Source organism: Aotus nancymaae, unplaced genomic scaffold (genome assembly GCF_030222135.1).
Source record: "Aotus nancymaae isolate 86718 unplaced genomic scaffold, 86718_ANA_hifiasm-v0.15.2.pri h1tg000033l, whole genome shotgun sequence".
Classification (NCBI taxonomy): domain Eukaryota; kingdom Metazoa; phylum Chordata; class Mammalia; order Primates; family Aotidae; genus Aotus; species Aotus nancymaae.
In genome coordinates this window covers 9,469,576-9,541,664 of record NW_026988447.1, presented here as the reverse complement: position 1 = coordinate 9,541,664, position 72,089 = coordinate 9,469,576, and positions in this window count along the sequence as shown.

Here is a 72,089-nt window from a genome sequence, read left to right as displayed (position 1 = left end):
CACAGTCGCAATCAGGGTCCCTCCTAGGCTGCACCCACAATAGAGTTGCCTCCATCACTGCGGTGAACGCCCACAGGGAGGCAGGCATTGTGGCAGGCTAGCGTTCTGTTGCACTGCTGCAACCACTGCTGCTGGCATGTGTGAATGAGGACAGATCCTGCTGTCACTGCATTATGAACTGCTTTGGCTGACACCATGCATCGGAGTGAAGTGACCAGTGGTCCAAGAGCAACTCGGTCACCTGCAGCACAGTGGATTCCTAACCTGGAGGAGCCAGAGAACAAAGTTGGGCCCAATACAAATCCTCCAGAATGAAAACAGTCAGTCCAGAAGTTGGGAGCTGAGGTTGGCTCTCTAAAATCTTCCAGAAACTAAGCCAGTTGGCTGAATTCACCTAATACCACAATCAAACCCTCGAGGTCATCAAATAGGAAAGAAAAAATAATCCAAAGGTCAAAAACCTCAAAGACTGAAGGTCAATAAGCTCACAAAGATAAGAAAAGAACCCTGACAAACCAGAGTGACTTTTTTTCCTCCATTGAGGCACAACAACTGAACCAAAGTCTCATGATAAAAATTTAACGTGCAAAAATCACTAGCATTCCTATATACTAACAGTCAAGTTGAGAGACAGATCAAGAACGTAATCCCATTCAAAACATCCACACACAAAAACCAGTATACCTAGGAATACAGCTAACAAGGGAGGAGAAAGCTCTCTACAAGAACTGGAAAACAATGCCCAAAGAAATCAGAGATGACACAAACAAATGGAAAAATCTTCCATGCTCATGGATAGAAAGAATCCGTATCATTAAAATGGCCATACTGCCCAAAGCAATTTACAGATTCAATACTACTCCTATTAAACAACCATCGACTTTTTTTTTCACAGAACTAGAAAAAACTATTTTAAAATTCATATGGAACCAAAAAAGTGCATGAATAGCCAAGGCAATCCTAAGCAAAATGAACAAAGCTAGAGGCATCATACTATCTGACCTTAAACTGTACTACAGGGCTACAGTAACCAAAATAGCATAGTACTGGTACAAAAACAGGCTGATTCATTCAAATACCATTCAACCAGCAATCCCATTACTGGATAGATACCCAAAGGAATATAAATTGTTCTATATAAAGACAGATGCATGTGTATGCTTTATACAGCACTGCTCCCAATAGCAAAGACATGGAATCAACATAGAACAATGGAACAGAATAGAGAATCCAGAAATGTCTGCATACCTACAACTATTTGGTCTTTGACAAACCTGACAAAAACAAGCAAAGGGAAGGATTCCCTATTCAACAAATGGTGCTGGTATAACTGGCTAGCTATATTCAGGAGATTGAAACTAGACCCCTTCCTTATACCACACACAAAAATTAACTCAAGATGGGTTAAAGACTTAAATGTAAAACCTAAAACTATAAAAACTCTGGTAGATAACCAAAGGCAATATCATTCTGGACATAGGCACGGGCCAAGATTTCATGGTGAAGATGCCAAAAGCAATTGCAACAAAAGTAGAAGTTGACAAATGAGATCCAATTAAACTAAAGAGCTTCTGCACAGCAAAGGAAACTATCCAGAGAATAAACAGACAACTTACAGACTGAGAGAGAGTTTTTGCAAACTGTGCAGCTGAAAAGATCTAATATCCAGCCTCTATAAGGAGCTTAAGCAAATTTACAAAAAAAAAAAAAAAAAACACCATTAAAAAGTAGGCAAAGGACATTAACAGACACTTTTCAAAACAAGACATAGATATGACCAACAGTCACATGAGAAAAAGCTCAACATCACTGGTCTATAGAGAAACACAAATAAAAACCACAATGAGATACCATCTCACACCAGTCAGAATGGCTATTATTAAAAAAGCAAAAAATAACAGATGCTGGTGAGATCGTGAATAATCTGGAACATTTGGTGGGAGTGTAAATTGGTTAACTCATTGTTGGAGGACAGTGTTGTGATTCCTCATGGACCTACAAACAGAAATACCATTCAACCAGCAATCCCATTACTGGGTAGATACCCAAAGGAATATAAATTGTTCTATATAAAGACAGATGCATGTGTATGCTTTATGCAGCACTGCTCCCAATAGCAAAGACATGGAATCAACCTAAATGCCCATCAATGACACACAGAAAGAAAGTGTGGTACATATACATCATGGAATACTATGCAGCCATAAAAAGCAATGAGATCATGTCCTTTGCAGGGACATGGATAGAGCTGCAGGCAATTATCCTTAGCAAACTAACACAGGAACAGAAAAGCAGATACTTCATGTTCTCACGTATAAGTTAGAGCTAAATAATAAGAACACATGGACACAAAGAAGGGAATAACACACACTGGGGCCTATTGAAAGTACTAGGTTTAATAGCTGGATGACTAAATGTCTGTACAACAAACCCCCATGACATGTTTACCTATAAAACAAATTTGGACATGTTCCCCTAAACTTAAATTGAAAGTTACATTTAAAAAATAGTGGAGGCACCGTGGCAGACAGGAGGCAGGACTAGATTGCAGCTCTGACTTGGATGGGGAGAGCAGTGTGCGGAGGCTCATAACATGAATTTTAGCTCCAGAAAGACTGCAGGAATAAATCAGGAAATCCAAGAGGACCCACAGGACCCCCTGAAGAAAGCAGACTGCTCCCACAGAACCCTGGAGACACCACAAATACAGTGGCTGCCCAAACTGCAGAAGAGGGAAAGGGAGATCCTCTGCCCCCGAATACACACTCCTACAGGAGAAACTGGAAGTCTGATTTACAGAAGAAGATTCCAAACTTACCTGGAGCTGAGTCAATTTATGTTCTTCTGAAAAGTATTGATTTTTAGGTAATAGCAAGTAGTTAACTTAGTCATTCTCAAACCCTAAACTATGAAATTTCGATTCAATTCTTTTATTCCTATGTGAACTTCTAATAAAATGCACTATGCATACGGAGTTCAGGGATCAATCATAGATTTGGGTGGCTGTATCCACAAAAACCAGGAGCCTCTCTTCAGCTCTCTCCTTTCTGGACATTCCTCCTCACCTTTTAGCTGTGGTAGTTGCTTTCCATACTCTACGCCATTTCTCCTTATGCTGATTTTAGTCATGCCACATGATGCTGACTCCTGCATAGTCTTAAGCCATAAAAAATGTCCCATAAAATTTACCCCGTATCTGCATGATTTGGGTTTCTCTTTGATATTCAGGAAATTGTTATTTTTATATTTTTATATTTTGTCCAGAGTTTAGAGTTGTTGTCTGTGGGAGGGATGATCCATTTGGAGCTACTGAGACATAACCATAAGCAGAAACTCCATTTCTAAATTCAGTCTTCTCTAAGTTTATATAAGTGTATAAGTCAGCTTTTCTACACATAATCAACCACAGAAATATCAGTGGCATACAACAATAAACACTTATTCATCAGTTTTATGTCGCTGGGATAGTTCTACTTTGAGATGCAAATCAAATTCAGGTCTTCTTCCTGTGTTTCATTCTGGGGACAAAACTGGAGGAGTAGCTATCTGAGGCATGTTCTTCTCCTAATGCAGAGATTGGAAACATTCAAAGGAACATGCAGAAAAAATGTCTTTTTTAGGCTTAGTCTTAAATCTGGCACACAGCCTTGTATCACCTCCACCCACATCCATTGGTTCAAGCAAATGACATGACTAAATCCAACATCAATGGGCAAGACTTACACCCTTTCCATGAGAGGAGTAAAAATTTATATTTACCAAAAATTAACCTACACAATTCAAGAAATTCAACTAAGTTATGGGATAAAAGAATCCTACTCTTGAGATGCATAAAAATCTAGTGAGAAAGATATGGAACTTTTTTTGTAATGTGGTAATTTTATGATAAAATGTCAAATCTTGGCTTATTTTTATTTCTATAAGTATTTCTCTTTCTTTTTATGTCTGATAAAAAAAGAAAACCAATGATATTATAAGACAGGAAAACTACAGGGCAATATCCTGCTTGAGTATACATACAATGATTTTTTAAAAGTGATTAGCAAATAGAATCTAGTTACATATAAAAAGCATAATATACAATGATGATGCCAGGTTTATCTCAGGTATGCCAGGTTGGTTTAACACATTGATAAAAATCATTCGATGTAATTCACTCAGATTACCAAATAAAGCAGGAGGAAAAACATATAATGATCTAAATAAATATTAAAATAATGATTAAAGTCATTATTCACAATGAAATATTAGAATAAATTACACAGAGAATAATTTTCCTCAACATCATTAAGGAAATCAACAGAAAAATTATAGCTAACATCTTACTTAATAATGGAAAAGGTAATACTTTCTACGTAGAATTGGAAACAAGGCTACTGTGTTCACACTTTCCCCCAGTGTTCAGCATTGTACTGGAAATCTCAGCCAATGCAATTAGACAAGAAAAAGCCTTAATTTTTAAAAACCCTTAAAATTTGAAGGAAGGGGTAAAATAGTCTTTCATTCAAAAATGGCATGATTTTATTTTGCAGAACACCCTCTGAAACCTATGAAACAGGTAATATAAATAATAAAGGAATTTAGCAAAACCATAGAGTATGAGATACAAAAATTTCTATATAATTGCAAAATAAAATTCTAAATGTAGTAAAAAATTCAATTCAGTTTAAAATAGCATTCAAAAATATAAAATGCTTAGGGGTATTTTAACAAAATACATGCCAAACTATACAATTTTGCTAAAGAAATAAAAGAGCATGTAAGTAAATGGAGAGGTAAACCACGATCATGAATCAAAAAACTCAATATAGTCAAGATGTCAATTTAACCCCAAATTAATCTGTAGATTTAACACAAATCTAATAAATATTCCAGCAAGTATTTTAAAATTTGGCAATCTGATTGTAAAAGTTATAGAAACGCAGATGACCTAGAATAGCCAAAGCAATCTTTTAAAGGAAAAACAAAGAGGGAAAAATCACGTTACCTCACTGACTATAAAGTTATAGCAATCATAGTAGGATAAACCTGGCAAAGGGATAGACACAGATTAATAGAACAAAACTGAAAGTCCAGAAACACACACAAACATGTGGTCAATAGGATATTGACAAAAGTGTCAAGGTAAAGTAAAACCTTAATGAGATGCAACTGCAGACATATTCAAATGGTTACAATTGAAAATCATAAGCATGGATGTTGCCAATTATAAGAAACAACTACCTTACTGGTCAGGAAGTGAAACTGTACAATCACTTTGCAAAATATTTTGGCAATTCCTCATGAAGGTAAACATGTATTTACATATGACCTAATAATTTCATTCCTATTTACACAAGAAATAAAAATCTTCTGTCCAAGCAAAGACTTCCATAAAAATGTCTTTAGCAATTTTATTTATAATAGTTCCAAACTGAAAGCAACTCAAATGTTGATCAAAAGGTAATGAACAAGCATAATACAATATGCACTGCCATGAAATACTACTCAGCTACCAAAAGAAACAAACACATGATACATACATTTTGTCATATGAAACAATTCAGAAACTTTATACAGAGTAAAAGGAGCTAGATGCAATGAGTATGTACTTCAAGATTCCATTTATATAAAATTCTAAACATTTCAAACTAATCTATGGTGATTTTGTTAAGCAGCAGCAATGGAAAGTTTGTTTTTGTTGACTGAGACCATAGTTTACAAGTGTATACTCTGCAATACCTCATTGAATTGCATCTGTAAATGGATACTGACTACAGGAAAGCTGAACAACAACAAAGGTTACAAGTATACACCTTATAATCTTTTGCTATTACCTAGTTCATACCTTGAATTGTTACTTGGCAATAACTAATAAACTCATGTGTCGGGCACAGTAATAAATGCTTTACCAGTATGAATATTTCTAAAAGTTGGTATTGAATTATTTTACTTGAGAACACATCAAGTGCTTTCCCAAGTATTCTTTTAGGTATACAGTAATCTTCATAATATTGAATTGTAGATTAGGCAAATTATTTTATTCTACTTTAAAAGTAAAAAATCTGAAACATAGTGAGGTTAAGTAAGTAGTAAATTCGGAAATCTAATCCTTTCCTTCTGTCTGCTCATCACTCTAAGTAATTCACCTGCAATTTTTTGAACTGTATAAATGTGTAATTTGAATAATTTTCCAATTTGAAAATTGATGTTATTTTCTTTGTTGAACTTTTCAAGGCAGAGCCTTGCATAGTTGACTCATCACTACTTAACTTTGTTCCCATTTAACTGCAGCTATTGTAAATGACTAGTTCCATTTGCAACCCACACATGGAGGGAACACTACCTCCCATGGACTGTATTTATCTTGGGTGGTTAATGATCCTGAATCCAACATCCACCAAAGTTATAGCTCAGGGAACTCTTCCAAAGCACTTGTTAAAGAGGGATTGTTTTTCCTACCTCTCAGAAACAAGTCCTATGTGAACTACTGCTTTCTGACTCATCCACCAAGTCCAGCACATTGCATTATATCCTAAAGGCAATAGAGGAGTAAGCCAACCCATCAAATTCTTGCCACACATTTGTTAATCCAGGAGATTATTTCTCCTGGGAAGGATGTTTCACACCCCTCAAGCAATCCCTTGGACATGTTAAATATGTTTCTTCTTGTATGAGTACTTTCTAATTAAGATCAAGGAAAAAGTATATATTTTCTGAACCAGATATTGTCCTTATCATTGTACATTTGCTGTTAGTAAGAAGCAGAGGACATTTAGCTGTGTGCGTGTGCATGTGTGTGGGAGAGAGATGGGATGGGAGAGAGAGAAAGACAAACAAAGAGGGAGACGGGGGAGGTGGAGAGGGAGAGGAAGAGAAAGAAGAGCGGCTATTAAAAATACATGTCTATTATTTATAGATTCTGTGAAGTAATTTCTTTTCTGTACCAATTAAGGATGCTTTCAGGATGTTCTTTCTTTTTGAGACATTTTTGAGAAAATTTTAAAAGTAATTTACTTTAAAAAATAATACATATCCTGGCTATTAAATATATAATTTTATGGAAAATTACATTTTCAGAAGAGATAATTTTTATGGAATATATAACTGTAAGATAATTTTCACAAATGTGGTAAGCATAAAATGTCTCCCTCCCCAAGATACCCATGTCCTAACACCCAGAACCTAAAGAGATTTGGCAGATCTGATAAAATTGTTTTGAGATGGGGTGATTATCCAGAATTATCCCAGTGAAACTGTTATATTCACAGGAGTTCTTACAAATAATAATAATAATAACAACAACAGGATGGTCAGAGTCAGAAGATTTGAAGATGTTGCTGTTGGCTTTTAAATGGAGAAGAGGTCATGAGCCCAGGATGCAAGCAGCCTCTAGAAGCTGGAAAAGGCAAGGGAAGAGGTTCTCACTGGTAGCCTCCAGAAGAAAAGAAATGCAGCTCTGCCAATGCCTTGATTTTAGCCCTGTGAGAACCATTTCAGATGTTTGCATTTCAAATTGTAAAATCTGAGTTGTTTTAGGCCAGTAAATTTGTGGTAATTTACTAGAGCAGCAATAGGAAACTGACACATGCAAGAATAGATGCATAAAGTACTTGGATCTTTTTATTTCACTTCCATTCTAAGTAGATGACTGTTCTGCAGTCTTCATGGCTTGGAATTCTAATTGAGGAAATATGGAACTGGCTACACTAATTTTTAAGGCAAAATTAAATTGTTTCCGGGAAATCAGCAATCTTCACTATCAAAGGGGTATTCAGGGAATATTTATCACCTTTCTGAAATTTGAGACTACTTTCTAGTAGTGTACTTAGGTAGCATTTGAGCTCTCAGAGTCCATTTAGGTTTCTAGCATAGAGTAAGTGCTTAGTCTATACTTTTTAAATTAATGGTTGGAGAAAATGGCACCTATGAATAATTTGTAGGAAATGAATAAAAACACCTTTTCCACTAACTGATTCTTGTCTGAGTGGCAGCTTTTATTCTTGTGGATTAAGACAGAGTACATCTTTAAAGAAATGAAAGGGTAACAAGGAGTGATTCGCATATTAAGTCCATATGTTTTAGAGGCAAATAGCATAATAATGAGGGGGCATAAAGTCAGTGTGTAGTGATCAAAGTGCTGGCTCTGACATCAAACCGCATTGATTCTAATGCCAGATCTTTTATTTATAAGCTGTGTGGCTTCAGGAAGTTACTTACCATTTGTGTCTCATTTCCATCTTACATTAAATGAAGAAATAAGTGTACTTAACACAAAAGCTTATGGTGAAAAGCAAATCATTTACTACAATGTGCACAGAAACATGGCAAGCACGCGCTGAACACACAAAAAAGCTCAGGCACTCAGGAAAAGTAAGTCCCCAGGTAAGGGGAAACACAGTTTCAGATAGTTGTGAAAGTGATTTTATTTTTGCAGAAAAAAAAAATAAGTTGTTTATGGGGTGCTGAAAATAAACTTCTTTATCAAGACTTTGGCCTAGAGTGGGTCCTGGATATCAAAACAATCTAACATTAATGTTTTAATTTCTTAGGGATACTTTTTGAAAGAGTGAAAAATGTACCACCCCAAAATTTGCCAGATTGTTATATTGATTATTTCAAGTTGAAACATTGAGGAAATTGTAGTTTCAAAAAGGGACAGCTGACCTGTCTCTTCTGGCATGTAGCAAGCCTAAAGATTCTTCTGGAAGGGGCACACTCTCAATACCAGGAAGATAAAACAGCCCTTATCACCAGAGACTGGGAATTTAGGGTGGAAATATCCCTGAATACACTTAATCAAGTCGCCCTTATCTTCTGCTAGATATATCCCACATATATTTTCAGACTCCCCTAGAAAATTTGCTTCCCCTAGCCAGATTTTCCTTGTCCTGCCATTTCTTCTCAAAAATTTATCATTCTTTGTCTAAAAAGTATAACTTTGGCCACTTCTTTGGACTTCACCCTATGTTAAAGATCTCTATGTACATGTAAAACTATACTTTCCTCTTGTTAATCTGCCTGGTGACAATTTGGTTTCTACATACAGCCAAAGAGACCGCAGAAGAGCTTAAGGTGGGTTGATCTCTGGTGACCTCTGGCTCCCCTACATTTTCTTCTTTACCATCTCCCCATATACATGTTGGCTTTTGATGAGTTTCATCCTTTTTAAAGTCACTGGCTAAAATTACTAACCTCTTTAACGGGAGAAAGAAAGCAACATGCTCAGTTGGTATGAAATTCACTGCTGCCTTCTAATGATTAATTAGTTGAAATAATATTTGCAAAGCATTTAAAACAAAGTAAATATCAAAAATATTGGCTGTTACGCAGCTACTTGCATGTTTCACCAAGTCATAGTAATCTTGCTCTATTCACATATTTGTGTTACCATGGCTGCTGAGCACAGAGTTTGTAGACAGTACAACCCCAAGGGGGCACTATTGATATTATTTATGAAATGACTACTGACTTGCGGTTTGCTGTTGATAAAATGCTATTATTCCCTTTAATGTCCATTTAACACTCTATTTTAAAATTAGAGTAGTATTTAAAATTAGAGTATTTAAAATTAATACTCTATAGACTTACAAGGTATACAAGGTAAAATGTACAGAATTTAAGTTTTCATTTTGATAGATTTTGACAGTTGTATGCACCGTGTAACTACCATCCAAAACAAAATATGAAACATTTTTATCATTTTTTCTCATTACAGGTAAATAATAACCTGCCCTAGAGTTAACCACTTTCTGATTTGTATTACTTTCAAATAATTCTATTTGTACTTAGACTTCATATAAGCAGAATCATATAAATGTATTCTTTTGTGTTTGGCTTATTTTGTGCAAATTAATATTCATGAGAGTCATACAGTTGTTGAGTATATCAGTGACTCATTCCTTTTTATTGGTGAAGCAATATTCCATTCTATGAATATAGTAATAAAATTGGTTTTTCCATTGCTTCTTGAAAGTAATGGCAAAAACCACAATTACTTTTGCACCAACCTAATAGTAATTTGATTTGCTTCCATTGTAGGGCCATTATGTATAAGGTTGCTATGACAATTCTTGTTAAAGATTCTATGTTGATATGGGTTTTCATTTCTCTTCAGTAAATACCTGGTTCAAGATAGGCCATGGGTCCAGATGCAGAAGCTAAAACTATAAAGCTTCTAAAATAAATCATAGGAGAATATCTTCAAGCCATTAAGGAAGGCAAAGATTTCTCGATAGACACAAAAGTACTCAGTGAAAAATAACGGAATGGATACATTGACTTGATCAGAAGAAAACAGTCTCCTTATCTGAAGACATCATTTACAATTGAATAGGCAATCCAAGGAACAGGAAAAAAAAATTGTGATTGGAGCATCCAACAAAAGATGTTTGTCCAGAATATATATAACTAACACAATTCAAAACTAAGAAGACAAAAGCAGGCAAAACACCTGAACATACAATTGACAAAGTAACTCATTTGTTAGAGGAGTTGAATTCCATAATTTTGAGGCCTATTTTACCCCATGGTATTCTGACCATGTGACATTGGTGAAAAAATAGAAAAATAAATCTCTGTAACAAAATAAGACAGTCCAGGAACAAACTCAAACATATATTTAACCACTTCCCTTTTAACCCGTTATTCTGCTGCTTTAAGTACCTCATTATTCTCACTGTCCTATTTCTATGATCTCTTCTCACCATATAGTAATTTGGGCTCCAAGGTATCCGCTTTATTCTAACTCTCCTGGTTTTCACTACAGTACATGTTATCAGCCACTTATTAAGAAATCATGTTTTCTCACCAAAATAATTCATAACATGGCATATTTGGCCACTAATTTATTTAATTCTATTTGTAGGTTGACAACTTCTCTGTTAATACAACTATACCTGAGTATCGGTAAAGGAAATGAGATAAAGAGCAATAAGCACTGCAGGACTCTAAGTAACACAAGAAAAAGGCAAGAACTCTGTCTTGGCCACAGCTAAAGTCACACCACTTAGGAGCCCCTGACTCCACCTGCATGAAAGAAGATAATCCAAGCCTCACACTTGTGACTGAAAATGATAGGAAGTATGAGATACGCTGCTTTCTATTGAACTGGAACCTGTAGAGGCCAGTCTTCATTCATCTTAGACTTACTGAAATAGCCTCAGTTTCTGGTCTCCTGAGTAATGTGGTGTAGTAAGTTGTTACTACTTTAATTTTTTCAGATTTGCTTACGTATATATTTGTTTGTGTTGATTGGTTGGTTGGTAGTGAGGACAATATTTAATGATATGGGAAAATACATATAACATTAATTGAAATAAATCAGAACATGTTATAAAACATATACAGTTGTTAATACTATTTTTAATTACAGTATGTCTATTAAAGGATTAAAAATGAGAGTAGTAAGCCACAGTAATCAGTAGTAACTGGGAGAAAATGGTAATCTTACTATAAGGTTATCAAATCTAATGCATCTGGGTCATTTTGCCACAGTGTTATAAATCTTGACCTTGGGAATTATTTTCAGTTCCACAGATTACTTCCAATAATATAAATGAAAGGGAAAAACACTACTGGGTTGAGGGATAGATGGGTGAATGGGGTGAGTGTTCAGGCAGGAAGGTAGATCCCAACTGGGCCTTTTGGGAAAGATAATTATAAACAATATTCAAGCATACTAGGAAACGGGTATATCAGGCAGAGGGAATTATTTCTTTTATCATTATTATTATTATTATACTTCGAGTTCTAGGGTACATGTGTAGAACTTGCAATAGGTATACATGTGCCATGGTGAAATTATTTCTGACCAGTTCACTAAATACTTTTATTTATGTTACATCATTTTAAAGCAAAGTGGCAACCCTTTACAATCTACTATTGTAGATTGGTTTTACAATTTCCACTGATTTACTTATTTATTACGGATGAAGATACTAAGTTTGAGAGACATTGAGGAATATTCTCAAAGTCACAATAAGCACTAAAATCTTATTTTAAGTTTGAACTGATCTGACTCAAAGCCCCATATTGTTCCCTCTAGCAAGCCAGTATTGCCTGATGGTTAAAAACACAGCTTCAGTGGCAAGATTCTTGGGTGAAAATCCTAGCTTTGTCTCTCATTCATTGTTAAAACTTGAACAAGTCATTTGCTCTTATATGCAACATGGGCATAACAAAAAAACATTTTTCATAACGTAGCTCTGAGGATTAAAAGTGTTAGTATATGCAAAGTCTGGATAAGAGTTCTCAACACATATTATGAGCTCAGTAAATGCCTGCTCTTGTTATCATGCCACTGTATAACTTCTAGTATGTAAGTGTGTGTGTATGTATTCACTTAGCATGTTGTTATAATGTCTGAATATAGTTTAAGTGAGTTAAATGGTAATGTGTATTTCTCTTTGAGACAGAAATCTTGTTTACTTATTTACTTATTACATACTACAATTTTTTGGAAAGAAGAAAAATAAATATGCATATGAGATAGTGGCAAATGTGATCATAATTATCTTCTGACTGGCTAAGCAGTAGACTGAATCATGCCCAATAACCCAATCAGCTGCCATTATCAAAACTGTAGTTTCTATCTTGGCATAATTGTTCATTTTTTTTGGTAGAAACATATGGAGTAACTGTACACAGCACTGTCTGACAATTAAAATCTGAATGATCACAGTGCTTCAAGATGTCCTTCCACTAATTAGAAAAGTGATTGAAGATGCATAATTTGCAAGTTTGTCAGTATTAGGAATTAACTAGTATTCTGCTATTAGATATTCAAATTTAGAGAGACTAATCTTCTCTAAAAAATTATTAGTGTTTCATCATGTTTCATAGGAATGATCTTGAGAAAACAAATCCTAAACAATTATTTCTGCTTATGAAGAACTTATTTCTAAGGCACGGCTTCAGATTTTTCACTCAGAGAAATGTAAGCACTAAGGGGAACATTTCCAGAAATGTTAGAACTGCATAACTCACATTTGTTTGGGGTTGTGTTTGTTTGTTTGTTTTGAGACAGGGTCTCACTCTGTCACTAGGCTGGAGTGCAGTGATACAATCTCAGTTTACTACAACCTTGTGGCACCATGCCTGACTAATTATTTCTTTCTTTCTTTCTTTCTTTCTCTTTCTTCCTTTCTCTTTCTTTCTTTCTCTCTCTTTCTTTCTTTTCTTTCTTTCCTTCCTTTTTTCTTTCTTTTCTTTCTTTCCTTCCTTCTTTCTTTCTTTTTCTTTTCTTTCTTTCTTTGTCTTTCTTTCTTTGTCTGTCTTTCTTTCTTTCTTTCTATTTTTTTAGAGATTGGGTTTCACCATATTGCCCAGGCTGGTCTCGAACTCCGGAACTCAGGCAATCCACCAGCCTTGGCCTCCCAAAGCGCTGGGATCACCAACATTAGCTACTGCACCAGGCAGATAACTCATGCTTTTCTATGTTTCCCTTTTCTCCCTTTACAGAGACGTTCTTTCTCACCTAATCTGTAATATTAAGTGGCAGGAACAATACTGTAGACTTCTTCGATTTTCCACCTACTCCTTGCAGTTTCTCGTGAGGTGCTGGGCACGAAGTTGTTAGGAATGCACATTTGATAGTCTCTCAGATTACTATGTTTTGGTTTCATCCCTTTCTTCACCTTTTTTCCCTTTGAGAAATTTTCATTTTTTCCCATAGTCTTTCTTTCTATTTTTAGCTCAAGTCTATTCTTCCCCATTAGGCCAAAATACACATCTGTGGTTCTTAATACTATCATCATGAAGCTTTCAAGGTGAAGCAATATATTAGACATTTGATTCATTTGTTCACAAATAGCAAATGTCTACTATTTGTTTGGTTGTCTATTCTAGATTCAGAGAATGCTTCCGTAAAGAAAAGAAAAACAGGTTCTGCCTTTGTTCTGTGAGGAAGACAGGAAAGAATTTTCAAAAGAAGATATAAAAATGGTCAACAAGCATATGTAAAAATGCTCAACGTCACTGATAATCAGGAAAATGCAAATCAAAACCACAATGTGATACCACCTCACTCCTGCAAGAATGGACATAATCAAACAATCAAAAAATAATAGATGTTGGTGTGGATGCAGTGAAAAGGAAACACTTCTGCATTGCTGGTGGGAATGTAAACTAGTACGACCACAATGGAAAACAGTGTGACGATTCCTTAAAGGACTAAAAGTGGATCTATTGTTTGATCCAGAAATTCCACTACTGGGTATCTACCCAGATGGAAAGAATTCATTATACAAAAAAGATACTTACACACATGTTTATAGCAGCTCAATTTGCAATTGGAAAAACATGGAACCAGCCCAAAATGCCCATCAGTTAATGAGTGGAAAAAGAAAATGTGATAAACATAACATGGAATACTACTCAGCCATAAAATGTAATGAAATAATAGTATTCACAGCAACCTGGATGGAATTGGAGACTGAGACTATTATTCTAAGTAAAGTAACTCAGGAGTGGAAAACCAAACATCATATGGTCTCACTCATAAGCAGGAGCTAAGCTATGTGGACACAAAGGTATTAGAATGATACATTGCACTTTGGGGACTCAGGGGAAAGGGTGAGGGGTGGCAATGGATAAAAGCCTGCATATTGGGTACAGGGCACACTGCTCAAGTGGTGGGTGCACCAAAATCTCAGAAATCACCACTAAAGAACTGATTCATGTAACCAAACACCACCTGTTCCCCCAAAACCTATTGAAATGAGAAAAGAAAATACACAAACAAACAAATGAAACAAGAGATGGAGATAGAGATTACTGGATTGGAGAGGAGAGGAAAAAGGGGAATGGCTTCTTTGAGAGGGGGTGTTTGAGCAGAGGTGTAAAGGATGAGAAGAGTCAAGCTTGAAAATATCTGTATTTGTGGCAGATGGAACATCCTATGAAGAGTCTTGAAATGTAAACAAAATGGTGTTTTTAAAAAAATCACGAGAAAACAAAATGCCTAGAAAGTGGTTAACAAGTATGAGAGGATGTGTGACTTGAGAGTTCTTTGTTACAGAGATAAGAATCTACTCTAAATTATGTTACAAAATGGATTAAGAAATATTTGGAAGCTCATCTCTAAGAAAGCTGGAGAGTCAGTCTCAGCAGGTTGGAGCTGCATACACTCCACAATGTGGGCATTGCTCCAGTGAGACTCACTGCCTCTGCTCCTCAGCACAAACATGGCCGCTCACACCTTTAAGGTTGGATACAATGTTCTCCGGACTCTGCCTCCAACCCCACCAAAGAATGTGTTCTGTCTGCACTGTATGCACTTCCCTCTATTGCTTACTTCTAAATCCAAAGTCTCACAAACCTTTCTGATTGGCAGATCCAAGATCATCTAGCCAACCAATAGGAAGGCTGAGAGATGGTATTCTCACTTCTAACCTGAGAACAAGGTACTGCTTATGGACCATAGGAAGGATGTTCAAAAGATAACAGATCATTGAACATGTGATAAATAGCCACTAGATCACAAAAATAGGATTTTTAGAATGTTAATACAATGTCAGGTATATTATATAATATGATTTTCATATTCTTCTTCAAATTTTGCATCATAGAAATAAGTAAATTGAAAAATACAAAACAAAGATTACTGCCCCAGCATCACAGAATTAGTTGGAGAAACAGAGTGTCAGTATTGATGATGTGTGACTTAATTTATGGAGTGCCTCGGAAAGCTATTTAATCAGCAGGACTATCTCTGTCAACATGAGCAAGGGCTGCTCACCACCATGTCAGATCTAGTTGGTATCATCAACTGGAAGTGAGGCTTATCCCTTGAGAATTACCATACCACTTATGTGGGACACTGAGGTGGAGATAATTGACCACTGTAAATAAGCATGGATTATTAAAAGACTTGCAGAAAATGAGTGATTCTCAAAATTATCATTCAGATATTACACTTCTATAGTTATAACTACTATATTGCTAACATCACCAAAATCATTTTTAAAGAAGGACTTGAAGACATTTTAAAATTCATCAATATACCCCAAACAGCTTTCTTTTCATGAATTTAAAATGTACTATATTTGCAAATCATCTGAACATCTTCAGAGCCTATCTTTATATGACCAGAAAAGTGGCTACCAGATACTTATGACCAGATCATGTAATGAAGCAAAAATTTGAATCTTTTAGGACTTCTTTGAATGTCTTAGACTAGAGAATGACACTTTTTCCAAAACTCCATTTTGCATACAGTTAAGAAATAGTTTCACTCTATTCATCCCACATAAATGTCTAGTACAAGTAAAACACTTGCTATTTTAAGGCAGAGGGAAAGAAATACGATTGTGTATCAGAATAACCTGGGGGAAATGTGCTAAAATAAGGACTCAGGGTTTCACTGCAAGATTCCGATTCATTACCATTTCTCAGGGGCCCAGAGATCCAATAGATATGTATGATGCATTTATCAGTAATTGGATATTATTATAATATGTCCCCAAGCAAATCTCTTACTGAAATCACATGATTTTCATCTCATCAGACATGTAAAGAGTAAGAGTTACTGCAAAAATCGACCTCAAATGATCTACAGAAGCCATTTCAATAGTGACTACACAACAGACATGATGAAAATTGATCATCCTGAGATATTACACAGAAAAGTCCTCCCTTTTATCTGCCTAAGTCTACACACCTCTAATTATTGAACACTTGTTTAATCGATGACAAGGCTATTTAATAGTAATGAGAGCATGAAATATTAGTCTACATTTACTAGTAGTTTTCCACAAGTAGTTCTAGATTTTTCCAGAAGAGACATGACTCCAGATTGTTCTTAAGGAATTGCATCTTATTATTTAAAACACTACTTGCAACAAAGAGAATAGATTCCATGGCCAAAGATAAATTTACTAATCTTACTTTTGTCTTCATATTTTCTTTAAATTAAAAAAGGAAAGGAAAAGGGAAAATTGGATATTGGCATTGTACTGGATGTCAAAGAAAAATGTGCAAAAGTATTTCTGCTCCTCTCAGACTTACCTTCATTTGGAGTCTCACAAACAGCAGATAGTGAAATACTGAAATTTCTACTTGAAAACCCTACTGAAGTGAAGGATACGTTCCTTACTTAAATTGTGCAACATCATTGACATTGTCTTTATTTGGCATGACGTCACTGATTTCTTCTAGAGTATTTTAAAATATTGTTAAAGTTTTTTAATAGTTTTGTTCCCAGTGTTAGCTACCTTAATCACTCAAGTGTTTTTCTATATCATCTTTCATTCTTAAAATATGAATTAACCTACCACAAAAAACTAAACCCCATGTTTAAGACGATACTACCATAAACTGATGAGAAACTAGGGGTGCATATTCCATGTTTAAATTTTCTTTTTGTGGATTAGCAATAAAGAAAAAAAAGTAGGATAAGAGATAAAAGATTAAGGACTGATTAAGAAACTAGTGAGATGATATTAAAAAAATAGGATATGTTAAAAAAGGTATAGTTGATTTTTGAAAATTATAAAAGTAGACCAATCTCTTGGACACATAGTAAAAATGAAAACTAAATTGGAAATGAGACTAAAACTATAACAATAGAGATTTTTATAAGAAGAAAATAATGTTTATAATTATAGTGAATACATATAATTTCTGTATTTTTTGTAATAGATCAATTATCCAAACCAAAGCTTTGAAAAACTAAAAACTACATAAGATGTAGAGTAAGTTATCAATGATTTGCCTCCTTAAAAGAATTTTGGATTATATTGTCTTACACATATTATTAGTTTTCTATGCTACAGAAGCTAGTCCTGATATTAGAAATTAGGAATGATTCCTTAAATAAAAACTATGTATCAATGCCACCTGTTAAATTCAACTATGGAAACCCTAAAGAAAATCCAGTCAGACCATCATGTTGACTACCTAGAGTTTATCCCAGGAATAAAAGATTTGTTTAATATTAGAATATGTATTTATATAGTGCACATATCAATAAGTAGAAAGAAACATGGATATCATAGACAATGTCAAAAACATATTGATTGCTAATTTAAAAGGAAAGTTTTTACATAGAACAACCTCATAAAATAACAATTTAATTTACCATATATACTTATAGTAATCATCTAATGCTTCTATTTACAGCAATGAGGTCTAATAATGTGTATCCCTTTTCATAGAAATATTAGGAAAAAATCGATATCTGACTTTAAAAGAAATGGAAATAGTTTAAGGACAGACAAAAAGAAGGAACTGAAAAGACAATAATTTCAAGAACTGCTGTGGTGGTGATGTGTTAGAGAGGAGAGGGCTATCCAGGGCTAGAGTATGTGTATCAAGGTAGATATATTTACATCATGTAAGCTTCTAGGTGCTAGAGGCAGTATTAATATTTACACAAAATTGGAACCTTTGTGTTAGGCATATGAGAAGCAGTGAGCTGAAGATGGCCCACCTGCAGTAAGTTAGGATGTTAGAAGCAGAGAGTAGGGCAGCGTACTTGGAGTACATCATTACAAGAAGTGTTAAAGAAGATTTACATGTGGGAAAGCACACTTCTGTGAGAAAATAATAGACTAGAGATTAAGTGTGTGGAATGCAGTTAAATTGGTGTTTATAGAGAAATGTGCAGAGTTAAGTAGATCTTCTTTAAGACTATTAAAGTACAAAAAAAAACTAGGGTAAAAGAGTAATAGCTGAATGAAATTCTTAAGTCAGAGCAAAAAGTAATGTAACCAAAATTAAAGAATCAAAAGAGGGATTAATAAAATGAAATTTACTTTATTAAAAAGATAAATTCAAACAAAAATTAATTAAGGAAAAGAGTCAAAGTCACAAATAAAATCAAGTCTGCAAAATGACATGTAGCTTTAGAGGAGAGGTTTTTACGATTCAAAAGAGATTATTATGAACAATCTTGTTGCAATGAATTGAAAATTTTAAAATGTATATGAAATTCCCAGAAAAATATAAAATGCCAAGTCTAACTCAAGAAAATATGAAATAGCTAAGTATTATTTAGGATTAGTTTTGCAGCTGTAATTAGAAAAGATCCCGTTACATTGGGATCAAGCAAAGCAGAACTACAGTGCTCTCTCAAGAGGAAGTTCAGGCAGTTTAAGGCTGTGGGCGGCTCTGCTCCAGCTCACTGCAGAATTCTGTTTCTTGTCTCCGTGGTTTAAGATGATGTCTAGATCTGCATCCAGCACAGGAAGCAAACAACAACAACTAAAACAGACAAAGAGTTTGAGTAAAGAAAATTACTTGCCAATCTCACTTAAGAACTTATGTGCAAACTCCTTGTATCAAACATTGTCATGTTGAGGGGGGATATACCTATCTTTATAGAGAACATCCACACTTAGAATATAATAGTGAGAAACAAGGGATTATGTAATAAATGGTCAGAGACAAGTGGTTATCTGTATAAAAAGTTAAGACTAAGTCATTTTTTCATACCAAGTAAACAAACAATAATTTCCACGTGTATTAAAGTTTGAAAAGCTAAACTTGGAAATGCTTAAAAGAAAATATCTATCTTTATGAAATCGAAAGAGAAAACAACTTGCCTATTGACACATAATCTACAAATCATACGTCACTTTATCCTGAAACAAAAATTTCTGCATTACAGAAGACGTTATGAAGTAGAATGTTAAGCGACAGACTTGGAGAAGGTATTTGCAATGAAAAAAACAAACTCTGACAGTAAAAATAATACCTAGAATATATCAATAATTTCTTCAAATTAATAACAAAAAACAGGAAAAAAGGGCAAAAGACTTAGGTAGACGCTTCCTACAGATAAGCCTAAATTGTCAACATACATGAGAAAAGTATCAGTTGCATCATGGAAACACAAATGAAAACTAAAGTGAGATTGAAGAGTCCCTTCCTATTGTAACTTTGATTGTAAAATCTGGTACTGAGCAGTACTGAAAACAAGAGGAAAAGAGAAACACATATGTTGCTGATGTAGATAAAAAATGGTACAAGCATTTTAAAGAGAAATTGCCACAACCTAAGGAAGATGAAGATCCACATACCCTACAACCTAGCATTTCTGCCTCAATACCTATACTATAAAGAAAAATCTTTCTCCTGTTCTTTACAATATATGAATGAAAAAGTTTACCAAAGGTTTTTTTAAGAAATAAGAAATAAAACACAAGTATTGAATTCTTAAAAATTATTATTGATTATATAACATTATTATATATTAAATAGTATAATAGCCATTGTAATTAATGAACATCAGTGTGTATCAGCACAAAAAGTTTTATAAACTGTAGAGCACATAAAGAGGTGTGCACCTGGGGAATGAGTCTGACCTAATCCCAACTGTTCACCTTACAGACTCCACATTGTTCGGGAATATACATGGGGGATCTAAGGTCCAGGCTTAGTTGGTGAAATTCTCCAGGCAAAGTCAAGAGATGGTTTTATTTTCAATGCCACCTCAAACCTGAAAGAACATGAGCTGAGAAAAAATCTGCAGATTATTTTATTTTATTTTTAATTTTTTTAACTTTTATTTTAAGTTCAGGGGTACAAATGCCGGTTTGTTATATAGGTAAACTTGTGTCATGGGATTTGTTGTACAGATTATTTCTTCCCCCAGGTATTAAACCTACTACCTATAAGTTATTTCTCCTAATATTCTCCCTCCCCCCACCCTCCTTCCTCTGATAGGCCCCAGTGTGTGTTTCCCTTCTTTGCGTCCATGTGTTCTCATCATTCAACTCCCACTTAAAAATGAGAATATGTGGTATTTGTTTTTCTGTTCATACATTAGTTTGCTAATGAGCCCCCAGCTCCCTCCATGTTTTTGCAAAGGACATGATCTTATTATTTTTTATGGCTGCATAGTATTCTATGGTACATAAGATCCACATTTTCTTTCCATGCATCATTGATAAGCATTTAGGTTGATTCCATGTCTTTCCTATTGTGAATAGGACTGCAAAGAATATATGTGTGCATCTGTCTTTATAACAGAACAACTTATATTCCTTTGGTATATACCCAGTAATAGGATTGCTGGGTCAATGGTATTTCAGTTTTGAGGTCCTCAAGAAATCACAAGACTGTCTTCCACAGTAGTTTAAGCAATTTACACTCCCAACAACAGTGTGTAAGTGTGTCTTTTTCTTTACAACAAAACAGCCCCTGTTATTTTTTGCCTTTTTGATAATAGCCATTCTGACTGGTGTAACGTGGTATCTCATTGTGGTTTTGATTTGCATTCCTCTAATGATTAGTAATGTCGACCTTTTTTTTTCACATTACTGTTTGCTGCATGTATGTCTTCTTTTGAAAAGTGTTGCTGGGCACAGTGGCTTATGCCTGTAATCCCAGCATTTTGGGAGGCCAAGGTGTGCGGATCATTTGAGGCCAGGCGTTTGAGACCAGCTTGGCCAACATGGCAAAATGCTGTCTCTACTAAAAATACAAAAATGTTACTCAGGCATGGTGGCACATTTTTGTAATCCTAGCTAATCAGATGGCTGAGGCATGAGCATTACTTGAACCCAGGATGCAGAGGTTGCAGTGAGCTGAGATCGCACCACTGCACTCCAACCTGGGCAAAAGAGTGAGACGATCTCAAAAAATAAAAAATAAAAAGGAAAGAAAACTATTAGTTCATATATTTTGCCTATTTTTTAGTAGGGTTGTTTGTTTTCTTGTAAATTTGTTTGAGTTGCTTATGGATACTGGTCATTGGACCTTTGCCAGATGTATAGTTTGCAAAAATTTTCTCCCATTCTATAGGCTGTCTTTATACTCCATGGATAGTTTCCTTTGCTGTGTAGAAGCTCTTTAGTGTAATTAGATCCCATTTGTCAAATTTTGCATTTGTTGCAACTGCTTTTCATGTCTTCCTCATGAAATTTTTGCCGGTTTTTATGTCTAGAATGGTATTGCCTAGGTTGTCTTACAAGGTTTTTATAACTTTGGGTTTTACATTTAAGTCTTTAATCTATCTTGTGTTAATTTTTGTATATGATGTAAGGAAGGGTCCAGTTTCAGTCTCCTGCATATGACTAGCCAGTTATCCCAGCACCATTTATTGAATAGGGAGTCTTTTCCCCATTGCTCGTTTTTGTCAGGTTTGTCGAACATAGATAGTTGTAGGTATGCAGACTTATTTCTGGGTTCTCTGTTCTGTTCCATTGGTCTATGTGTCTGTTTCCGTACCAGCACTATGCTGTTTTGATTACTGAAGTCAGGCAGTGTGATGTCTCCAGCTTTGCTCATTTTTCTTAGGATTGCCTTCACTATTTATGCTCTCTTCTTTGGTTCCATATGAATTTTAAAATGGTTTTTTTCTAGTTCTCTGAAGAATGTCAATGGCAGTTTAATAGGAATAGCATTGAATCTGTAAAATGCTTTGGGTAGTTTGGCCATTTTAACGATATTGTTCCTTCCTATCCATGAGCATGGAATGTTTTTCCATTTGTTTTGTCATCTCTGATTTCTTTGAGCAGTGTATTATAGTTCTTCTAGTAGAGATTTTTCACCTTCCTGGTTAGCTGTATTCAAAGTTGTGTGTGTGTGTGTGTGTGTGTGTGTTTGTGTTGCAGTTGTGAATGGGATTGCATTCCTGATTTAGCTCTTGACTTGCCTATTATTGTAGAAGAGTGCTAGCGATTTTTGCACATTGATTTTGCATCCTGAGATTTTGCTGAAGTTGTCTATCAGCTTAAGAAGCTTTGGGGCTGAGACAGTGTGGTTTTCTAGATATAGGATTATGTTGTCTGCAAATAGAAACAGTTTGACTTCCTCTCTTCCTATCTGAATGCCCTTTATTTCCTTCCCTTGACTGATTGCCCTAGCCAAGATATCCAATACTATGTTGAAGAAGAGCAGTGAGAGAGGGCATCCTTGTCTTGTGCCAGTTTTCAGGGGGAATGCTTCCAACTTTTTCCCATTCAGTATGGTGTTAGCTCTGGGTTTGTCATTGATGGTTCTTATTATTTTGAGGTGTTTCTTCTGTACAGAGTTTACTGAGTTTTTAACATGAATAGGTGTTGAATTTTATCAAAAGCCTTTTCTGCATCTATTGAGATAATGATGTGATTTTTGCCTTTAGTTCTGTTTATGTGATGAATCACATTTATTGATTTGTGTAAGTTGAACCAACCTTGCATCCCAGGGATAAAGCCTACTTGGTCATGGTGAGTAATCTTTTCCATGTGCTACCGGATTCAGTTTGCCAGTATTCTAGTGAGGATTTTTGCATAACAACTAAAAGAACTAGAGAACCAAGAGCAAAAACATCCTAAAGCATAACAACTAAAAGAACTAGAGAACCAAGAGCAAAAAAATCCCAAAGCTAGAAGAAGACAAGAAATAACCAAAATCAAAGCTGAACTGAAGGATATTGAGACACCAAAAACCATTCAAAAGATCAACGAATCCAGGAGCTGTTGTTTTGAAAAAACTAATAAAATAGACCCCTAGCTAGACTAATAAAGAAGAGAGAAAAGATTAAATAAACAGAATCAAAAATGACAAGGGGGATATGACCACTGAACCCACAAAAATACAAACAACCAACAGATAATATGGTGAACAACTCTATGCACATATATTAGAAAATCTAGAAAAAATGAATAAATCCCTGGAAACATACACCCTCCCAAGATTGAACCAGGAAGAAATTGAGTCCCTGAACAGACCAATAATGAGCTCTGAAATTGAGTCAGTAATAAATACCTTACCAACCAAGAAAAGCCCAGGATCAGACAAATTCACAGCCACATTCATACATCTGAATGTATGAAGAATAGCTGGTACCACTCCTGCTGAAACAATTCCAAAATAATTGAGAAGGAGAGACTCCTCCTTAACTCACTCTATGAAGCCAGCATCATCCTGATACCAAAATCTAGCAGAGCCACGACAAAAAAGAACACTCCAGATAATTTTAAATAGGTATGCATAATAAAAAAAAAACAATATAAATAAATGTATGCAACTCTAAAAGTTTTATATCTATAGATACATAAAACTAAAAGATATTATTGAATAATGAAAACCTGCATTATAAAAGGAAAACAATCTCTAAAGCACAATTCAGTGTTCAGTTATAACTGAGAAAATATGAAACAAAGGTAATCATAAATGTTTATAACTCTAAGGAAACACAATTTAGGTTGAGTACAAATTCATTCAAAGAAGGAAGCAGAAAATATGAAGATAATACTGGCTAATATTTAATTGAAGTTATTAAACTTCAATTTATATTAGTTTATATTTATATTAAACTTCAATTTATATTTATTATAGCAGATATACACAATTGATAAATTTTTAGAAATAAGTGTAATTGGAAAAGAATTTGTTTGCCCATTTAAAATATGTTCATCTCCTTGTTGCCACAGTGGGGTGGTATTGTAAATGGCAGAAACAGAGCAACATGTACAGCTCATGGCAAATAATACCACAATTTATAGAGTTTTACATAGTATAAGAGAAAACATGAAGAGAAGAATGCCTTCTCAAGCCCTTATAAATTTTTACCAGCCTACATATTCCTTAGTGATCTGGAGCCTACTGAGCAAATAACCAAGGGAAAATAGCCATTGCACATTTTTGGCATTTACAGTGATGTTGTGTAAAAAGAACGTCTGTTTTCCAGGTAAATCATTCAGCAAGCCCAGGCATCAGGCTAGTCTAGTCTATATCTATATCTGAATGCCTTTACTTTTAACACCTCCCTCCCATTTTTTTCCCATAACAACGTGGCAGGTAAAATATTTTGTCCAATCTTCCAGGAACAAAATAGCTATTTGATATACCCAATGAAAGGAAGATGTTTTATTGATTGAAACAAATGAAAGTATTTCACTTCTTTAAAGTTCTCTTGTTTTCACTACCTTTGATTTAGCACGTCATATAAATGTATGGACATAAAAAGACAACATGTTTATTCATGCCATTTCCATCAAATTTAAAGTTCTTCATTTTCTTTTTCACTTTTATTCCTCTCATGGTTCTCATTTTAAAAATGGCTCCAAAGTTTTCAGGCTCAGTATAATTTTGTTAGTATCATTTAGTTACTAACAGGTTGCATATAAAAGTGATCCCAGACTTCCTGCAGAGCTCAGGATTTTGCTAAGTAGAATAGTTAGTTTAGGTAAATTAAGGAAGTAAGAAATGGTTATAGATTCTTTAGAATAGCTAAAGATATAAAATCTAAAATGAATTACTATACGTAAGTCATAAAGTCTAACTTTGCAGCTAAGAAAACAACTACCTGTGATGGCTATAGAATTCAGAAACTGTTTGTTTCAGAACCACGCTGCCTCTGCCCTGATCTACAGGCTACTTGATCAGATAGCTGCCTGTTAAATTTGGAAGTGGCTCTTCACTTGTCTACTCCAGGGCAAAGATCGTATGTTTCACAGCAGCAAAATAGATTCCCATTTTTGAGTATCTCTGGCATGACGGAGTTCCAAATCCAAGTCCATATCAGAGTAGTAGAATCTAAGTCACAGCTAGATCCCCAGCTATAGCTATTAATCATTTTAGAAAATGCAGCTTTAAGCTTTCCAGTCTCTGCAGGAAAGTTATTTTGGAACATGGGTTGAAGGAGTTTGCAATGCATATTGAAAAACCCAACCAACAGCAATGGCCTCACGTGCAAATGGCAGGCAGAACCTCAGATTACATAATAAAAATGAAGGTGGGACTACTGACATATATTACTTATAAAGATATAATTTTTAATCCTTTACAAGTAGTTTAGTGTTAAACATTCTAACGTAAAAGCTTTTGCATAAAACATATGTATGAGGTTGTAGATGATGAGTGGATCCCAGAGACAGGAATATAGCCTGGGCTTCTGCTGACTACTATGTTGGAAAATCATTCAAAAAATGCTAATCATCACTGGTCATTAGAGAAATGCATATCAAAACCACATTGAAATACCATCTCATGCCGATTAAAATGGCGATCATTAAAAAATGAGGAGACAACAGATGCTGGAGAGGATGTGGAGAAACAGGAATGCTTTTACACTGTTGGTGGGAGTGTAAACTAATTCTACCATGTGGAAGACATTCTGGCGATTCCTCAAGGATTTAGAAATAGAAATACCGTTTGACCTGGCAATGCCATTACTGGGTATATATCCAAAGGATTATAAATCATTCTATTATGAAGACACATGCACACGTATGTTTATTGCGGCACTGTACACAATAGCAAAGACTTGGAACCAATCCAAATGCCTATCAATGATAGACTGGATAAAGAAAATGTGGCACATATACACCATGGAATACTATGCAGCCATAGAAAAGGATGAGTTCATGTCCTTTGCAGGGACATGGATGAAGCTGGAAACCATCATTCTCAGCAAACTGACACAAGAAGATAGAACCAAAGACTGCATGTTCTCACTCATAAGTGGGAGTTGAACAATGAGAACACATGGACACAGGGAGGGGAACATCACACACAGGGGCCTGTCAGAGGGTGGTAAGCTAGGGGAGGGATAGCAGGGGGTGGGAGGATTGGGGAGGGATAGCATTAGGAGAAATATCTAATGTAGATGACAGGGTGATGGCTGTGGCACCATGGCACATGTATACCTATGTAATAAATCTGCACATTCTACACATATACCCCAGAACTTAAAGCATAATAAATAAATATTAAAAAAAAAACAAAGTTAGGCCTGTCATTAATGTGGATTATATGGCCAATGGAGAGGAATCTTCATTCTATTCATCACTTTTCTTGCCTCTTTCACAATGGTAGAATGAAATGCACATTGTCCCAGGAGTCAGAAAAACCAGGGTTCTTAAAAAAAGTTTTTCTTCTAAAAATTATCTTGAGCAAGTTTCTGCCTTTGTAAAATAGGATTAGCAATACAAGCTACAACACAAACTCTCTAGTTTACACTGTACTGAAGAGCAGTCATTACAAATTAATACAAAGAGGCATAGTCACTAACACCAATGCAGGAGTAAAATGGAATATTATTAATATTTTAAAATTTACCAGAATATGGCAGAAATTGAGTAACAGGTGAAAAAACTGGGACAATTACAAAACAAATACCATAATAGGGGACTCAAAAACTCAATCATATTCAAATTGCATTAAAGTGAAATAGACTAAACACTCCATTTTCAAGCAGAAAATTGTCAAACTTCATGAAACGAAAAAAAGGTAAGATTCAGGTATATGGTATTTGCAAGAATCTTTTTTTTAAGTCACAGACCTGTTGAAAGTAAAGGTATGGGAAATGACAGTGCAAACTGTTAGTTTAAGAAATATATATGTTGTTAATAAAAGGCAAAACAGACTTCAAGACAAAGAAATAAAGGAAGACTTCATAGTTAAAGGATCGGTCCAGTAAGAGTATAACAATACTAAATTTGTACATAAACAATAGAGCTTCAAATTACACAAAGCAAAAATGCAGAAAACTTCAGGAAGACATGCAAAAAGAAATCCACATGGATAATAGAACATTTTAAAATTTCTCCTTCCAAAATTCATAGCATAAGCAGAAAAATGCAGAGAAATATAGAAAAAGTGATTAATACTAATAAGTTTACTTAATTTAAATTTGTAGAACATTAAACCCAAAATCTAGAGCATAAATATTTTTTCAAGTTTACATTAGAGCATTCATCAACCAGATAAGGGCCATAAAAAATGTTTCAATAATACTAAAACAACTAAAACCACACAGATTATATTCTCTGACTGTAACTGCATGAAATTTGAAATCAATAGCAAGGGGATATCCAACAAAAATACCATCAAAATTGGAAATTAACAGCACACTTAAAGTAATCCACAAGTTAAAAACAGAAATTACAAGTAATATACCAAAATATTTTGAACTTGATGATAATAAAAGAAAAACATGTAAAATATTGTGGAATATAACCAATGGTATTTTTACAGTGATATTCATAGTGTCACATGCACATACTAGAGAACTTTCAAAAAACAGTAAAATCAACTAAGTATGTTTCCATCGTAAAGGGATGAAAAAGCAAGTAATATTGCAAGCAGAAGAAATGAAATAATAAAAATAAATATAAAGTCAGTAAAACAGAAAAGAGATTAAAAATAGGGAAAATCAACAAAGACATAAGCTGGTTCTGGGAAAAGATTAAGAATTACTGGCAAATCTTTAGCAAGACTAATAAATAATAAGAGAAAGAGAAACATTAAAAGGTTAACAAAGTGATATTTTGAGAAACTTTATGATAATACAATTAATAACATATACTTTTTTTTGAAAAGCATGAATTTTAAAAAATGCCAAAAGTTTAAAAATCTAAATACTTCAATATATATTAGAAGCATCGAATGTGACCTAAAACACTTTCCAACAAAGAACACTAATGGCCCTATGCCTTCATCAGTGAATTATACAAACACCTAAGGTCTTGTCTAAGAAAAAAAAGAAGAAACAATGGAAGAAAAGAAAAGAAAATCTGCTATGTTCCAGTCTTCGGGCAGAATTTCTTCTTTTCAAAACCCTCAGTCTGCTTTTAAGACTTTCAGCTCTTTGTAGCTGCAGACCAGATATGTTCCTTTTCGGCCATCTTGCCAGCCATGTCATGTTCTCACTCATAAGTGAAAGTTGAATAATGAGAACACACGGATATAGGGAGGGGAACATCACACACCAGGACCTGTCAGAAGGTGGGGCAGGGGGGTTAAGGGAGGGATAGCATTAGGAGAAATACCTAATGTAAATGATAGGTCAATGGGGCAGCAAACCACCATGGCACATGTATACCTATGTAACAAATCTGCAAATTCTGCACACGTATCTTAGAACTTGAAGTATTTTATATAAACATATATCTATACATACACACACACACACACACACACACACACACAAAGACTTTCAACTAATTCGAAGAGGTTCACACATATTATGAAGTGTAATCTGCTTTACTTATAGTCAACTGATTTTAAATGTTAATCACATCTATAAAGATATTCACAGCAACATCTAGACTGGTACTAGACTAAACATTGGGCACCATAGTCTAGCCAAGCTGACATAAAATTAATCATCAAAGATGTCTACCTTCCCCAAAATAATCTACAGGTTAATCTTAGAAAACAAATTTTTTAAACTGACAAGCCTACTGTAAAATATTTTTGTGGAAAGGAGAAATATATTGAACAGTTAAAGTAATTTGAATAGCCAAACAACCTTGAAAACAAAAAGCAAAATCCAATTTAAAGACCTCATAATATCTAATTTCAAGACTGACTACCAGAGTAGGTAATAAAGGTAGTATTTTATTGGCATAAACACAGACAAATATATCAATAAAAAGAAATAGGGAGTCCCAAAATAGACTCTGGACAACTGATTTAAATTATTTAGGTAAAAAAATCTTTTTAATAGGTTCTTAGAACAATTGGATATGAGTATGGATTTTAAAAGATGAACCTTGACTGTCTTCTCATTCTACATGCAAAAATTAGTTCAAGGTGTGTCTTGGGCCTAAGCATAAAACTGTAAAGCTTTTAAAATAAAGCGAAGAATATTTTCACAGCCTGAAGGAAAACAAAGATTTCTATGACAGAACAAGAACAAAACATAAATTCTGAAGGAAAAAAAATGGTAAATTAGAAGTCTTTAAAAAGTTTCTGTCCTGTTCATCAAAATGCCAATAGGAAAATTATATGAAAGCCACAGACTATGAAAAATATTTGTAGCACACATGTCTGATGAAAGCATTTGCTTCCAGAATATAGAAAAACATTTATAAATCAATAATTTACAAATGAACAATGTGACAAAAAAAATTAGCGAAAGACTTAAACAAATACTTTACAAAGGAAGATCTATGAATAGGCAATAAACATATCAAAACATGTTTAATGTCATTAGAGAAATGCAAATTATAACTACAGTGACATACAGTTTCACACCACCTAGAATTGGAGAATAGAATTGACTGGAAGGGAACATAGGGGGCTTTCCCAGGAGATGGAAAGTTAATCTTGTTATAAGTGATATTTGCAGGTCATACGCCATTGTGAAAGCTTTGTTCTGACCAGTTATATTTGTGCATTGTTTATGTTAAATGTATCTCAGTGAAAATAACCAGAGAATTTTAAATATTTTGTGTGAAGTTTAAAGAAAGCAACTTAGCCTGGGTGGCATTAGACCAACTAATAAAATAATCTTGCACATTTAGATTACTTCACATTTTAATTATAGTTTTAGCAGACATTACATTTAGTTATCTCCCCAAATATCTACCGAAGTTTTTTGTTAAAAAGGCATGAGAAATATGAAGGAGACTTAGGGAGCATCTTGAAAGAGAAGCAGTATATCTCAATAATGGAAATAACTGATCATGTCTTCCATAAATAAAAAGAAAACAGTCTTTCATGAGAAAGATATTTTTATAAAAATAATCTTGTCTCTCAAGTATCACCTTATCTTGAGATATTTAAAACAAGCACAGGAAAGGCATATTTATATTTCTAAATGAGAATAACTAGTTCATTTTGGTCTGAGAATTTGTATTCTAAGGTATATTACCATATACCATGTTTTGGTTGATTTATTACAAGCCTTAGAGCTTACAGGTTTTACCAAATCATACTGACACCGTCTTAGTTCTGGTAATGAGATTGCTTGCATGATAATTAGATAAGAATCTAATAATATTAGATAAAGCTGAGTAGAAAAACACCACAAATAAATTAGACACATGGGATTTATAATATTTCAATTCTAACATAAAGCTACAACATTATTTAGTAATATGCTCGAGTTTTCAGAGTCAGAATAACCAGCATAGATTTTTTATCTAACTGGGGCAAGAATTTGAAAATGAAAACCTGTAAAATTTTAGAAATAATCATTGCTTTGCAACAGGATACAGATTTTTAAATATGTTCAATCTGTACCTGTCTTCACATGGCCACACTGGGACTGTACAGAGAAACATGAAGCTTGTTAAAAATAAAAGACCAATGACTCACTCTCCAGGGGGATAAAAATAGAATGAGACTGACAAACATAATCTGCAAGAAAATTAGTTCAGCAGTAGGTAGCAGAAAAAAATGTATTAATTGTCAAGCATGCAGAAAAGTAATAGGAACTGAAGAGCAACCGGTTTTATGGAAAAAATAGCTAGGCTCACTAACATGAAGAGAGTACATCTCAAATGAAATGGGAATTATATCAGGTTGATTTTTTTTTTTTAACCTTTTAATCAAAATAAATGTCTTTCAGAAAATATGACTGATTAATCATGAATTAATTCTAATGTGCAAGTAATTCATCTTGGCATTAAAGGGAAATTGCTCTTTAAAAAATTGTTTAGAACATCTTAGAATGGAACTGGCAGGCACCAATGTATCATAAATTGTAAGAAAAATAATAAAAAATGCTATTATGTAAAATAGATCAAGGGAAAGGATTTAAACTAATCATGGGTTATTTTTGTTTGTTTTGACTGTAAGGCTCTTTTACAGTTCCCTAGAGCAGCTGTATTTTTCACCTTGGTAGGGGTGAGTGTATGTTCTGGTTTTATAGCTGACTTACAGGAAAGACTTTCTTTTTATTAACTTTATTTTCAAACCCAAAGGCATTTTAGAAGTAGTTTAATTGTGTAGAAATGAATTATCTCCTTTGTGATGCTTTAAGCATCTTGATTATCATCCTCTAAATTACTTTTGTGATTCAAATAAGGAAAGAGGTAGCTGAAAGATATGTTCATTTTTCTATTGATTTTTATGTTTTGTGCAATCACACAAATATGCTTAAATTCCATTTAATTTTAAACTATTTAAATGGTATCGAAATTTACCAATATAAAAATCATAAGTTTAGCAAACATTTTTCATAAAAACAAACAAATGACTCACAATGACACTTAATTTTCTTGGTCTGTCAATATTTATGCTTCTGGAAAATCAATAATTTATTGCTCTAGTCCAGTAGAAAGCTGGCAACATTGTTGTTTACTCACTTTTAACAAAGAAAGAAAAATAAATCATATTAATTTTTTTCTGAAAATTTTTAGCAATAAGCTAATTGTTTATTTCTGTGAAGATCTTATTCACAGATAACATTTATTGTGCTTCAGATTTATTAATATAACATGTTCCTTTCTTTTTTCTTTTTTCTTTTTTTTTTTTTGTTGTTGTTTGAGAAGGAATCTCACTCTGTTGCCCAGGCTGGAGTGCAATGACTCACTGCAACCTCTGCCTCCTGGGTTCAAGTGATCCTCATGCCTCAGCTCCCAAGTAGCTGGGACTACAGGCATGTGCCACCATGCCTGGCTTTCACCATGTTGGCCAGACTGGTCTTAAACTGCTTCCCAAGGTGCTGGGATTACAGGTGTGAGCCCCCCGAGCCTGGCCTAATGTAACACATTTCTTAATGGACTAGTGTACATCAAAAATTTTTGGAGGACCAAAACCTATGCCATCCAACAGCTCACAGATTAGGCATAGGAACATGAGAGACGTAAATCAAACACCAGAGCAACATAAAAAATGATGAAGTCGAAATGTAGAAATAGGGAAAGGGTTCTGACATGCCAGTACTGTTTGTTTGTTTGTTTGTTTGTTTGTTTGTTTTTGTCTTTTATTTTTCCCTAAAGGAAAATAGTTTACTGAGAAGACTGGAAAGAGGAAAGGAGGTGGGACAGAGGATGTTTCAAGCAGAGGAAACAGAATGTGTAAAAACATGATAAACAAGAAAGAGACTGACTCAGGGCACATAATTGGTGACTAATGACTCAGGCAGGCTGCACCAGGGGTCCTGGCTCAGTGGCAAAGGATGAGTCTTCCCTGATGGAGAACAAAAAAAATCTCATAGACTATATTAGAGGCACTACAGTTTCTCTTGAAACAAATAGGACGGACCCTTGTTCAGAGGCCATCAGGGGAGAACCAGGTAGTGAACTCTGTAAGAAAGGGTAGTTTTAAGTAGTAGCATGGTCAGCAGAATCAAATCTTAAGAGGCGTCAAGTAAAAATTGAAACAAGAAGGGTTTTTCATTGTTGTTGGCAATTAGATGACTGGTGGACTTTTCTTTCAAAACTAGAAAGTGAACTCTAGATAGGTTGGTGGCTTCCACTCTGATTCAACTCTAGAAATATCAGAGGAACAAAAGTGGGTGTACTTAATCATAGAACTGTCTCTCTGTCTCTCTCTGACACACACACACAATACACCCCCTTCCGTGACACACACACTCTAAACTGTGGCAAACTGTTGGGGAAGCAGAAGGTGGTGGTATACCTGCTCTGTATGGAGTGGGAGGTGCAGAAGCAGAAGAAGGTCAGGTGCTTTGGAAGTGGGGTAATGGGGCAGGGTTTCTAGAGAGCCACTTTGCTTGCGACAGATCATTGCCTATTCTGAGCCAGTAGAGCTTAGAACTAAGTCGTACCTGAACTTTCCTTCTCACCTTTCTCATTCCCCCAGTGGTTAGATTATTTCAAAGACACAGAGCTATGGCAGTGAGGTAGGGTGTCAACCTGGTTTGTGTTCCTCTGTGTGTGTAGCATTTGGAGAGTGCAGGAGAAGACAAATAATAAAGAGACATAGGGCAAAATTACAACAAGAGAAGCTCTCTATCCTGAGGTGTACCAATCACAGCCCTGTCACCCCTCATTAAGGTCATCTGGAAACTCAAAAGCTAGGGTTCAGGCTTTTAAACTTCACCACTCTCCACAGTTATGATTATAAAAATGGATAGCCTCTCTTCATAGACTTTTCCAGACCATCCAAACATTCTAAACTGCACGCTCGCCTCAGTCTCTGTCTAGCCACCTTGCATTGTTTACAGCTTAACCCCTTCAGCATTGGAGAATTACTACATCTTTACAAAATAAAAATATAAAATATAAATAAATATGAATCCATAAAATATAAATAAAATTCAAAAATAAAATAAAAGACTGAGTCTTGTGATGTTGCTCAGGCTAGCTTCAAACTCCTAGGCTCAAACAAAACTCCCACCTTGGCCTCCCAAAGTACTGGGATTATAGGCACCAGCCACCATACCCAGCATCATTTTAACTATTTTTAATGAATGTATAAATCAACAGAAGGCAAAGTCTTTGGAAAATATTGGGGAATGACCTGGGAGGTTAATAGATAATAACAATGGGAAAGGCAAGAAGGTGTTGTAGCTGGTTGTCATTCATCAAAGGAGTAGAGAATTTTACAGAGGCCTAGAAAAGTAATATTTTAGGGCTGGCTATCTTGACTTTACTAAAACTATTCATAGTTGATTCCAGCCCCAAAGTACATGAGAAGTAGTGATAAGGCAAATAGGTAGAGTAATGTTTTGAAGAGGTTAAGAGTAAGAGAATACTTCTTGGAAATGCAGGTTAATGAGGACAAAGTGTTAAGAGTTAGTGCTAGGAGGATGGTGGGTAAGAAAGTTTGGAAATGTAAATGAAGGTACTGTGAAGGTGTGAAGGGGCTTGCATTTGAGTTATAGCTTAAGGATGACAAGAATCATTCATTCAATGCAAAATAAACATTTATGGGGTACCTAGGAACTATATGCAATATAGTGATATATTTTCAAATTTCATGGGTCTGGCAAGCCAGTGGGAGTGGTTGCAAGAATCACATTTTTTTTTAAACTGTTGTTTTGTTGTTGTTTGTATTTTGGAGACGTGGAGTCTTGCTCTGTCTCCCAGGCCAGAGTGCAATGGCAGGATCTCGGCTCACTGCAACCTCTGCCTCCCGGGTTCAAGCAATTCTCCTGCCTCAGTCTCCTGAGTAGCTGGGATTATGGGTGTATACCACCATGCCTGGCTAATTTTTGTATTTTTAGTAAAGACAGGGTTTCACCATGTTAGTCAAGCTGATCTCGAACTCCTGACCTCCTGATCTGCCAGCCTAGGCATCCCAAAGTGCTGGGATTACAGGCGTTAGCCACCATGCCTGGTCCCAAGCATCAGATTAACAAATGCATACATATAAACTGAGAGAAGTACCTGACCAAATGAAGAGAAAAACAAAATACAAAATAAATGATGCTGGCCAGTCGCAGTGGCTCCTGCCTGTAATCTGAGCACTTTGGGAGGACAAGGCAGGTGGATCACCTGAGGTCAGGAGTTCGAGACCAGCCTTACCAACATGGAGTAACCCATCTCCACTAAAAATACAAAAATTAACCAGGTGTGGTGGTACATACCTGTAATCTCAGCTACTTGGGAGGCTGAGGCTGGAGAATCACTTGAACCTAGGAGGCAAAGGTTGCGATGATCTGAGATAGTGTCATTGCACTCCAGCCTGGGCAACAAGAGCAAAACTCTGTCTCAAAAAAAATAAAGAAAGAAAGAAAGAAAGAAAGAAAGAAAGAAGAAGAAGAAGAAGAAGAAGAAGAAGAAGAAGAAGAAGAAGAAGAAGAAGAACAAGAAGAAGAACAAGAAGAAGAACAAGAAGAAGAACAAGAAGAAGAAATAGTTACCTGTGGGGAGAAAGGAGGCAACAGATGAAGCAACACACATAATACGATGTTGCAAGGAAAATGGTCCATTCCAGAAGTTCATAGAGGGACAATATGACTGGTGGTCAGAAGACCAGGAGACAGAGTCATAGGAGAAAAAAGCCTAGATAGAAAGCAAGGACCAGGCGATATAGAGATATTCTGTTTTGTTTTTAACTATATTTAAAGTTGGGGAGGGTTTCAGTTTTTGTTTGCTTGTTTTTTTTAAAAAAACTTTTTGGCTTTGCAATGAGCATGATTAAAGAGTCTTAGGATAAAAAGGACCAAGTTGTGTATTTTGAAAATGTACCTTAGCTGAAATATATACAAGAATGGAAAGGTAGGCAGGATGGATGAGGGAAGCCTGTCAGGATGCTAATATAGTCATCCAGGAGAGAGAGAGAGTTGGCTTTGACTAGGGTGCAGTCCATAGAACTATACAAGTTGGAAAACTCAAACAGATATTTAGGAGGGAGAATCCACAGGATTCAGTGACGGATTTGACACAGAACAGGTGTGAGGAGGTGGGAGAAAGTCAAGGACCCAGTGTGGGCAGGAAGATTATGGGTTCAGTCATGGACCTGCTGAGTTTGAAAACTTCTGAAGCATCCATGTGAAGACTACATGTTTCACTGAAGTCTCAGATAGGGAGAATATAGAGGAAGAAAATACTGAGAGCTTAGAATAGACCTTTGAGCAATTCCAACATCTGCATTAATCAGTGAAAGGGACAAAGCAGACAGTGAGATGGGAGAAAAATCGGACTGTGTGATATTGAAAGCCAAGGGAAGAGATTTTCTTTTTCCTTTTTTTATCAGCTTTATTGAGGCATTGTTGACAAATATACTTTATAAGTTTAAGGGGTACAATGATGATTTCCTATACAAATATATTGTGAAATGATTACCACTATCAAACTAGTTAACACATTTATCATTTCACCTAATTACCCTTTTTTTTTGCTTTGTAGTGAGAACACATATCTGCTCTCTTAGCAAATTTCAGATATACAATATTGTTAACTATAGTCACCATGCTATACATCAGATTTCAAAACATATTCATCTTATAACTAAAAGACTACACCCTTTGAGCAATCAATAAGCAATGAATGGTCAACAGTGTCCCAAACCACTCAGAAGTCTATTAAAATAAGTCCTGGAAAATTTCCCATGCATTTTAGCCTCTTAAAAGCAACTGGTCCTATTAGAAGTTATAATGAAGTGGACTAAGTAGATAGTGTAGAAGAGATGCTCCTTCTCATACAGAGATGAGTTTTTAGGGTTCGTGTAAAGTTTGCTAGCAGGGAGTTAAAAAATGTTTATTGGGCCAGGCACTGTGGCTTATGCCTGTAATGTTAGCACTTTGGGAGGCCAAGGCGGGCAGATCACGAGGTCAAGGTCAGGAATTCGAGACCAGCCTGGCCAATATAGTGAAACCCTGTCTCTACTAAAAATACAAAAATTAGTTGGGCGTGGTGGTGCGCACCTGTAATTCCAGCTACTTGGGTGGCTGAGGCAGGAGAATTGCTTGAAACAGAAAGGTGGAGATTGCAGTGGGCCAAGATCACGCCACTGCACTCCAGCCTGGGTGAAAGAGCAAAACTCCATCTCAGAAAAAACAAATGTTTATATCAAATGAAAGCCCAGGTCAACCACTAAGAAGGTGATGCATGCAACCATGGGAATCTCATGGTAGCTTGGTGTCCTCCAAGCTGCTCCTTCTAGAACATGGAAAAGATCTTTCCTAATATCCCATAGCACAAAAAAGATCAGGCTGTAGGTGGCATACTCTAAAAGTATAATACAGATTTAACATACACACACACAAATACAGTATCTTGAGAAAAAAAGTCATAAGCATGGCAGCTATAATCCATGTTTAGAAAAAATCCAACACTCTAGGTTCATATTTATGTTGATATATATATACCCCTTATGCAACATGATATCTCAGCCCTAAACAACTGCATAATCAAACGAGTCCAGCAAAGTTTCTTTGCACCCTCTAGGCAACCTATTATATTACACAAAATGTATTCATTTAATTAATAACATTCTACAGTTGTTTAGTTTTCAAACATTGAAGTGACTCAGGCATTTGAGGTCATTTAATTTTACTTACCTTTGTTTAACATAACATAGTTATTTTTTTTCACAGCGTAAATGTTAAGCAAATTTGTAGCAATATATATTTGGTGATGAAATGCAGCTGAACATTTTTTTAAATACTTTTATTTTAGGATCAGGGGTACATTTGCAGTTTTGTTGTATGGATTATTTTGTCACCCAGGTACTAAGCCTACCGTCCAATAGTTGTTTTCTCTGATCCTCTCTCTCCTCCCACCCTCCACCCTTGGGTAGGCCCCAGTGTGTGTTGTTCCCCTCTTCGCGTTCATGTGTTCTTATCATTTATCTCCCACATAAAAGTGAGAACATGTGGTATTTGGTTTTCTGTTCCTGTTTTAGTTTGCTAAGGATAATGGCCTCCAGTTCCATCCATCTTCCAAATGCAAAGAATATGATCTCATTCTTCTTTTGTGGGTGCATAATATTCTATGGTATATATATACCACATTTTCTTTATCTAATCTACCATTGATGGGCATGTAGGCCGACTCCATGTCTTTGCTATTGTGAACAGTGCTGCAATGAACATACACGTGTGTGTGCGTTTATGGTAGAATGATTTGTATTCCCTTGGGCGTATACTCAGTAATGGAATTGCTTAAAACAAATATTAAATGGCTAACCAAAAATATTATTATCTACTATGCCTGGCTCAGCATAGTTGTTATTACCAAAATAAAATAAAGAAGTATTTTAAAATGCAACAAAATGTCCTAAAAGATTTTTAAAACAATATAGAGATAGAAAATTTGGAAATAATGTAAAATGTGAATGAATGACAGACAGAAGTATAATATCAGAACTTTCATTTGCTTTGCTATTTTTAAACAAATGTTAAAAATTTTTCAAATCCTAAAGGAAGATATACAACATATGGAGAAACCCATAGTCCAGGAAAGACAATGGGATGGTAAGTAAGCACCTGGGTAGCCCAAATGAATTCAGAGCTAATCTCAGATGGAAAGCACTTGCAGGTAGAGAGGGAAAATTATTTTTGTTATCATTTTTGTCCTTGAAACAATTCTCTGAGGAAGATAAAACAGGAACTGTCTCCCCATCTACAGCTCTCATAGTCAATCTCCACCTGTCCCTCATGCACTGTTCCCAGAACCACAGGACTCATGGCTGGCAAGGGTCCTGCAGATGATTGTTATGAATTCTCCTGTTTCACAGACAATAAAACTCTCATCCTGAGAGTAAATGGAGTTGCTCAAGGACACCGCCTTATTTAATTCAAAGTCACTGAAGAACCCAGATGTCCTGATATTAAATGAAGAACATTTTAACTCAATTTAGCATTTACTTGTGAAAACTGATCAAGATAAACCAAAGTGTTTAATTTCTATTTCTCTATTTCTGTAACAATTTGAGATAAGTGAAAACACTCGCTCATGAACTAGACTGGCAAATCTTGTCCATATATAATGTTGTTCACAAGTAAAAATTGAGATTCAACCAGCAATCATGTAATATTAAAATTACAATCAATAAATTTGATGGGATTAAGTGAAAAATTCACTTGCAGAAATCACTATTGTCATTTTGCTTACTTAAAAAATTAACCAAACTTTACATAAAAATTATTAACAATGATATTAATTACAGTTTTTTATTATTGCCACACATCTTTAGCACTTTTAAGCAACACAATTTTATGATCTCACAGTTCTGCAGGTCAGAAATCTATTGTTGACACAGTTGGTTTCTCTATTTTGGATTTCACAAGGCTGAAGTCATGCTGTTGCCTTGAAAGGCTCTAGAGAAGAATCTGCTCCCTAGCTCCTTCAGTTTGTTGACAAAAATCTAGTTCCTTATGGTTGTAGGACAGAGGTCTCCACGTTTTCTTGCTGGCTGGCAGCTAGAGGTCTTCCTTATGAGGAGATAGGAAGAATCATCCTTGCAAGTGGGCCCTGCATCGCAGAGCCAGCATGTCAAATCATTTTCATTCTTGTAATTGCTCTGATTCTCTTTTTGCTGCATTTCTCTTCAGCCTTCTTCTTCCAGGTGGAGACCGTTCTCTGATTTCAAGTGCTTATGGGATGCACTTAAGTTCACCCAAATAATTTGGGCCAATTTTCCTACTTTAAGTTCCATGGTTTTATTACATCTGCAAAGTGTTTTTTTTCTATGGAAGGTAACAGATTCACAGATACTAGAAATTGGTACAAGGACATCTTTGGTGGGCCACTATTTTGGTTACCACAATTACCTGATTCCAGAAAGAAACGTAATAGCCCTTACCAAAATGTCACTGCTCTGTAATATCTTATGTATTGGAGTCTAAAGCCCAGTTTCCAGGCTCATCTTATCCCACCTCTATTCCCTGCCTCTTCAGTTCTTACTTGTGGTCTTTTACTAATTTTACTGATTGGTTAGTCCACGTGCATACACAACTACTATGGAAGCATGTTGTGACTCTTCTAAGACATAAGATTGGATAAAATTATGAGCAATCAATCCAGTGTTAGGTGAAACTAGAACTCAGTGGTCAAAGAGCCCCAGTAAGAACTGGCTATTGACTCCTGGTCAGCATGACTGGAAGTCTCATGACTGGAGTTAGCTGTTTCTTTCTCTCTTCTTCTCCTTTTTCTCTTTCTTTACCAAAATAAAATCACTTTCTACAAACACTTTTGAGTCCAGCATTTACTTTCACAAGTGCACTGCGCCGTGGTCTCCTCTCCCATTCTTGGGGAGTGATAGACCAAGAACCTGGAGAAACATCCTCTCAGGGGAACTGAGGGCTCCCCTGAACCCCAACACTTTTACCACTCTTTCTAGCAGATGGTGTAATTCTTGGTGCTTGAGCATGCAATAAAAACCTATTGAATGAAACAACAAACTGCCGTATAAGAAGCAAGAAGAAAAGATTCATGGGCCCATAACACAAGGCATTTCAATATTTTGTCAGAAAATAGATGACAGTAGGCGGACAGTCAGGAGAAGGCAGAAGGAACACAATCTTTTTCGTCCATATACATACTTCATCTACCATTTCCCCAACCAGTCCACATGTAATATATGCAACAGCTTGACACATAGTACAATACATATTTTAATGCAAGTATTAGGAAGAAGGAATTCAACAATAGCATTAGGTGATTTTGTGCCACTATTTGAATGTCATAACTCCATAGCAACACTATGAGGCACTTTTTCATGTGCACTTTACTGATGGGGAAAGTAAGCTCAGAAATGTAAATCACTTGCTCAAGTTGTATCCACAATGAGTGGCACAGCCAGTTTTTTGGCTCTGTGGTCTGACTCAAAAGTATTTCATCCTTTCGGTATTAGCTTTTTCTGACATTTTCCGTAATGTTAAAGGCTTAAGAACAGACTTTAAATTTGATGATTGTGAGGTGCAGAAATCTTCACAGAATGAAAGGTGGCTTTGTTGGAGGCGTGGTAATGCCTTTTTTATTACAGTAGCTGGAGAAGTGAAGAACAATCACCCAGGAAAGATTGGCTGTCAAGGGATGGGAAACCCAGCACCCAGACCTGAGTATGTTAAATTCTTAGGAAGATGACAGAATGAAGGGAAGAAGGGAAAGTTAAAGTACATAAGAGAGACAGTAATTGACAGATCACAGTCATATAAAAGTATAGGAGTCATATCAATAGTATGATTGGGTTATTGGTAGGAAAAAAAGAATGTTCCTCTACAGAAATAAGAGAAGGACATAAGAATAATATAGTGCTGTTAACGATTCAGGAAAGTCAGAAGATGAGAATGCTAAGACCATGACAAAAAATTGGAGGTGATGCTCCAGGGAGATTAGATAGCAGTGGAAAAAAAAGAGAGTTAAGGAGGTGAATTACAGATTGGAGTAAAAACATTCTTCAAGAACTGGAAGTCACAGGGGCCAGGCACAGTGGGAATATTTTTTAAGGATAAAGCTAAATGGATGTGTTTGGTCATTTTAGGTTGAAGATCATATGTATCCAGGGAGACTGAGGTTATTTCCGAGAAAACTTCAGTTGGTTTTACAGAGAATTGACTGAACAATGTGATTATGATGAGTTTATCAAAGCCTAAAATTGTGGTCTTGTATGTCCAGAAAGTAGTGTTTATCACTACAACTAATGATGATCAGCCAATAATGAAAATAGGTACAGAGAGAGTTATCCATTTTTGGAACCTGGAATGCTCACATATACTGTTCCTATTAGAGCTCAATATGTAGGTATCTGGTAAAACTAATAAGGAGAAATATATAGGTTGGAAATGGGGAGCTCAGGGACTTAAATAAAGAGCAGTATTTAAAAATAGCCATTGACAGGAAAGGACAAGAGACTTGACCAAATGTAAGTAAAGTATAGTTTATCAATAGTTTAACTCAGCCATATTTCCAGAAAAAAAATCCCAAATTTTGAATGCTCTTTAATTGCTTCTGTAGTTAAATATGACTATACATTCCTAAAAGTAATTAATAACAAATTTTGCATTATTTTGTTATCTTTGTATTTGGACAGTAAGCCCCAGGAGATATGTATTACTTAAAAATTAGTGTCTTGCCTTAAAATGGTACAAACTAAATTTAACTAAACCGAATCATACAGTATATTCATTGGAGAAGCTAATTATGTTACAATATTTTCTCAAGAATCACTTTGTGAAGCAAATATATATATATGATATGTTTACATTTATTATATATGTATATATGTTATATACATATTACAGATATACAAATAAATACCATTTAATACATTTTTTATAAATACAAATTTTATACAGTAAACATTTATTTTGAGTGGGTCATATGTGCTATGGGAAATATTAACTAAGAATCTTTTTAACAACACTTTCTGGTGTTTTCATATTGATTATTCATTTATCATCTATATTTCCAGTATATAGAAGTAAAGAAGGTAATATAAATGTAATAAAAATATTTGATTTTCTCTAAAATGTCATGAAAAATAGCATTTTTGATAGCAAAGTTATAGCACATTATATTTTAAGATATAATTTGCATTCAACCCACATGAAAGCGTTAGAAATCCATTCCATTTGAAAATTAATTATTCCTGTCCTCAATGCAGCCTTTGACAAGGTAAGAAACAGTTGGATTCATTCTAATTTGCTTCAAGTAGTGGTAATTAGAGAGGGTGTGAAGAACAGCTCTCTGCTCAATTCTGTCTAATTATTTTAAGACACATATTAAACCTCTTAGGAAACAAATGCTTTGAGTCCACTGTCTCCAGCCCTCTGGAAATACAAAGTAACATGCTCTTTCCCTATTTCAGTTATTTACAGAGAAATAGCTTACTGAGGAGCCATTGCAGATTTTCAGAGGACTCATTTTTGAGAGTCTTTTAAAAGTGAAAACATGGAACAGACTAAAACTCTCTGATGATTTTCAGAAGTTTTTCTACCAAATCATACCTTATCTTGTTACTAGTGTGGCATTATGTATGACATAATGTTCACTCTTGATTAATTTAACTTGGTGTCCAATTCAGGCCAGCCTGGTGAAATAAACTCCAATCTGGATTTTTCTATCATTTTTGTGCCAAGTTTTAGATTGTGTGCAAATATGAGGACAATGTGTTAACTGTCATCACCCTCTTCATGGCACCAGCACAGAAAAAGTCCAAGGCCTGTGCTCTCACACTGAGTGAGGGAATACAGACAGATGGAATCCAGGAGAGGAAAGCAGCTTCCACACTGAGTGGAAGGGAATAGAGAGAGAGATGCAGTTTAGGAGGGGAAGACAGGCTTCCACGAGAGAGTGTAGAAGGGGACTCCAGAGGAGAAATCCGGGAGAGATAAAGATGGCTTCCACCAGGGTGGAAGGGGATCCAAAAAAAGAGTCCAGAGGGGTGTGGAAGAAGGGGACTTTTAACCTGGGAGGAACCCTCACCTTCTCCAAGACCCCTGGCCAATGAAACGAGTTCCTTGTAACTTCCGCTGGAGTGATTGACTTTTGATTCTTCCTGCGCCTGAGAAAATTAAAACAAAGACCGTTAAATCTCCTGGATGGAGAGAGATGGGAGGGGGGCATGGCGCTGGGAAGTTCTTGCCCTTAAAACTACGACCGCCTGTGGACCTGGAAAGAGAACACATTCCCTCAAAAGAAAGACATCTTTACCTTACAGCTATCACACGCTAGTGTGAGGAGAGAGTAAATAAATAAGCAAACAAATAAAGGAAAATAAAAATATCATATTATCAGTGCTATGAAGCAAATAAACCAACACACAGTGACTAAAGAAGGCTGGTCACTCTCTCAGAAAAGGTTGCACTGAGCTAACTCTTTCATAATAAGTAGTGGTTGACCAGGTGAAGAGAGGGAGGCAAAGCACTTCAGGTAAAGGAATCACCAAATACAAAAGTCTTCAGAGAGCTATGAACTTGGCATGTTGAGAAACAGAAAGCTAAAGAAGCTGGAATTTGTCAATAAAGAAGTACAGGGAATGGTAGATGAAATATGTAACTCAGATTTGAATTTATTCTGAGTGTGTAATGAGAAGGTGAGAGAAGTTTTAGATCATGTGAATGTTTATAACTAGATTTGTTTCGACAACATTACACTTGCCTGCTCACTGAAGAATAGACCATGTAAGGGCAAGAGTAAGAGCTAGAAGTTCTGGAAGAAGGATATGACAATAATCCGGGAAAGAAGAGATGTTTACTTGGAATTGAGAAGTACCAATGACAATAGTGAAAAATGGACAGATACTGAAACTGTTTTTTAAATGGAGATGAAATGTTTTGCTAATAGCTTGGATACAGGAGATTAATAAATGGGAGGAATCAAGGACAAGTCTAGGGTTTGGAGTTTGAGCATATGGGGAAATGCTATTGCTTGGAGGGATGTATCGATGTAGTGATTGTAAGGTTTGTTCTCACCGAGTTTAAAATGAAGAAACTGAGGCCAGCACAAGAAGATCCAATGTGAAGGGTTTATTCAGGCTCCCGGGTGAGGTTCTGTGGTCTGACAGGAGGGGCCGAAGAAGTCGCAGGGACTCCTCTCAGGCACCGGGTTTTATAGGGAGTGAAGGAGATTGATTGGTTGTGGGAGAGCAAGACTGTCACTGGGTAGAATTCAAGCCTTCAGCTAGGACTTGGCTTGCTGTTGGTTGGAATTACTAGGCTGCCATTGGCTAGAAAGGCTTGGCTGCTATTGGCCAGAAAGACTTGGCTGCTATTGGTTAGAAAGACTTGGCTGCTATTGGCTAGAAAAAGGCTAGGTTTGCAGCACCTTGTTTGCATACTGGGCTTTTTAAGGGACCGTCAGGCTGTGCGAGCATGGGAGAAGGGAACATGCCTGAGCATGTCTGAGCTTGCCCGAGCTCATCCGGGCTTTGGAAAAAAGGGAGGGGGGTCTGCGTCCATGCTCCCAGCAAGGCTACCGGCCTTACAGTGATCACATTAAATGTGCAGTGCATATGAGACACCCAATTGGAAAATCGCAGCAAGCATGTGAGTTTAGAGATCAGTGGAATTATCAGGATGGAAGTACACATTTGAGAATCATCAGCTTAAAAAGCTGTGTGACAGATAAAATTCAAGATTAAAAAGCACAGTACTGAGTCCTAGGGCACTTCATCATTTATGAGAGCCAGCCAAGAAGACAGAGCTGTAATAGCCAATGTTGTAAGAAGGCAATTCAGTCCAGATGCCTCTTCTGAAGTTCAGATCCATTTTGACCTCAATCTATCTATCTAAAAGTAAACACATGTTCCTCTGAACCAAACCAGGGAGTTATCCTTAATAATGTCCTCTCCCTGACAATTCACACTCAATCTATTTCCTAGTCCAATCAATTCTACCTCCCAAATATCTATTGAATTTAGTGTCTCCGTCTCTCTTTCTCTCATTAAAATGATTCTGTTTTAGTTTCTACCCTCATAATGCATCATATGCGTCAATCTTCTAAGTGATTTTACTCCATCCTTCCTCGTTCTTAAGGGTATTTCAAAGTGTAAAATTTCTTTTTATCATTCCCTTCTTAAAAGACTTAGATGAACCTATTGCCTTTAAGATTTGGAATTTCAAACTCTCTTGCATAGTTTGATGATCCTGTATAATTTGAATAATGTCTCTCTTTTTTGTCAAATAAACTAATAAAAATTAATAAATGAGTGAATAAAGTTAATTAATATGTCTTGAGCCTTTTTTATATTTTTCTCAGTATAAAGTAGATCATTCAGAAAGAAATAAAACAATAAAGAAACTTTTAGAAGAAAAAGGCCAAGATGAAAAATAGAGTGTTTATTTTTAGTTTGTTTCAAATTTATTGAAAATGACTGAGCTTGGAGTTTATGATGGTATGAAATAATACAAATGGTAGCTGAAGTCTGAAGTACTCATTAAAGACAACAGAGAAAAGATCCCAAGGCAAGGTAGTCGAGCTTACAGTGACAGACTCATCATTTGAGGATCAGTGAGAAGGAAGCCAGGAAAAGAGGCTTATTAGATACATGCCATAAGTCTTTAACAAGTCACATCTTAGTCCAGTCGATTTAAATAATCTGTTTAATTAGGTCCATTAGAAAACTATAATTATAATAATGTGGATAATATAAAGCTAAAATTATTCTGAAAATAGTACACTATTAAAGGCATAAATATTAATAAAGTTCTATGGCCAATTTCATAAATATTTGACATTGTTTGAAAACATGCAATAAGAATACTTAGTGAGTTAGACATATTACACATGCATAAAAAGGCAAATAAAATACTTATTTTTAATTAACACCTTTTGAACTTTGACGATATGGAATATGTCATACCTAGATACAGTATTTCCCTAGGCTCTTCATGTTGACTATATAACCCAATATATAACTAAATATTCTGGAGAACTTTGAATGTGCTATTCTTAAATATGTCATATTAAACTCTAAGATTTTGTAAGTTTTTAACAGGATTTCCAAAGATTTTCAAGGATTCCTTAAACAAGGAAGCCATCAATATCTATCACAAAATGTCCGGAGGAAGGTCATTTCAGGTTTAATTCATTCACTCCAGACCCTACACCTTTTTTTCACTGATAAAGTTGGCAATGCCCTCACTCATGGCCTCAAAATCCCTGCTGAAATTTCAGACATCATGTCTTCATACAGCAGTACTTCAGGTGGGAATGAAATGCATGAGAGAGGAAGTTCTCCATACATGACTCATTTTCACAGACAGACAAACTTTCACAGAAACAGATTATCTCTTATATCCTATTTGCCTGAAGAGAAACTAAAGACTCATAAGTTTTTTCATCAGAAAAAAAAAAAAAAAGAAAGAAAATCAATTAGTCTGATTAACTTAGACTGATTTATCCTTTGGGATGGGCCACACTGCCATCCAAACAAAATTAGGATTCTGAGACTGAGAATGGAGAAATAACTATAAACCAAAATATTTTTTGTAGTCATAAAAATCCTAAAGCAAAACCATAGAAATTAAAACTGATATTAGTTATAGGTATGGGTATTGTGAGAAATGCTCCTGGGTTTTAAAATAAAAAGGAAACAAAATACCCTATTTTTCTTCTTGGATTATTGCAGCACTTCCCGACCTTTCTTCAATGCACTTATGTCTTCATGATAAATTTTACCACTGGGAAATGTCACTCATTATCTCTGATAATACACTTTCTCCTGAAACCTGTTTTATCTGATATTAATATAGCTATCCAGGTGTCTTAAGATTAAACTCTATGATATATATTTTCTCCATTCTTTTACTTTTAATATATGGGTGCCTTTGCATTTAAAATACGGAAGAACTGACTTTTAATCTAGCCTGCAATCTTAGCCTTTTTAATTAAAGTATGTAGCCCATTTATATAGTATGCAATTATTGACATGATTGGGTTTAAGTCTCTTATCTTGCTATTTATTTTCTTTTTATCTCATCTTTTTATTTATTTGTTCCTCCTTTTCTGCCTTATTTCGGGTGCATCGAATGTGTGTTGGTGTTTCACTTGACCACTTCTGCTGGAAATGTGTTACAGGGGTTCTCTAGGAATAATAATACGCCAGCTTAACTTGTGACAAAATATTCTGACTCATGTCATACCATTTCATGTATAATACGAGAACATTACAACATTATACTTCCATTTATTTCTTTTTCCATTTTCCATTAGTGTCATATTTTCTATGTGCATTATAAACTCTACAATACTGTAGTTTGTAAAGAAGTTTATTATTTTGAAGGCATTAAAAAAAGAAAGAAAATTGGTTTCATATATGCCCACATATTTGCCATTTTTTGTGTTTTTGATTTTATTTGATAGGTATAAGTTTTCACCTAGCATAATTTTTCTTCAGCCCAGAGAACCTCATTTAACATTTTATTACTAACAGTGCAGGTATTCTGGTAACAAATTCTAAAAATGTTTTTATTTTGCCTTTATTTTTGGAGGACATTTTTATAGATACAGAGTTCTAATTGGAATTGTTTTAGCACTCTACAAATATTATTCCATTGTCTTCTGACTTGCACTGTTTTCAATGAGAAGCCAATTGATTAGTCCTTGTTTCTTTGTATGAAATGATTTCCTCCCTGTAGCTTCCTCAAGAGCTTTTCTCTACATTTGTTTCCCAATAATTTGACTATGATGTAGTTTAATGTTCTTTAAAAGAAAAAAAAAACCTGCTTGAGAGAATATTCAGCATATTTTCCATCATATTTGGAAACATTTTGGCTAGAATTTCTTCACATAAGTTTTGTTTCTCAATTTCTCTCTCCTCTCCTTCTGAGACTATAATTACACAATGGTAGATCACTTGACATTAATCCACATGGTACTGAAGTTCTTCTTCTTAAAATATCTCTCGACTATTTCAGTTGGATAGTTTCTACTGGTCAGTTTTTAAATTCCTGGATCTTTTCTTCTGCAATATTAGGCTTATCTAGTGATTTTATAAATTCATATATTATTGTTTTGTAGTTTTAGAATTTCCAGTTGGGTTTTTTATTAGTTCTATATCACAAATGAAATCTCCCATTTTTTTCTTCCATTATGATATCCATCTTTCCCATTAACTTATGGAAATATTTATAATGTCATTTTCACATTCTTACCATTTCAGAGTTTATTTCTAACAACTATATCTTTCTTCAGGTTATGCATTGTATTTTCTTGTTTTTGTATATGTTTGTAACTTTTTATGGTAAATTAAAGTTGCAGGTACTAATCTGCGGAGGGTTCATTTTTTCCCATTGGAAAGTGTTGAGATTTGTTCTGGCAGTGGGTGAATTTACTAATGACTTTTTATTAATGCTTATTTCAAATATGAAAAAAGTCACGCATATATTTTTCAATCACACAGATAGATCAAGATTGAGGAATAATTTTAGCGAAGTGCCTCCAAAAGTATGGTATTTGATATTTTTCATACTAAAATAATTGTCTTTACTGTTGATACGTAAATTAGACTTTATCCATAGAAAAGGAAGTGTTTTGTTTTTTTAAAAAAGTAAGATTAAACTAGAAAAAATTATCTTTGTACACAAGTTACTTAACTATAAAGTGAATTACGATTAGTTAGAAATGTAGTCAAACAAACTATAAATCTTTTTATAAAATTAAAACATCATATAACCTAGAAAAAAACAAGGCTTGGTTTTAAGCTTTGTACAGCAAATCTATGATAGCATTTACCCTAAACCTAAGGTAGCTCCAGTCTTAAAATATTTCATGTGTCTCATTTGAATATATGAAATATTCTGCTATGATCTCTTCATTCTGGCTAGCCAGAAATCCCATATTTTCCAGTACTATTGGACTTCTGAGATTTCTGTTCATCTCAGAGCCCTCTGCAGGGTTAGGCTTTTCTTCTGCTAGTCCTCATGGGATCTCATCCTGGGCACATATATACAACTAACATTTAAGGAAACTTCTTTTACAGGTTTCTGGTCCCTTTTTGTTTTTGCAATGCTAACTCATCTCTGGTACCCTACCCCATAAAATCCCGTAAATCCTAGACCTCAGCAACTCCAAGCTTTGATCTTTGCTTCCTCTTCCCAGAAAATCTGCTGCTGTCTGTTTGGTCTCCACTTCCCTGTGTCAAGGTTGGAAAGGTGCTCCAGGCAATAAGCTAGGGTAACAGTGGAGGTGAACTCATAGTCTCCTCTCTCAAAGATCCAGTCCCTGTGTTGTCAGTTTACTCATGCCCAAAATGAATTGCTTCATATATTTTATCAAGTATTACAGCTGTTTACTGTAGAAGAGTAAGTATAATGCCTTTAGCTGGTAATAGCCAGTTCAGATTTTTCTGATGCACTTATAAATAATATAAATCCTTTGTTTCACTTGTAGCAGTTTGTCCCAGACCTATTACCCCAATTTAGTGAAAGAAATTCTACTTTTCATTGTACTCTAGCCATTCACGTCTGACTTACTTTTATTTTAAAATAACATACTTAAAATCAAAAAAGATTTATAGGATCTACACTCAAAATTTCTTTGGGGAATTATCTTCCCAAGAAAAAAGCCACATGAAATAAATGCAAAATGTAAACTCCTGCCATTGTTTTAGTTTTATCATTTCTAAATATTATAGCTCCACCAGGATTTGAGACTCCCCACTGACAAATGTACTAAGTTAAAATCATTGCATTTATTTACTGGGGAGCCATGAAGTTTGTTCAGCTATAATCCCTATGGTCATTACATCTCAAGGTGCCCTCTTTGCCTCATTTGCATTCTGAAACCTCTCCTGTTCCATAGAGACAGAGTTCCACTCAACCCTCTGCAGTTTGTGTTCAACAGCAAACAGGAAGTACAATGAACTGCTAACTTATAATTATTCTAAAAGAATACCATTTTCCACTGAGATAATGAGAGAGAATAATGACATTCCAGAACTTATATAATACATTACTCCTTATTTTAACCTATAATTCAAGTTAGACTGCCTTTGGTTACATATTTATTTGTGGCTATAATGTAGTTACCCAGTATAATTGACAAGGGGAAAAAAAAGGAGGGAAATTGGTAGAGTAAAAGTAGTCGTTGTAAAATAGTTCTAAGACCAGTTATTCTGTTACCTTCATATTTCTTTTTTATCACCCAATGGTGGAACATATATTTCTTTTGTTTTTGTACCTATAATTCATCTTCCAGCGGGTGACTGGATGTGTGAAAGTGGCTTCAATTTATTTCTTCCCTGCTGGCCATATCACTATATATTTATTTGGCTTGTTGTTAAAGTTCTCAGTTACACTTTTAAAAACTTTAACAGAAACTCTGACTGAATGAAAATAGCTTGAAAGATATTAGAAAATACAATTTAAAGGAAATACTTCCAATTAAATGATTGCTTTCCATTGTAGGGGGGCTAGGAATTTAAACCATGAGAACCTGATGGATAACGATTAATTACTATTAGTCCCATATTTCAAAATATCATTTAAATAAATAATAGATTTATTTAAGCATTGTAGCTAGTTATATATATATTATTTATTAGTTATAATATGATGCATAAAAATAAATGTTCTCAGTTATTGTTATTAAGTGTTTTTGCTATGTTTTCTTCATATTGTAAGAGGTAAAAAATTACCCCTTAACTTCATTCTAGACTATTTTTTATGCCAACCAATCACACTAACCTTTTTAATTTTTTGAGTACGTACTACAAACCACAATCTCCGTCTTTTATTTTTCTTTGCTTAGACATCTTTCCCCATATTTCACATAGAGATTACTCACTCATTGCCCAGTATCAGTCTAAGAAACAGATTTTGTTCACAGAATCCTTTCTTGGCATCTCCACCAAGAACAGTCTATTTTTAGTTGCTGTATACTCACATAGGATCATGTACTGGGTTTCCTCTACTTCTGCAATGTTCACCTTTTTACACATACTGAAAACTCTTTGAGGCAGAAACTGTATTTATTTTATTTGCTGCCATTTACCCTGTACCCAGTATCCAACACATTGTATTGAATGTAGTAGGATCTCAATAAAAATAGAATACCTGAGGAACAAATGAATGAATTTTAGGATTTCCTTGAAATGATAATTTTTAAATATTCACTCCAACCTTTATGCACATGCACATACACACGGCGCACACTGAAAGACCTTTACCATGGAGCATTGGAAGGCCTAGGATGCACTGTACTGAGCCAGAAGTTGTTGACCTGCTTATCTGTAATCAGCCAACAATAATATTTAGAACACAAATTAGGCATCTGCTCATGACCATACAACTGACTAAAATATGATGAATTTATTTAATCACCTGGATCCTGGTTCATATAATACTAGAAACAAATGGTTTCCACCCATGTGTTTCCTTAATTTGTTGTTTGGATTACTCAGAAAATTCAGTAAGAGTTGTTACACCCATTGCAAGTATATATTTAGTTAAAACTAAATGGAAGATACTGACCTCAACAGTTATAAAAGATTTTCATTGCAATGTAATGAACTTTTTAACACTCTTATACTAACAGACATCTTTACTGATGTTAGTAAAATTCTGAAATTTTTACAGGCATTACTCCCAGAACATGTTCCCCAATATGTATAAATACCACACTGGGAATTGTTAGGAACCAGGCCTTGGTCATTATTTCCATGCTACTACATTTGGGTGTTATAAAACCTAACAAATAGTTTAAAAATAGTCCCTAACAATAACATTTAAAATTGATCTTGATTTATGATTTTGATTATTATACTAGTCAGTTGAGGGAATTTTGGTCATTATTTTCACCAATATTAATGGTTCCATCTCTGCACTTTAAGTCTTATTTTCACTGAGGTAATGAAGATCTGAGAAGCATACTCTGGGCTTGGGCTAATCACAGTAGGTCTGCAGGAATCTCAGGCGGTCTGTTTGTATTGTAACACCTTGAATTTCCCCTCAATTTCCTTCTCTAAGACTACTGTAAAGCAAATGATTATTTTTTCTTAAGTATAAAAAATTAATATTTTTCACATATTGTTTCATTTAAAAAATACTTTTCATTTATTGCTTGCTCACTAAGAGTGAAATCACACAGATTAAATATCTTCTGGATACATCTGAGAAATATTTACAGATATTTAAGGAAAAATAGGTCAGTTAAGCATTATATTTTTCACATGATGAATGAAAAGCAAATACATTCATTTTCTCTTGAAAACAGAACAGCTATTAAATAATAGCTGTATGCCTGAAATGAAATGCCCTTTATGAATCTTTTTCTCTTGTACCAAGGAAATAATTAAATCAAGATGTCTTTTTAATTAAAATTAAATAAATCCAAATGCTGCTAAGCAAAAATATTTATATTTAATTATTCTAATTCACTCACAGTATGTTGCAAGGTGCAGGCATCTCAAACATTTTGTGTGGTACTGAGTCCTGTAACATAGCTGCAAGTTTCTTCTAATGTTTAGAAGAAACATAGCTGTAGATTCAAATAAGTCAACATTGTCTAAATGATCTAGTTCAGTGAATGTGATCCAAACACATCATCCTAACTGTTTTGCATTATAAATATAATCTGCCTTCCTATTTTCATTAAGAAAAAAAAGATATCCCAATGTAATATTTTGCCCAGTAGCTTAGTTCAAAATGTTTTAACTACGCATATGGAACAATTGGAAACTCAAGTACTGGTGATTCTTCTTACATTAACTTTCAAACAGCCAATACATTTACTATATTTAGTAAAATCAAGGTTTAATTGTTTACATTGGTCCAATTAAAACAACTTTTATCCAAAGATATACTGTCAATGGTAGGTGCATTAATTAGAAATGCTGAGCATCATAAAACAGCATGATATTTCATTTAAAAATCACAGCTCTTTGCCCAGTTAAATAACAAAGCAGCAGGGAAATTTTATGGTTCAAGGACTTAAGTAGTGAAATAGAAGCTCCAGGGCTAAAAAAAAAAAGAAAAAAAAAATCTTGTCTCACCTGCAGAATGATCTTAGGTAAGTCATCTAATACTGGTTAATTCCCCAAGTTTTATTATTGGAACATACTAGGAAATGGGAAAACTTGGTTAGTTATATGTTGTGCAGAAGAATCAGATGTTAAATCTAGCCATTACTGTTCAAAATGAACCCCAAGACTACATGCAAAATGAAAGAACCTTGTTATCTTCATCAGTACTAGAAAAAAATAATCACTATTTTGTATTTAAAAGAACAACAGTACCTTTTCCATTGAAATAATTTTAGCTATAGGTTATTATTTTACTCATCCACATTGGCCTAATTCTTTGTATTGATTCAAATCATTATAAAATATTCACAGATAATATCTATAATAATTAAAATATGTCATGAATTAAAGGAAAAGTATGCAAATAGTATGATGAAATGAGGACAGTACAGTATGTGTAGGGGTAAGATCCTGCTTCAAACACAGCTCTAGTACTGGCTTGATGATTGAACATGGGCAACTGATTGAACATCTTGATTTTATGTTTGTACAGGGATGACTTACAAAATAGTCTGCCTCTCATACATCTCATGACTAAGAGTTCAATGAGAAAATACTCATTAATGGCAAACCACGTTTGAAACTTACATTGCCATCATTATCACCCTCCATCATTACCTATAAATAGTAACTAAAGGAGACTGGAGTTCCATTATGCCTAAACCAAGGATTCAGTCTAATGCTGGAAATTGCTTTTGTTACAGCCAGTCATGAAATGTGTATAAGTGATTGTCTCACCCACGGTGAACAAAGATGGTTTGAGAAGTGGATGTGTAAGGAGGTGACTCAGACGGAGATAGAAAGGTTATTAATATTTTAAAATCTAAGGTTAACATAGCATAGAAAAAGGACCTGTCCTTATTTGTTGGTGGCTCTAAGCATTCATGTGTTTGTGTGTGACTCTTTCAGAAGAGATGTCATTTCATCGTAGAAACAGAATTCTAAGTACAGTGTGAATCTCAAGGTGTTCAGAGTACCCTTTTGGTTTCTGTGATCGTTTCTATACAAGACACCTCTTGGTACCAGAACCAGTTTTCCATAAACACATAAATAATACGAGAAAATAATGTTTGTTTTTTGAGTTAAATGTATTCGTTCTTAAGAGAAAATTTACCAACATGTAAATAAGTGTTTTCTAAATATTTGATTTTGAGTCAAATGGATTCTTAAGAGAAAATTTATCAACATGTGAATAAATGTTTTCTAAATAAGACTAAACTATGCTAGAGCAAAAATTATTACAATTTCACCTCACTTCTCTTGCATGTCAAAAGATATATTCATAACTAGAGTGAAAGGACATAATTCAGTCATCCAGCACCTGCTTTCATTCCCCAGCACAATGTAGAGGCCATTGCAAAGTTTCACTCCAACATATTCAGCCAGCCATTCATTGAAATTCAATCTTCGTAATTTTTCTGTATATTTAAGCAATGCAGATTTATGGGTCTTATTTATTGATACAAATTTAAAATTCGCCTCATGGTTTTTTCCCATAAAATCATATTCTAATTTTTGTATCCAATCTCCACATTCTAGAAACCTCCTCTGAACTTTTTAGCTGTTTATAGTCTTACATCTTACAAGTTTGAACACATTCATACTTGTATTACAGATAATATATGCTTGAACATTATATCCGCCAGTAGATTTGACTATTTTGAAAACAAGTCACTGCATCTGTGTAGCTTCTGCAACACTAGGCAATGTGTCAGAGATTGTGCACATGGCAGATAGTCAATAAATGCTTTTTAAACAAGTAAATGGACGGATGGATAAAACCAGCCATTTAATAATTATTTTTAGATGTAAGGGTGTTTCTAAAGGGATTTTAGGCACTCATCAAAATGAGCCTTTTTGTGTGTATGCTTTTTTGCATGAAAAAATAAAAAACCTCTCTTGAAAAAAAAATAATTTCAATTCATAAGATTTGTCATAAAATTTTCTTGCCTAAAGATATGTTATTTGTGAAATAAACATTAAACAACATGTCTGTAGACAGGTTTAAAGTCAATTCATAGAAATAATTAAATGTTACTATTAACAATAATGCCTTTTTATAAAAGAAAGTGTTGTTTATAGTAACACAAATTAGACAAGTTGTTTCTTCCAGATCTAATATGCACCTATTTTATATTACTTTTAAATTTTGCTGTCATTCTTAAGATGATAGAAAAATAAAGTACAAATCTTCAACATAGCAGAATTCAACTATCTACATTCAAAAAAGAGAGAAATAAAAGGAAGAAAAATATTTTAGAAAGAAAGAAGGAAAAATTGAAGGAAAGGACAGAGGGAGGAAGGGAGGGAGAAGGGAGGAAGGAAGGGAGGCAGGAAGGGAGGGAGGGAGGGAGAAAGGAAGGGAGGGAGGGAGGGAGAGAGGGAGGGAGAAACATGATAAATGTAGGTAGATAGATGATATAGATAGCTAACTAGATAGATGAGATAGGGAGAAAAAGAGACAGAGAGATTAAGAGAGAGAAGACAAATAGAAAAAACAGAAAAATATCCAGGAGGAGTAGTTGCAACATGCCCTAATTTTGAGTCCCCATTAAAAAACAAGAAATTCTCCCACAAACAAAGCAATTCTCAATCTTGACTTATCTGCATTTTGATGAAAAATATTTCAGTTTTACCAGTGTCTATCACAGACTGGGTATGACCCAATTCTGCTATTTCAGAAATAGTCCTCAGAATTTAATATTGCCATCTATTGCATTCATAATCTGTATATGTAAATACATAGGAGAAAATAATTCAGCAAAAGAAAATGCTGTGTTTAATTAATGCCCAAGGGAAGCCACGAAAAAGAAAAAAAAAATGTAGTTGTCACGTCCTAATTTTAAACACTGTTTACCAGATTTATTTACATGTACTGCTCTAGCCGCCCACTCAGTAGTTTGATGATAGCAGAGCAGCTCCATGCTGAACAGATCCTTTGCTTCCAGAATTCAGAGTGAGTAACAGGATAAAAAAGACATCTGAAGAAGCTGCATCTTAATACAGCTAAATTCCAAGGCTTATGGCAGACCCTTGGTTATAAACACCTGCTCATATACAAGCAGATGTAAAGGATACCATGTGCTTATGTTGGCATATCAACTATTTATATTCTTGCAAGGTAGTGAAACATTTGGGTAATATAATATAGCCTGTAAAGGCTTTATCAGAAATGTTTTTTGTCAAATCCATTTTAAAGGAACAGTTTGTAAGTTTATTTTTCTATTCTAAGGAGACTACATTTCTACAAAAAAAATTAAAAAATCAAATAATATATCTTTCAATCTTACTACATGGTTGAAAGAGGCAAGTCTTGTTTCTGACCCAAACTGAATATATGTAAACCTCTACTCACTGGGGCAGAGATCCCCAGCTGAACCACACCAGTGCATCAGTATGCCCATATAAAAAGAAGAGAAAATAATTACTGTGGGAAATGCTGGGCTGGATGCCTTACTCAAATGTTATCTCATTTGATACTCACAATAATTAAATGGGGTAAAATTTTATTCCTGATTTATCCATGAAAATGTTTAAAGAATCAGCTTACCAACCAGAATCCTAAATCAAGTCTCTCTGCTCTAAGCCTGTGTGGCTTCCACACGTAGTGTGTCCCATAGGGTACAATGACACTTTTTATTTATTACATTTATTTATGTCCCAAGTCTACCAGCCAGTCCACAATTATACAAATTGTGGTTATATATTCTCATGGCATACTTCTTCCTCCAGGTCACTCTGTGATGCAATCCCTAACCTTTGACTTGTACTCTGCAATGTCCCCAGCTCTTCCTAGTATTTTACCATATTACAGATAAGGTGTGGGTATAGGGAACAGAAAAACAGATGTACTAGATTGGATGCTGTGCCTTCAAAATTCTTGATCATCCTGAAATCTCAGAAATCTCAGAGTGTGACATGATCCAATATGATCATGTCAACCAGAAGCCAGGAAGCGGCACGGAAGCATTCTTCCCCAGAGCCTGACCCTGCTAACACCTTTCTTTCAAACTTCTAGACTCCAAAATTGTCAGTCAATACATTTCTACTGGTTTAAGCCTTTTGCTGTTTATGGTCGTCGTTTGTTAGGGCAATCCCAGGAAACTAATACACTGGGTAACTTGTTCTACAGATTGAGATGTTTACTCCAAATGTTTTCATTTAATCTATACTGTTCTCTCTTTATGCTTATCCAAGAACATCAATTTTTCTGCTATTTCACACAGTCCTTGCTATCGTTTGAATATGCTGCCTCCAAAATTTATATTGGAGCCTAACCTCTATGGTGGTGGTATTAAGTGGTGGGGCCTTTTGAGGAGTGATTAAGTCATGAGGACTCCATTCTTATAAATGGATCGGTGCGTACAAAGGAACTGGAGCAAACTACATTTGGCCCCTTTGGCTCTTTCTTTTACCACGTGAGGACACAGCATTCATTCCCTTTTGCCCGTTCCACCTCTTCCATCATGTGAGGACAATAAGACAGTGCCTTCCATGAGGAACAGACCTTCGCTGCTTTCTGCCACTCCCTTTATCTAGAGCTCCCCAGTGCCCAGAACCGTGAAAATTAATTTCTGTTCTTTATAAGTTACCAAGTCTGTTCTTTATAAATTACCAAGTCTGATATTTTCTTATTGTAGCACAAGCAGACTAAGACAGCCTTTCTCTGTTCTATTCCAAGACCAAATACTTTCTCCTGGATGCTTGAATTTCAAGCACCTTTCATCTTGTCTGCTCTTTGTCTTGTTTTCCTTCAAACCTCTTGAAGACATTGATCCATAGATAATTTTTTATGAAATTTCAAATCATTTTCCATAATCAGAAGAGTTGGAAGAGAGATGATGAGCTAAAGATTCCTTTGAAAGTGTGAACTCGTTCTTTCACTATTCCAGTAGAAAGAGGGGTGTAGTTTCAGCCCTGCCTAACATATCTCTCACCAAGAGCAGCCAGATGAGGGATTTGAACTAGATGATCTCCCGGGACTATTCTGATCTTAATTCTTCTTTCAGCACAGGCAGCACATAACATAGAGAGGGCCTTCCTTCATGATATTTTATACCACAATGGCTGAGATACTCATAATTTGCAATACCAGACTTAATAGTAGGTGTTAAAACTGGAAAATAAAACAAAGAGTTGACAGTCAATTTTTTAGGTTTTGGACAGCCTGCCCTTCGTGCCCTTTCCATGGAAACAAACAAGGAAAAGATGAGCAAGAGCCACCTGCTGTCTTCTGAAGCTTCTTGTCAGGTCAACTGGCATCATGGGACTTTGCCAGCATGCTTTGCAGCAGCACAAGGACCCTGCTGAGGTGCCGTCTGCACTCTGAGACTGGAATCTTGACTCGAATTACCCAGCAATGCCAAAGTCAGAGACAGTACAAGTCTCACCGTTATAGTGACAACATTTTTTACACAAAAATCAGGACACAGTGTCTGACAGGTGCAGCTATACCTATGGGAACAATGAAATGGGACATTTAAATTCAGAACTGTCCTAGAAAATCTGACATATATCTCAACCTAAAGTTATCTGATCTGCTGGGTGCCATAACAATTATGAGAGAAATTGAAGTTCTTTAAGAACCAAAAAATCAATGGGTGATTAAAACAACTTTAAATTACAGTAACTATTTTAACATTGATCCCAGAGTGCTGAAAAACTTTCAGATGATATTATATTATATATTCTATAATTGTATTTTTACAGGTCTTTAATTAGGCTATAAAAATACTACTTTTAAATGAAAGTTAAAACAATGTTGAAGAGCTGCAATGTTGAAGAGTTACATCAGTAACTTTTTCATATGCTCTTAGTCTTCAAGTCAGATTCATGAAGGTGGTAATACTAATAATGCTGATTGCTATTAACAATTAGGAGCATTCTATGTGCCAGGCATTGTCAGGTGAGATAATATACACATGAAGCCTTCTACATGCATCGTCTTGTCTAATTCTCACAACAATACATAATGTATGCATTTTAGCTCCACTTTACAAATGAGAACATCTAAGCCCAAAGTCACATAGCTAGAAAAATTGCAGAGCAGGATTTAAATCCAGTTCTGTCTAAATACAAAAAAAAAAAAAAAAAAAAAAGTACCCTTTAACACAATGGTAAATAAGAAATTAAGTTCATTAGAATATCACTTAAATGAAACTATTGGACTTTCTCTACTGGAAAGATAATGCAAACACAGCAATCATGCCCAATTTCACTTCCACCTTAAGAAGAACCATCAGAAAGTAAGTAAAATTCGTGATCATCCTGAAATCTCAGAAATCTCAGAGTGTGTCATGATTCAATATGACCATGTCCTAATCAGGAAACCAGAGGAGACATAGAGTCGAGCTGAAGACAGAGGTAAAGATTGGAATGATGATTAAGTCAACTCCAAATCTGCTCTGGCTCATGAGGGAAAAAATGATTTATTTAACTGATCTGGTTAAAAGATTATCTGAAACAAAAGGATAAAAAATTAGTATGAAACTTAAAACACATGTGAAATGGTTGGACATTAATTTTATGAAAGACAAAGAATAAAACCGATTTGGATCATGAACATTTTCACTTTTAGTGATCAGGATCATATTTAAATGTAGTGAAATTTACATAGAATGTAAAAATTTTACAATATAGAGATATACTATGGAGTGGCACATGTACGTACAATGGGGGTTTTTATTTTGCGAAAAAGAAACTGTGACTGTGAAAAATGATTGATTAATTTTGTTTTTGTTTTTGTGAGAATCTATTCTACTTCACTTGCACTCTAAAATAAATGTAAGTCTATTAGTAACAATATGTGTTGCTTTTTGACAAAGGACAATTTGACTTACTGTAAACCAGGCTGCTGCACTTAAATATGTAGCAGTTGCCATGGAAACAGTTTTACTTTGACTCAGAGCATATCTTGTTTTAAAGAGAGCAGCCTGTTGTTATGGCAATGGGAACTTGAACATTATTCCGAAAAGAAGACTAACGCAGGATAGATAATGCTAGTTATGAAGCATATATAAATACAATTGTGCTCACCTTTGATAGCTTAGAAAAATCATAGCTGGTAAAGACAATAGGTACCGTTCTGGACTTGTTAGGAAAAGCCAATTCCCTATGTCCCTTCCTTGTTTTATTTTTAGCTACAATGAATAATAATAATGTAGAATTGTCCTTAAAATTTTACTCAACGAAGGCCAGAATGCCATTTCTATAGCAACCTTATTTGATGTTTTATTAAAACGTTAATATGACGTACATTTGAGATATTCAAAGAATCATTTATCACTTATTTCATGAGATGATGGTGCTGATGATGATGACAATAGGAAAATTTACCGAATGCTTGCTATATGTCAAGCACTGATCTACAACATTTTGTTATATTACAATATTAAGATTATCATACTACTAAGAAGAAGGTATTATTAATATTTAATTTTACAGTAAAAAAGACTGAAGCACAGAGAGGTTAATTTATTCATCAAAAGCCACACAGCAAAGAAGGGCCAGAGCCAGGAACAAAACCTGAGAAATCTATGCTCCTATTCCCTAATGTCAGCATTTTCAATGGCTCAATATTTTGTTTTTTCTTATATTAATATTGAATCTCAATCATAACTTAAAATACTAAATTATACTCAGTCTCTAAGTTTTACAAAGACTAAATACAAATTTCATACAAGAATTGACAACATATACCTTAATTTAACTGAATCAAATAAAATAAAGTGACTTTTCTCAAGAATAACCCTATAATGTTAGTATAGTTAATCTTGGAATTCATTAATAGTTACTTAATTTGGGGTCACTTCTGTAAATATTAAAGTGAAGAGATATTCTGTAAATATTGAAGAGAGTAAAATTCCTTGAGGGATTAATCTGACTATATTTGCAAGTCTGAAATATATATACAAATACAAAATTGCAACTAAAGGATTTACTGCAATTGGACTCTAATTAGAACTGCAAAATATTTTATTTCAGGGGCTTATGCTTAGTCTTTAAACCCAAACCATTACTCTTACTTGTTTATATGTTGCAGATGAATCATGATTTTATCTCATTTTGGCCTGTTAGGCAATGATTACATAAGTATTTTAACAACACAAAATGTTCATTCCATTTTTTGTTATTGAAAAAGCTTACATATGAAAGAAAAATTACTTCTTCTACTGCTTTGTTTCCGTGTAGGCAGGTGAATTTTCGATAAATAAGTAGTTGCTAAAAAAGAGAGTGGTTGACCTGCAAAGGTTATGGATACATTAAAAAAACTGCAATAAATATTCTAAATGGAGTCATATTAAAAATATTCCTTTTCAAATCAGAAATAGGAAGAGAATGGTACTGCTACCACTCCTACCACATTGCACTAGAGACCCCAGGCAGCAAACTAAGACAAGCAAGAGAGCGGTTAACAGAGTTAGCAACTGTTCCTTTTACATAAACATTCAAAGCACTTAATAGTTCATATAAAGATGTTCTCAAATAAAGAGCACTGCAAACAGTAATTTGCTTACAAAGCAATGCAGTTTAGTAAAAAGCCATTGCTTTTCCTCCTGGCTTTTCCCACGCTAGTGCTTTGGCTACGTCACCAGCGCTCATGTCACAAGCAAGTGTGGACACTGCTGCCTCGACTGGGGACAGAATTTTCCACCCTCTGCAGCCCAACTTGCACCTCAATTATGAATGTTCACACAATTCTTGTTCCCTATTTTCACTCTAGTTTTTAGACTCACTTTCACATAGGATCAGATCGGATTCAGCTTTAACCCAGTTGCTTCAAATTGTGATAGGGAAACAGGAGTTTACTTCTAAGCATATATCATGTTCGTGGAGACTTTATCATAATTAGGGAGTTGGTTATAAGAACCTGGACTTCGGGGGACAGGGCAAAGCTGGAGACATAAATAGATAGGAATCATTCAAAAATTAGTGCATGGGCGTGTGTTTACACTATAGTGAGTATGTATAAAGTTGCAATGTCTAATATAACTCTAATGATGACTGCCATTTACTGATTATCTGTTACATATGTTCCTACATGTGAAAACCAGTTTTCAAGGTAGAAACTATCCCCGTTGAATAGATAATAACTGAGGTCAAGGGAGAAAAAGTAACCTGCCCAGAGCAACACAATTTGTCAATTAGGAACGGAGCTGAGATACTAATATAGGTGTCATCAAAACCCTACTAATTTCCCTGTAGCAAAGTTCCTCTAAAAAAGCTTTAAGACATCTTTAAAGGAGAATTCTCCTATTGTGGTAAAAATGTTTTGCCTAATCAAATTAGTTGTTATTTTAGAAATTCTGTGTTTATTTTTTTAATTTTCCCACGAGACAATCGTAACATTCCATAGTAACTTCACAATTTTCAATAGATCCTAAGACGTACTCTTCCTTGCCTCATAGTCTTCTTTAGCTCTTAAATTGCATTCCTTTGTGCACATCAAATCTTCCCATGCTTTTCAAGGCTGTTTCTGATGGAATCAATGGTTTTATTATAATCTTGAATGTACTTGCTCTATCTCTATCTTTGTTTCTGTCCTTTCTTTTTTCGCTCGTACTTCTCTCCCCCTTTCTCTCTCTCTGTCTGTCTGTCTCTCTCTCTCTTTGTGTGTGTGTGTGTATTTGTTTACTTCACCATCACTGTGAGCAATGATAGTAGATAAAAGATACCATATATTAGGCACATATAGTCTCTGCCTCCTAATAAGTCATCTTTTTCCCTCCCCTCTTTACTTCATTTAAAAGGTATGACCACCATTGTAACTAGATAAGCAGATTGATCAACTTTTTAATCAAACGTATTTGTCCTGCAACAATCATTTCTGTATATTCTATCAGATTAAAATATTATATTCAACCATCTCGGAGTATATTTTTTGCAATCATTCCTTTGATCGTTTTACAAACATTTGTTTGAACTTAATATGAGAAAGTCACTGAGCTGGACTTTGGGTATGGAAGTGACACAAGTCTATGCTCTGAAGAAGCTCATATCTTAAGGAGGCAAAGAGGTAAATAACAAGTACTTATAATGGAGTATATATCATATGCCATTATAAAGATATTCAGAGAGTTCTAAGGGAGCACAAATACAAGTCAGGTTTCTCAGCTGAGAAAGAAGTAAACCTGTAGATGAAGCTTAGGCTGAGTCTTTTTAAAAAGGTAAAGACTTCACAAGGTACAGAACAAGATGAAGACTTTTCATGGAAAGGGAACTATTTACACAAAGACACAAAGTCATGACACAGCATGGGACATTCAGGAGGCCAGTCATTCCTCAGAGTGGCTGTGAGATTATGGTACATGACAATAAAGAAAAGATTTAGGGACTGGTTTATAAAGTAAATTATTTACCTGTTAGGTAACGAAACAAGGCAGAATTGATGAAGTAGAAATGTGTGATTTTAGACCAACATTTCTTTTTAGAAATTTCCTTCGAAGGGAATGAAAAAGAGGATGGTTAGATAAATAAGCATGTTGGATCGATGGTGTGTGTATGTGTGAGAGACAGAGAGAGAAATTGATAATCAATGCTTCTATAACTGTAAGGGAATGAGATTTGGGTTATAGCAAGATATCTATTCCACTTTGAAGTAAGAATGGTGATGCAGACAATTAAAGTGAGTGGTAAATATTTCTCCGTAGGCCAAAGAGAGAGTCACTTAGAGTCAGATATTAGATTATCTCTTCCAACATCATAAATATAGAAAAATCTGTACCTGCACAGCTTCATGCAGCTCGTAGTCTGAAGTTTTTAATTCACTCATATCCGATGATTCACACTTTACCATCATCTGTTATGACTTATATTTAAAAAAACTAGTAAATACTTGATTTTGTACAGGAAATACTTGACTATTTCAGATTCTAACAAGGAGGAGAAGGCAGGGAATGTTCTGTCTTGCTTATTACTGTATCTGTATGTACCGGAAACATTATGATCACTCCGTAGACATTGTTAACCAATGAGTAACCATTGTTTAGGGGTATAGCTTGTTCCCTGTTTCCCACATTTCCCATTTCCCTCCCATTTAAGTAAGATCCCTGGCATCTCTCCACTCCTCCACCCTCTCCTCTGTGGAGTCAGAGTAACTGAGTTCATCTTATTAAAGAGTTTTAAGGAAAAACTGAACATGTGATGTCCAGCCCCTTTTCCCTTTTACCTTTTTTTTTTCTTTTTCTTTCTTTTTTTTTTTTTTTTTTTTTTGATGAAGTGTCACTCTGTCTCCCAAGCTGGAGTACAGTGCCAGGATCTTGGCTCACTGCAACCTCCAACTTCCAGGTTCAAACGATTCTCCTGCCTCAGCCTCCCAAGTAGCTGGGACTACAGGCATGCGCCACCATGCCTGGTGAATTTTTTTGTATTTTTAGTAGAGATGGGGTTTCACTATGTTGGGCAGGCTGGTCTTGAACTCCTGACCCTGTGATCCGCCCACGCTGGCCTCCCAAAGTGCTGAGATTACAGGTGCAAGTCACCATGCCCAGACCCTTTTCCTGTCTTATAGTGACCAGTGGGACTACATTTAGGGCTATTAAGTAAGTCTTTCAGGTTCTGGAGTTAAATGAATAAGCCCCCTTCATGAATTTCAGGTTTATCAGAAAAAATAAAAAAGATATTTTGGTTTTAATCTGCCGATTATCTGTCCTGTTTCTCATTTGATTCCGAATTTGAGTGAAGAAGTTGGCATTATTTACTGACCTCTTTCCAAATCTCCAGTAGATATAATTTGGCAAAGCCATCAGAAAGCAGCTTAGCTTTGGTGGGTTCATAGGAAAATATACATTTCATTATTAGGGATCTGTAGAAAAGTCTTTTTCAGAGCTGCTCTTTACTTGCTATCTGACCTTAAAAATCATTCGCACTTTGCATAATTGTTTCCTCATCCATAACATGAAAATAGCCCCTGTCTTACATACTTCACATAAACATGGAAGTATTATAACGCAATTTGACTTGTGCCTACTATACTGCCCCTTGCTTCCTGAAAATCACTATTAGCCTGATTATCAACACTGGGATTTAGCTTGGGCTGTTTTAGAACTTTTTTTTGGAATAACCAGAAAATGTGCTTTCTTCCAGTTGGTATTACCTTAGGTAGGACCGGTACCTAGTCATGCAATAGCTTCCAAGAAGGTCTTGTCCTTCTAGGATGATGTCTGTGCCACTGGTCAGTGATACTCAAACGCAATAAAAAGGAGAGATTACCATTGAGGAAGACAGGTTTATTCTTAAAAGTGGATCCTGAGAAGAGGTGTATACAGATGGCTTATCCAGGAGGAAATTTCAGAGAGCAGGAGTGAGCAAGGGAGGAAAGACCAATGCAAAGATGCATTATCAAGCGGCCCACTGAAGACACAGTAACCGGTTGCCATCTGGAACCCACTGCAGAGCCTACAGAATGCTCTCAGGACCCACCCCTCAGATCAGCAGGGAAAACACGTCCATCACGTGCTTCTATTCTTGAGAATTGTCTACAGGGAGGTTAGCTCCTCCAAAGCATCACAAACAAAAGAAAACTGGCAGCTGGAGGGAGCCTGGAGCTGAGACACTGTCAGTGTGAAGTGACTCCAATCCCTGGAATGGCCTGCAAGCAGAGCCAGAATCAGAGGCGAAGCTAAGATGTGAGACAGAGCAGCAGAGTGGCTCTACCTGTCATTTTTATCCTATGAATGCCATGAAACATTTGGAGATGCATTTGAGCATACAAACTGGGGAATTTTTATAAGAAAAAACATGAAATTGCGTATTTTTCTGAGAAAACATAAAACATAAAAACAAAACCACAGACTTTACATGTTTGTGAAAAGTAAAGTTATAGACTAAGCATAAATGGCTGTTCAGTTAATAGCGTTTTTTGTTAAATCAATATCAGATATGTTATTGATTTATGTCACCTGCTGGTATTTGTGGTAAAATAAAAAATAGAAATTTAAAAAATTGAAAATATGGAAGAAAATCTTATAGTTGAAGAAAGTACCAATTTTGAGTTTTTCCTGCTAAACTACTGTTACTTGATTTGAGTAGCTCTGACTACACCAGTCTTCAGGCAGATAGCCTGAGACTCACTAATGCAACATCTATTTTGTTGCCAGAGGGGTTTCTCTAAAATTCTAAATTGATCAAGTGACCTTCCTCCTTAAAAGCATACGTCTCTACCTCCCTGAACTTCCAATTCCTAGAATATCCTTAGCTTGTTCTAGCCGCTTTGCTTTAGTACACATCATTTCCTTCCTAGAAATGCTCACCATGTCCTCTGAGGAAATCTCCCCTCATCCTTCAGGCCCCCAGACAAACCTCCAGCTTCATGGTGGGTGTTCCTGGGGTTCCTGCTGGGGTTTTCATGGTTCTTTTGTAAATACCTTCAGTGGGGCATCAGTTTACATTTGTGGTGGGATAACCTCTCTGAATATTAACTGAACTCTAAACTCATCCCCAAATAGGCACACATGTATTGGCTGAAAGGTAATCCCATTCAGGCAGCAGCTGGGCCTGTTTCTCTTCACTGACCCAGGGAAAATGATAGAAAATATCATTGATATGATCATTATATCAACTGATACAAAATACCAATTTTTCAATTTGTACTTTAAACCACTTCTAATTACCTTGAAACTAAAAATTGATTATTAGAGATGTGGTACCATCTCCATATAATATGGCATTCACTGTAGTAAAAGCATAATTTTGAATATAGCACATTGTTTTACCATTAATTATCAGGGGAAATTACAAAACAGTGAAATACTAAATCAGCAAAGCTGGGACTGTAACATGGGCAGATGGTGTTGAGGGAATGAAGTTGAGGATCACATGCCATTTGTAAGCAAGAGAAAGCCAGTAAGTATTTTGGTTTTATAAGCTTCTTGTTACCGTTTTTCATTCATCCACCACAAGATTGTTCTCGATGTGGTCTTTGTAAAGCACCACCGTTAAATATTCATTGAGACAGCTGGGGGTGGGGAGGAGAAAGATGAAAAATGAGAAATAGAAAAGGGTGAGAACAATCAGTTTCTAGGCTTTCTGAGGCATAGAAAACTCGGATATAATTTCAGCAGGAGTGCCATATGAAAGGAATAGAAATGTTAGCGTACCTGGAGGGAAGTCATGACAACGAACACAAAGAAAAATAAATGCAGAAAGAAAAGAAAGCAATAAGCTACAGTGACTTGAAACCTGAAGATAGATATTATATTTGATCTGATCGATGCCAAATGTCCAATAGTCAAGTGTTATGATACCTGGAATCAACACAGTGACTTTATACCTTGAGCTACAGTAAAAATAAAATCTCAAATATTACGAATCCTGAAAATAGGAATAAATTTAAAAGAATTCAGGAATCTAATCATGAGTTAACAGGAACTTGGACTAACTGACATTAAAAAGAAATGTGCGGAAGGAGCAGGCAGGAAAAGTTACAGAATGTGTTAGTAAAGGATGAAGACTGATATACAGAGGAAAAATGGATTTGGGAAATCCCAGTAAGGATGACGTCATAACTACACAAATCAATCGGAGGGAGAGGGCCTAGATTGAAGACATCTACTTTCATGATGCTAAATTTCAGAGCTTTTGTTTTGAGATGACACAGACACAGAGAAAGATGATGGTCCATATTGAAGGTGAGATACATTAAGGCTGCATGGGAACAAATAAATAAATTTAATTCATAGCCTCATCCCTCACAGGAATTTTATGATCATTCACTCTTCCAGGGACAATCATTATTTTCACTTGCAGAAAAGGTACATTTTTAAATTACATATTCTATTATCAGATAACATCCAAACACAGTTGGCCAAGCTCTGGAAATATTTAAAATGGTACACTAACAACAAATAGTGATTTTTTTCCTTGGTAGTTAAGTGTTCTGACTATCATAGAAAGTTCCATCACTACTGACTTCTGCAATGTGAATCAAGCTGTGTTAATGAGGGCACTTGATTTAACAGAAAATCAGGTTGTTTTTCTTTCAGCCTGTGACGTCCAGGACTGTTTGAGGAGATGGGGTTCAAACAGTGTCAGCAGCATCTTTGCTCTGTTTTGTATTTGTGGGGTTTTATCATATGGTATAGCATTTGGAGACAGGTCTCTGCAACGGGGGGTAGAAGACAGGCTGAAACCTGCAGTGTTTTTAAATGTCAGGTTGAAAAGATTCTTTTTCCCAAAACCCTAAGGGAGGTTTTACCTTGACAGATAATATGTGACTATCAGGCTGCATTCTTCAGACAACTTTGCTTGTCAACCCCAATCTGTGAAATATTGAGTTGGGAGTGTGGGAGGTATGTGTTAAAACGGAAAACTACTCAGTACACCTTCGCCAGGCTTCATCTCCACTGCCACTAAGTCTTAGAGGCTCAGAGTCAATGATGCAGCTCATTGGGTCACCAGGTAGCTTAACAGTTATGTTTACTCTTGAGTAGAATTGAGATAATGAAATTAGTAAAATAATAATAATCATAAGAATCTGAAGCACATTCCCATATCTAATTGCCTGACTCTGAGTTTAGTACAGAACCCCCATAGAACAAACAGATATTTTTTCTGACTACACTTTCTCCCATATTCTTGCATATGATCTGGGCAAACCTCACCCAGGGTCACCTAGAATAATGCACACTTGACAAACCACAGACTGCTCCTTCTCAGCAGTCTTGAATGTTTGCTGCAAGAATAAGCCTAGCTTACAAATCTCCCTCATGCTGTGCAGCTGACAAGCTAAAGAATCTTGTAAATATCTGCCCTTGATCCCCTGCCTCTAATGCAAAAGGAACTTTGCCCAGTGCCTCAATAGATGTCTGCATGCTAAGCTTTTCCCTCCAAAAGTATTTATGGATTAGTCACCACAGAAAACTAAACCCAATTATTTTCTTTCTAAATAACTCTACCAATATATCTTTCACAGAACATCGTCTCCAGCATTTTCAGAAACCCCTTCTGATGCCAGATCAATATCAGGCTTTTGTGTAGAACCATCAGTAAGCAAAGCACAGGCATGGTGTTTTTCCTTCAAGCCTGTCTCAAGTGTCCTTATTAAAGCAGCCATTGGGGTAAAGCTAGAAAGGTTTTGCACAACTTCATCACAATGCCACTGTATGTGGAGAGACCCCTCAGCAGTGCTTAACAATTGAAAAAGGAAATTCCTCTTTTCTCCCTTCCTAGCTCTGACATTTATGAATGCCCACACATGACAAAATGAGCCTTGTTTTATGAATTTGGTTTTCAAATGTCTCTATATAATGCTTGTTTTAAAAAGGAAGCATGATCCATCAGCATATGAGTCACTCCACAATACTCAGGTTTAGTTATTTGTGAAAAATCTCCAAATTTATAAAAGAAAAAATGGATTTGAACTTTGAAAAATGGTAACATTGAGGGAAATCTTTACAAAAGCTTTTCTGATACAACATAAATTAAATGTGCCTGTGTGGTCCAGAATTGTTGTTGTCCCTTTAAAAGACAGCAGTAGACTTCCAGTTCTTTTTTTTTTTTTTTTGTCTTTTCTTCCAAGACACGATGATTAACTTGTGCTGATTCATCTCTTCTGGCTCACTCAACCTCAGAATTCATGAAGGACCTCCATTTTGTCTAGATATATTGGCTTTGTTTGTATATGCTGCATAAACTTGGGCAGTTTGTCTGCTATAAAGGCCACTTGGCTGAAGTAGTGAGAGGAGGCTGAAATGCAGTTTACATCCTGCATAGGGCAGCCAGGGTCACTTTTTCTAAATAATAAAATGTTGCTATATAGGCTAAGAGCTGCCCTAGATCTAAAGCAAGTTTACCAAATGATACAAGTCCCAGGCAGGTTCACAGATTCAAGATATGTGGGCTGAGCAAGGAGGGTGGTGTCACGATGAGCCATCAACAGGGAGCAGCGGCTACTTTGCTCCAGTCAATTGGTCCCAGATGGGGCATGTGCATATCACTCGGACAGAGCTTCTGATTTCTTAAGTAAAATTAGAAACAGAGATGTTTTCGTTACATGTTAGCAACAATAAACATCTAAAAAGGTGGTCTAAATGAAACACTAAGGGTTAGATCTGACCTGTGGGCCACTGATTAGCAAATCTGAGCTGGAGTTAAGGATGAAATTGGGCACACAATTACTAAGAGTGGAACTAGAAAGCTCACTGAGGGATGGCTCTCACAGCATTGCTTGCCTCCAAGGTCACCGTGCTCTAAATAACTCTGAACTCTGCATATTTCATGGCATTCAAATCAATCTTCAAAATAGGAAAAAACATGTAGGGCTCTTTGGCTTGTCTCTCCTGAGTCTTAGAGGTAAAAACTAATTAAAGGTGTCTCCTTCCATCTACCACACTTTACAAATTTACGGGGTCATTTGACAAAATCGTCATTTTGATAAAATGCCAGAACTAAGTTGCTGTGGTACAGTCGTAACTGGCTCAGTAGAGCAACAAGGCTCAGGGAGGGGACATTCATACCTTGGAACTACAGAACTTATGAGTCTGGCATGTTTAACAGGGAGAGGCTGATATATTATTTTGATGTAAGACCCTTTTTTAAAAACATCTTTAGAAGTATTATTTTTAAATTTTTAAATATTTTAATCATTTCTGGGGTACAGATGATTTTTGGTTACATGGATAACTTCGGTAGTGGTGATTTCTGACGTTAATGCACCCATCGCACGAGCCACATCCACTATACTCAATATATAGTCTTTTATGCCTCACCCACTTCCAGCCTTACCCCTTAAGTCTCCAAAGTCCATTATATCATTCGTATACCTTTGCATCCTCACAGCTTAGCTCCCACTTATAAGTTAGAACATATGATATTTGGTTTTCCATTCCTGAGTTATTTCACTTAGAATAATGGCCTCCACTGCATCCAAGTTGCTGCAAAATATATTATTTTATTCCATTAATTGCTGAGTAGCATTTTATGGTATATTTTTATATATAATACTACATTTTTTTATCCACTCCTTGGTTGATGGGCACTTAGCCTGATTCCCTATCTTTGCAATTGTAAATTGTACTGCTATAAACATGTATGTCCATGTGTCTTTTTCATATAATGACTTCTTTTCTTTTGGGTTGATACCTAGTAGTGAGATTCCTGGATCAAATGGTAATTCTACTTTGAGTCCATTAAGGAATCTCCATATTATTTTTCATAATGGTTGTACTAATTCACATTCCCACCAGCAGTATAAGAGTGTTCCCTTTTCACCACATCTATGCAGACATCCACTGTTTTTTTTAGTTTTTAATTATGGCCATTCTTGGAGGAATAAGGTGGTATCTCGTTGTGGTTTTAATTTATATTTCCCTGATAATTAGTAATGTTGGGCATTTTTTCATATGTTTGTTGGCCATTTGTCTATCTTTTTTTGAGAATTGCCTACTCATGCCCTTTGTCCACTTTTTGTTGGGATTATTTGGCTTTTACTCGCTGATTTGTTTGAGTTCCTTGTAGATTCTGGATATTAGTCCTTTTTCAGATGCATAGTTTTGGAGTATTTTCTCCCCCTCTGTGGGTTGTCTGTTTACTCTGCTGTTAATTTATTTTGCTGTGCAGAAGCTCTTTAGTTTAATTAGGTCCCACTTATTTATTTTTGGGTTTGTTGGGGTCTTAGTTGTTCATTC